The sequence below is a fragment of the Dendrobates tinctorius genome, unplaced genomic scaffold (assembly GCF_039654945.1).
Source record: "Dendrobates tinctorius isolate UK_male_01 unplaced genomic scaffold, ASM3965494v1 ptg000065l, whole genome shotgun sequence".
Lineage (NCBI taxonomy): Eukaryota > Metazoa > Chordata > Amphibia > Anura > Dendrobatidae > Dendrobates > Dendrobates tinctorius.
Window position 1 is genome coordinate 27,403,020 of NW_027361733.1, and position 55,514 is coordinate 27,458,533.

Consider the following 55,514-nt stretch of genomic DNA (forward strand, 5'->3'; position numbering starts at 1 on the left):
CTGAGTTAAGCTATCTGTGACCGCCGCCAATTGTAAGTAAGGTGAAGAGATTCAGCATCTCACAGAGCCATATTTGCAGCCACAGGCCCCGAGGACAGAATAGGTATTGATGCGAGAGACTCGCATCACATTCGCATGTGTGACCCTGGCCTTAAAGAGGTTATCCACTACTTTAGCATTGATGACCTATCCTCAAATCAATAGGAGTCGGCTTGGATGTGCAGTACCTTGCCGCGGTCACTATCCGAAGACGGAGTAGCTGCACAAGTGAATATTTCTGGCCATTGGTCACTGACGATAATAGCTGATTGGTGTGGGTGCCGGGTGTTGGACTCTAAGGATAGATAATCTATAGTAAAGTAGTGGACAGCCTCTTTAAATTGTGTTTTCTCTTTGCTTATGAAAAATAAAGAACCCCTTTAATTTCTGTAACATGCAGTTCCAAGTTCCACCACACCCAATACAAAGATTTCCCCTAAACAGCAATGGAACAGCGCCCCCTTTTGCAAAGCTCTGAATTACATTACCGACTCCTGGGTATACAAGGTTACCTGTTCTACACTTTCCAAATGAGCCTTGTTTTATCCTTTATATGCGCAATCAGCATGGTGACGCCACAAAGAATGAAGGTGGAGCAACACAAATCGGATCACATGGTGATAGAAGCGTCCGGGACATATCACATCTCAGAAAGCTGAAGGTTTCTCCACATAAATACGGTGTATAGATTAGATGATAAGACTTGTCCATGTAGCAAGGATGGCACTTTATGCAGTTCTATCTTATAGCCTGCAGATGGGGCTGTACTGTATGTTATTGATAAGAAACTGTCTGAAATAATATAAGTTACAGGATTACAATTTGCTATTCACAAACTGTTGTCACTCCTTGCAACAAGGATACTCACCTTTTATATAATTGTTGGTGTCTGCAGTATTAGACCCGTAACACATCAATGCTGTAGTTATGATACATTAAGTGTAACAGCGCCCCCTTGTGGCTGTACCTCATTATTACTGGGGGGGTTTCTAACTTTCTAACGCATAATTGAACCCTTTATGGTGCAAACCGTTCTCTCTTAGCACTAAAAATATTAATTACATTTTACCTAGAGCAGAAATCGCACCATAATGTATCACTCCCATCATCCTCAGACTGCCGTGCAACTACCAAAATGATAGTGTTGAGTGCAGCAATGTAAGATTTTGCAGTTGGCACTTACTATGTAAGATGTGGACTTGAAATACCCTAATCAGTAGGTGGAGTAATGTGGTAGGGCCTGCAATTGGGTTGGAGTTACCCCATGGCCGTCGATTAATATGTTCCCCAACACAAGGACACCCCACAGATACATTTCAAGGGAGCAGTTATTCCCCCATAGGTTGTAGCTGATCCAGTGCATATATATAAACTGATCCCCATGACGGATACAAGGGAGTCCTGTCTCCCAGTCTGTCCCAGTGTCCCATACGTCACTGCTGGTTTGATGCTGGTTTGTGCCTGTCAGTGTCCTCATCAATTCGTCCTATTAGAAGTTTCCAAACGAAGCTATAAAGAAAAGACAAAAAAATTAATCAATAAACACAAATCTCCAACAATGCACCAGAGTAAAGTTCTGCCCTGAAAGTGAACCAGCGGGGCTTAAAAGCTAACAGAATTATGAATGCAGCTCTGGATGTTACTAGAGTATAAAACATGATCATCACATGAAGCAAGATTTGGCAAACGATTCATGTTGAGTCACGTTTCCAAGCATTAACATCTTGTATACCTTGACTAAGCAGCTGCAGATTGCGAACTTCCTCGCGTACTTGCAGCTGTAATACCTGCTGCAGAACCTCTTGCCGCTGAGACTCATGGATGATCCCCATGCGCTGTAACTTCTCTGCGTTAAGCCTCAGCAGAGCTCGGCCTGAGAGAGGAAGAGACATGGAGGGGAACGTAAGATTCCTCTGCTGGCGAGGTTACTAAATGCTTAATGAATTATGTATAATACATCATAGTAAATGGAGCGTGCCAAACGGAACGGTAAACAGCCGACTCTCAGTTTCAACAGCGCGGGATCCAGGTGCTCTCATCTGACTCCTGGTCTGTAATCCACGATTTCTTATATAGGGCTATGCATATAATATAATGTACAGTATATGTGACTCCATGTAGCACGTAGAATTAACCGTCATAAGGACTCGTGCACTCGACCATGTTTTCACTCCTAGTGAGATCCGACAAAACATCAGATCACATTCAGACCAATGTTATTCTATGGGACCGTGCATATGTTTGATTTTTTTCCTTGGACCATGTCTGTCCGAGGAACAAAATTGCTTGATTTGCATCCAATAATGTATCACACTCGGCCATGCAAGTCAATGGGTCCGTGAAAAAAATTGGACTGCACTCGAATTACATCTGAGTGCAGTCCGATTTTCACTGACTGAAAGAATGGAGAAGATGGAGACTTTTTTTCTATTATCTCCTCATCTAAGAAAATCAGATCACACAATGATCAGAGTGTCATTAGTATAAATAGACTGATTTTCCAAGATGAGAGAATATACATTGCTCAAAAAAATTAAGGGACCACTAAACAATTTGAGCAGATACATGGATGTTAGTGAAAAAACAACAAAAAGAGGAAAAAAAACAAGGATTGAAAAAAAAATCAAATATAGGGGATACTCCAGATAATATAAATCATACGGGCTAAATACCCAAGAATCCCAAGTAAGTCATAAGGAGAGTGCTTAAATAATATAAATCATGTGAGCAAATGCTCGAAAAATCCCAGGTTAAAGATTAGAGGACAACAGAAAATATAATATCAAAATTAATACAAACTTTATTAATCATTATTACATATGATACAAAACATGCACAACACTAGAGGACATGGGACAGCAGGTGAAAGTGGACTGGTGCATTGCAAATAACATCAATAGGATAATAATACACCGTAAAGAGAAACATGTGTCTCACTATATGCACCTGCAAATAACAGGCCGCAAGGAGGGATGGTAGCAATGGAAATACCTTCTGCCTAAAATAATGTCCCTGCAAAGTCGCTATGAGAAGAAAGAGATATCTATCGATGTACAGAATATAAGAGTTAGATTAAACTAGCTGTCATTCTAATTATACAGGAAGCAGAGATCAACTGGCAAAAGAGTATATGAAGGGTAAATACCTTCAGACATGGTGCGGCTGTGTAAAGATGCAGGAGACACGTGAGACACGCTAAGCCTCGACGCGCGTTTCACCACCTATGGCTTCATATTTACCCTTCATATACTCTTTCCCCAGTTGACCTCTGCTTCCTATAAGATTAGAATGACAGCTAGTTTAATCTAACTCTATTATCTAATTAAATTCCCTCCCTCCCTTCCCCTCCTCCCTACTATTGTCTAATCTTTAAACTGGGATTTTTTGAGTATTTGCTCGCATGATTTATATTAATTAAGCACTCTCCTTATGACTTACTTGAGATTCTTAGGTATGATTAATATTATCTGGAGTATCCCCTATATTTGATTTTTTCAATCCTTGTTTTTTTTCTTCTTTTTTTTTGGGGTTAGAGGCGAGTTCCACCTGGCCTTATGGAACTATTTTTCGTCTAACATGGATGTTAGTGACCTTCCTATCATTTCTACCTGTTGTTTTTTCCATTAGCACAACAGCAGGAGAAATTGATTCACAATCAGTGTTGATTTCACAGAAGTGTGACTGACTTGGAGTTCCATTGTGTTGTTTAAGTGTTCCCTTTATTTTTTTGAGCAGTATACTTTGACTCTAATCTTATTGTTAGTCTTTATGGAAAGCCGATTCCTTCCCTATACAGTGGGGAAAAAAAGTATTTACTCAGCCAGCAATTGTGCAAGTTCTCCCACTTAAATAGATGAGAGATGCCTGTAATTGACATCATAGGTAGACCACAACTATGAGAGTGAAAATGAGAAAACAAATCCGGAAAATCACCTTGTCTAATTTGGCAAGATTTATTTTTCAAATTATGGTGGAAAATAAGTATTTGGTCACCTAAAAACATGCAAGATCTCTGGCTCTCACAGACCTGTAACTTCTTCTTTAAGAGGCTCCTCTGTCCTCCACTCATTACCTGTAGTAATGGCACCTGTTTGAACTTGTTATCAGTATAAAAGACATCTGTCCACAACCTCAAACAGTCACACTCTAAACTCTACTGTGGTGAAGATCAAAGAGCTGTCGAAGGACACCAGAAACAAAATTGTAGTCCAGCACCAGGCTGGGAAGACTGAATCTGCAATAGGCAAGCAGCTTGGTGTGATGAAATCAACTGTGGGAGCAATAATAAGAAAATGGAAGACATACAAGACCAATGATAATCTCCCTCGATCTGGGGCTCCTCGCAAGATCTCAACCCGTGGGGTCAAAATGATCACAAGACCTGTGAGAAAAAATCCCAGAACCACACGGGGGGGACCTAGTGAATGACCTGCATAGAGCTGGGACCACCATAACTATAAGGCTACCATCAGTAACACACTAAGCCGCCAGGGTCTCAGGTCCTGCGGTGCCAGACATGTTCCCCTGCTTAAACCAGTCCATGTCTGTGCCCGTCTGAAGTTTGCTAGAGAGCATTTGGATTATTCAGGAGAGTATTGGGAGAATGTCATATGGTCTGATGAAACCAAAGTAGAACTGTTTGGTAGAAGCAAAACTCATCATGTTTGGACGAGACAGAATGCAGAGTTGCATCCAATGAACACCATACCTACTGTGAAGCATGGAGGTGGCAACATCATGTTTTGGGGCTGTTTCTCTGCAAAGGGACCAGGATGACTGATCTGTTTACATGATAGAATGAATGAGGCCATGTATCTTGAGATTTTGAGTGCAAATCTCCTTCCATCAGCAAGTGCATTGAAGATGAAACGTGGATGGGTCTTTCAGCATGATAATGATCCCAAGCACACCGCCAGGGCAATGAAGAAGTGGCTTTGCAAGAAGCAAATGAAGGACCTGCAGTGGCCTAGCCAGTCTCCAGACCTCAACCCCATAGAAAACCTTTGGCGGGATTTGAAAGTCCGTGTTGCCCAGCGATAGGCCCAAAACATTACTGCTCTAGAGGAGATCTACATGGTGGAATGGGTCAATATACCACCATCAGTATGTTCCAACCTTGTAGACTTACAGAAAACATTTGACCTCTGTCATTGCCAACAAATGATATATAACAAAATATTGAGATGAACTTTTGTTAATGACCAAATACTTATTTTCCACCATAATTTTAAAAATAAATCTTGCAAAATCAGACAAGGTGATTTTCTGGATTTGTTTTCTCATTTTGACTCTCATAGTTGTGGCCTACCTATGATATCAATTACAGGCCTATGTCATCTTTCCACATGGGAGAACTTGCACAATTGGTGGCTGACTAAATACTTTTTTTCCCCACTGTATATGCCAAGATGATCCATAGGCCATGCTTTATCTCTAAACACTCAGAATTTCTATTGATCCTTTCCTCTTTCTATCGGCCGTGATTTTCTAATTTTCCTCTAGATCCACAATCCATCTCTATCAGACTGGCCATAGACAGGACACATATATCTTTTATTCATCAGCAGATCCAGGTAAATCTGGTGAGATCTGCTGGCAACCTGATGTCTGCGGAGGCCATAAATATAACAGGTGGCCATACACATTAGGTAAAGAGAGTACAAATCATATTGAAGTTCAATGAGCCAAATTGCTGGTACCCACAATAATTACGTGGCTACCAGAGCTGTCTGAAAAGTGACTGACAACACATAAACAGTAGGACAGGTGAAGTATGGAAGCAATGGGATCTGCAATATCTCGTTTTTATAGAGCCATGTCTCATCATTCATCTGTATGGATTTACTCTTGTATCTGTAGATCCTAATTCCCTTATTTTCTATACTGTAGATCTAGATTCTCTCCTTTTCATAGATCTTTGGTTCCTCCTTTTTCTATAGATCCCTATTCTCCCCTTTTTATAGATCTCTAGTTTCTCCTCTTTCTATAGATCCCTATTCTCTCTCTTCTTATAGATCTTGTCTCCCTCATTTTATAAATCTCTAATCTCCCCTCTTTATATAGATCCTTGTTCTTTCCTCTTTCTATAAATTTCTGTTCTTCCCTCTTTCTGTGGATCCTGATTCTTTTGATGGATCCCTATTTGCTCTTCTTACTATAGATCTGTATTTTGCTCCTATTTCTATAGATCCTTCTTCTTTCCTCTTTCTATAGATCCTTATTCCCGTCTCTTTCTATAGATTTCTGTTCTCCCCTCTTTCTATAGAATCCAATTCCCTTTTCTTTCTATAGATCTTGTTCCCTCCTCTTTCTATAGATCTTGTTCCCTCCTCTTTCTATAGAACCTGATTCCCTCCTCTTTCTATAGATCTTGTTCCCTTCTCTTTCTACAAATCCTTGTTCCCTCCTCTTTCTATAGATCTTGATTCCTTCTTCTTTCTATAGATCTTATTCTCTCCTCTTTCTATGGATCCTGACACCCTATTCTTTCTATAGATCTTGTTCCCTTTTTCTATAGATTTTGTTCCCTCTTCTCTCTATAGATCTTGCTCCCTCCTCTTTTTATAGATCCTGATTCCTTCTTCTTTCTATAGATCTTGTTCCCTCCTCTTTCTAAAGATCCTGACTCACTCTTCTTTTTATAGATCTTGTTCCCTCTTCTTTCTATAGAATCCGATTCCCTCCTCTTTCTATAGATATTGTTCCTTCCTCTTTATATAGATTCTGATTCTCTCCTCTTTCTTTAGATTCCCATTCCCTCTTCTTTCTATAGATCCCTATTCGCTCCTCTTCCTATAGATGCTTATTTTATGATCCCTGTGGAACTTAATTCTCTTCCCTTTGCGGCTCATAATTCTCGTCCTCTGATCCGAGTTTATTCCACCCCTTCAGTTCATAATTTCACTGGTCCACTTGAGTCTTTCCCTTCCCTCCCCTCTTCCTAATCTTCAGCGCTATCTCCTGGGGGTGGATTGCCCCCTTTCAGTATTTTATCAGCGTTGTACATTAAGACTTTTAGCTGGCGTGGCCTCGGGATACAGATCTCAGTGTCTGCTGGTGCGTGTCTATTGGGATTTTACAGCAGTCAGATGATCTCGCTGCTGCCTGCGCAGGACTGTAAGACGGCACACAATGGCCGTGACGTGCGGCCCGCAGGCTCCACAAATATACCAGGCAGCTGACTTCATGATATCTAGAAAGAGGGGCATCGTACCACAGACTAGGACGTGACGTATGGCATACCCTGACATGGAGGCATTGTTAGAGGACGATGGGGGTAGTAGCTTTGTAGTAAACCGCTGACAGAGTAAGTAACCTGCAGAAGTGTGAATGAGCCAGGCCGAGCTACCTGTGATGGCGTGGTGAGAAAAGGCCTCCACGTAGGTGAGATAGTTGTGTGGACAATGTTTCTTCAGCCATTTGCACACGTCTTGCTGAGTCCAGAGGACGACGGGTTTCGTGAGGCAGCTGAAGGACGGACTGGTGTGATATATGCCATATTGATCGCTGGGTCTGACCTGCGTAGGGGACAAACTGTGAATTACTCAATGCGGACAAGACACAGCAGCAAACATTACACCCGTCTATTATCCCATTCTTAAAGGGGTTGTCTTGCGAAAACAAGTTATAACTTATCTGCAAGATTGGTAATAACTTATTGATCAGTGGTGCCTGACCACTGGTACCGGCACCGATTTGCAGAATGGGGAACTTTTATTCCCAAGTGGCACTTTTAATCTTATATACCCGACAGCAGCTCTATTCATTCACTATGGAAAAAGCCAAGTGAAGGTCAATGTGCACTGCTGCTCCAATCTAACCGGGATACAAGTGCCTCGCTCTCCTGATCAGGGGTCGGACCCCCATCAATCAATAAGTTATCACTTGCCCGGAGAAAACACACACAGGGTAACTCTCTTACAACAAACTTGCACAATTGGTGGCTGACTAAATCCTTTTTTCCCCACTGTAGCTAATAGAATTTTGGAAAAAAATGTCTCAATCTAGAGAGCTCCCTGAATTCTCGCATGGTTCTATAATAGGGCGCCACCATTGTAGCAGGTCCGTTTATGACATTTCTTCCCCCTTAAATATTGCACCAACTGCTAGAGGTATTATGGAAAAATGGAAGGAAATGCAACAACCCGACTTCGAAGTGGAGACCGTATAAAATTACAGAGCAGGGTCACTAAGTGCTGATATAAAAGTCACCAACGCTCTGCTGACTCCATAACTGCATAAATAGAGAGTCCAACCCTCCTCTGCTATAACCATCAAAACTAAATTGTGCCCCCCACCCAGAACTTCATGGCCGAGCAGCTGCATGCAGCCTTACATCTCCAAGCACAATGCTGAGTGTTGGATGGAATGGTGTAGCGGAAACGTGTTCTGTGAAGTGATGGATCACACTTCTCTATCTGGCATCTCATGGACAAGTCTGGGTTTGGTGAATGACAAGAGAACGTTACCTGACATCATAGTAAAGTTTAGTGGAGCAAGGATAATGCTATAAGGTTCTTTAGGGGATGGCATAGGTCCTAAAGGTCTATTTACACCAGTTGACCAGCGGTACTACGTGACCACCGATCAGCTATTTGCTGAGTAATGGTCATTTAATAGTCTAGTTTCCACAGACAGACCAGGCACCTCAGAGGTGCACTGAATTATCTGTAATAGTGTTCTGCACATAGGCAGCCATTACTCTCAGCGACTCAGGTCCTGTTTACACAATGTGCTGCCAAGGATGATGATCTGTTGGGTAAAACAAAAGATCATTTCACCCAACAAATGAGCAATTTGCGCGTGATTGCCAGCCTGTTTAGTCTGCATACGATTTGTGAAACAAGCATACATAGGAGCACTTCTTTATGATAATCCAGCAGTGTAAATGCACCTTTATTTCCAGTTAAAGGGAATTTGAATGCATCATTATACCAAGACATTTTGGACAATTGTAATCCAACTCTGAGGGAAACAGTTTTGGGGAAGACTGTTTTTTCTGTTTCCCATGACTGTGCCCAGTGCACAAAATTAGGCCTATAAAGACATGATTGGGGGAGTTTGGTGGGAAGAACATGACTGTTCGCACAAAGTCCCAACCTCACCGCCAACCAACACCTTTGGGTTGAACTAGAATTGAGAATGTGAGCCTGGTCGTCTCCTTCAACATCAGGGTCTGACCTCACAAATGCTCTTCTGGATGAAAAGGTAAAAATACTCAGACACGTCCAACTTCTTCTCAGATGAGAGGAGGCTGTGGTAACTGCAAATGGGTTAACCCCAAAGTAATGGATTTATAAATGGGGTGTGATAAAAGCTCCTGTAGGTGTAATGTGGAGGCGCCCAATACGTTCCTCCATGTAGTATATATCACATCTCCCTCACTGCTCATCTCTAGGATTCCCTGTACATGATCACGCCAGCTTGTGCACAGTATTAGGCTACAGTCACACTATCAGTATTTGGTCAGTATTGTATTTCAGTATTTGTAAGCCAAAACCAGGAGAGGAACAATCAGAGGAAAAGTATAATAGAAACACGTCACCACTACTAGATTTATCACCCACTCCTGGTTTTGGCTTACACATACTGAGGTAAAAAACTCACCAAATACTGAAGGTGTGACCGTGGCCTTAGTCCCGGTGTAGTGTCCTGCTGTACAGTGGGTACACTTATTTTTTGTGCAGCACTGTAACTCGCTTTATACCTCTACATCATCCTTCATGTTAATACGGGGCACTGTATACTATATGGTGGTACTATCTCCCATGATTTCTCCGAAGTCCCTTTCTCCGCAGTACAGGACAGCAATGTCCAGCATTATACGTGTGGCTGACTGGATTTGACAGTAGATGTGCCGCACTGCACCTCCCTCATTTCTTGCATCACGAAATCTGGTCTGTTAGTGAAATACCTCGGCACAGGGGTAATATCTGTGTGACAGCGCAGCGGCTAATAATTGCAATACCCAATTATCCTCCTTGTCCAAGGAGGTCACACTTGAGCTGCCCAGCAGATCCCTCTCCTCCTGACCGCGGGCGTACGACACTGCTCCCTCATTCTCAGTTATCTTGCATATTATCGGTCTTCTGCTCTTTATATTGAATTTATCGGGTTTTCAACTTTTTTTTTTTCTAGAAAATGCTTCATTATTTAATGAAAAACTCAGTGACTCTGCTTGCATACAAGGAATAGAATTTTTTTGTTTCCACCCCAGATCTAATGCTTCCCATTTTGCTACGGTTATATAAATCCTCTGTAAGTTATACACATCAGCAGCACAATTCTTTCTTCTGTTCTGAGAATTTGCTACAGTGTATCGGTGCCGATATCATATGTTTGCCTTTAGCCCAGGCTGTTTAGTATAAAGAATTTTGTCTACACTTTTCACGAAAAATTTTTGAGACTGATAAAACTTTCGGTTCTCACAAAGTTTGCTACTTCCTCTTTTCTAATAGTAATTTGCATTGACTCTAGATTGGTATGTAGACTGATCAATTGATTTGTACAAAAATTGCAAAGTCATTCCATATAATGAAAATTAACTTAATTTCAGTTCTGCCACAAAATTAGCTGCTTACATCATTTCAGTGATCTCGTTAGCTCAGGAGAAAGTGTTATCGAGGACAAGGCAGCTGATATCGCTTTATCATTGTAATTGAATTATAAGACCAGACTAGTTGCATTAAAAGGGGGTTGGTGCTCGAAATCATTGTTTTTTTTCTGCTAACCACCGTTACCTCCACGGGCTGGTGCTTGAAATCATTGTCTTCGTCTGTTAACCATGGTTACCTCCGAGGAAAGATGTTCAGTCATCATTGCTTTGCATCAAAATGGATTTACAGGCATGGACATTACTTTTATATCAACCACTTATCAGATCATCGAATACTTCAAATAGAGAAGGTCAGTTGCTGTGAAGAAGGCTTCCGGGCGCCCATGAAAGTCCAGCAAGTTCTAGAACCATCTCCTAAAGAGGATTCAGCTAAGGGAATGGTTGAAAACAAGTGCAGGAATAGTAGCAGGCGATCATCAACACATCTGCACACACTGAGAGGGGAAGGCTTTTGGAGGCTGCGTGCCTGGTGCTAAGAAGGATAGCAAGTACTGCAGGGGACAGGGGTAAAGCTATTTTATCTGATGATGCCCCCTCAGACTATTTGGTATATCTGGAATAATGATTATCTGGAGACAAAAATGTAAGCACTACCATGAGTCCTGTGTCTGCCAACAGTAAAGCATCCTGAGACCATTCATGTGTGGGGGCTCTTCATCCATGGAGGGGGCTCACTCACAAATTTGCCTAAGAACACGGCCACGAATAACATTCTACAAAAACAACTTCTCCCAACCATCCAGCTTGGGGATGAACAGTGCTTTTTCCAGCATGATGGAGACTATGTCACAAGAAAAATGTGATAACTCAGTGGCTCAGTGAACAAAACATTTGACATTTTGGACCTATGGACAGGAAACTCCCTAGATCTCAATACCATTGAAGACCTGTGGCGCATCCTCAAAAAGCGGAAGGACGAATAAGGCTATGTGCACACAATGCGGATTTGTTGCATTCCGCAGCGTTTTTTTCCACACGGAAATCCTCCAAAAACACAATGGATTACTAAAGCAAGGTTAATCAATGACAATCCTAAAGTGTTGTGCATATGATCCGGATATTTCCTTCTTTATTTGCAGCATTTTATTTTTCGCAGTATGTCAATTCTTTTTTGCGGATCTGCAGCCTTTTTAAACTCATTGACTTCCATTGAGTCAGTCAAATCCGCAGCAAAAACGCAGGTGTGAAAAGGTTTGTGGATTTGTTGCATATTTGCTGCCAAAAACGCTACGGAATTGTCAAAGGAAATTATGTCATATGGAGGAAGAGTGTGTGAGCGGAGAATATGTGTGAGCAGAGAATATGTGCCTGTCTGTGTCTGTCTGCAGGTGCCTGCATCTGTGGGTGTCTCTGTGTGTGTACCCATGCAACAAACAGCCCATAGTGATTGTACTTAGACTTCGTCTGAGGGGACTACTACTCCCATCCGGCTATGTCTGTTGTCACATATGAGAAAAAACACACAATAAAGGAATGCTCACAATAGTAAGGTGCCTATATATATATATATATATATATATATATATATATAATGCTGAATATCAGAATAATAACACCAGATTGTGAGACCTTCACCTACAGGAGCAGGACTGTTGTGGCTAGAAAGTATCCGCAGGACGAGACCCCAGAAGGGGGTAATAGGAAGGCGGGCATGACGCTGGCAGGAAGGAAGTGACAGGGAAGAAAAAAGGGGAAAAGGAAGGGGGAAGTGACAAGGACAGAGGAGGGGTCAGGGACAACAAAAGGACGCAGGGAGGCAGGACCTCTTTCTCTGTGACCAGGACGCCAGACAACAAGGACATCACCCTCCTACGCTTCCCACACCACCAGGCTTCCCCCCTTCTCTTACCACGATGGACGTGCTCTCCAGGCGGCTGACAGCTCTCACCCTCCGGGATGGCTGGATAGGTTTTTTGAAGGTATGCTGGGGGGTGACGGCGGCGGGTGCAGCCCGGGCCGACGAGGGGAACGGGGGAGATCAGGCCCGGGGTCCCTGGGCAAGCGGACGGCAGGAGCCCATGAGGGGAGGTCAGAGGGGCCCCAATAGGCAGCGGTGGGTCGCAGGTCTGGGGCACAGCAAGTGCATGCCAGCTGGCAGAGGCACCGAGCTCGGGTAGCAGATCCATGCTGCGGCAGCGTAGGCCTGCAGGAAGTTGCAGGGGAGAGAGCCAGGTGGGGCGGGCATGTCAGCCCAACAGCAGGGGCAGGGGGGTTGCCGCCATCAGCCGCGCCCCGCTACCCAGCCCGACCGGGAACATAAAAACAAGGACGAACAATCAGAATACCAAAAGATCTGGCCAAAAAATTATTCTAATAGGGCCACAGGTACCAACCCAAACACACTGTACAACTTATTCCATTTACGTGCATATCATGTACTAAAAGGAAAAAAAATAAGGAACAAGATATCTAAAGAAATAAATCATATAAATAACACGCATTTTGGCACGCTGCCTTCTTCAGGGTTTTTTTTTTTGTTTTTTATTTTTTTCAGCATTTTGCAGAAAGCACTTTATTTATATGATTTATTTCTTTAGATATCTTGTTCCTTATCATTTTTTTTAATATTTGTACATGATATGCACTTAAATGAAATAAGTTGTACAGTGTGTTTGAGACGGTACCTGTGGCTATATTACAATAATTTTTGGCCAGATCTTTTGGTATCCTGATTGTGGACGCAATCCTGATTGTTTTTATGATTTTAATATTATTGCACATTGACCTGTTTCCTATTTGTCCCTGTATTTCAATACTATCAATAAATATTATTAAATTATTTACTAATTGGACATTATGGTTTTTTTCTTGGTTGCTGTCACATATAACAGACAGCATAAGCCGATGATGGGAGAACATAATAATAATAATAATAATAATAATAATAATAATAATAAATTTTATTTTTATAGCGCCGACATATTCCGCAGCACTTTACATTTCAGAGGGGATTTGTACAGACAATAGACATTACAGCATAACAATAATCACATACAGTAGATTATAACAAATACCAAGAGGAGTGAGGGCCCTGCTCGCAAGCTTACAGTCTATGAGGAAAGAGGTAGACACGAAAGGTGGGTGGTAACAGTTGCCCTGATTGTATGGACCAGCCATAATGTTAAGTGTGTAACAGTACAGACACAGAGGGCTAATGGATGCATAAAGCATGTGGGAACATGATGCTGGGAACCTGGTTATGGTAAAACTTTTGGCTCTGCCACACAGGGATAGGTTAGGTTAATGTGTTGAGGCGATAGGCCAGTCTGAATAAATGCGTTTTCAGGACACGCTTAAAATTGTGGGGATTGGGGACTAATCGTATTGACCTGGGAAGTGCATTCCAAAGAATTGGCGCGGCACGTGTAAAGTCTTGGAGACGGGAGTGGGAGGTTCTGACTATTGAGGATACTAACCTCAGGTCATCAGCAGAACGGAGGGTGCGGGTATGGTGGTATACTGAAACAAGGGAGGAGATGTAGGGTGGTGCTGAGCCATGGAGGGCTTTGTGGGTGAGGGTAATAAGTTTATACTGAATTCTGGAGTGGATGGGTAGCCAGTGTAATGACTGGCACAAGGTAGAGGCATCGGTGTAACGATTGGTGAGGAATATGATCCTGGCTGCAGCATTCAAGACAGATTGGAGAGGGGAGAGTTTGGTAAGAGGGAGACCGATTAGAAGAGAGTTACAATAGTCGAGACGAGAATGAATAAGAGAAACAGTAAGAGTTTTTGCAGAGTCAAAAGTAAGAAAAGGTCGAATTCTAGAAATGTTTTTGAGGTGCAGATGACAAGAGCGAGCCAGTGATCGAATGTGGGGGGCAAAGGAAAGCTCGGAATCAAGTATGACCCCAAGACAGCGGGCATGTTGCTGGGGAGTAATAGTGGAACCACAGACGGAAATGGCAATGTCGGGTGTAGGTACATTAGTAGCGGGAGGAAACACAAGGAGTTCAGTCTTTGACAGGTTCAGTTTCAGATATAGTGAGGACATGATATTAGACACAGCGTTTAGACAATCGCCAGTGTTTTCTAGAAAGGCTGGCGTGATGTCAGGAGAAGAAGCGTATAATTGGGTGTCATCAGCATAGAGATGGTACTGGAAACCAAATCTACTGATTGTTTGACCAATAGGGGCAGTGTACAAGGAGAAGAGGAGGGGGCCTAGAACCGATCATTGAGGAACCCCAACAGTAAGGGGAAGGTGAGAGGAGGAACCGGCAAAAGAAACAGTAAAGGAGCGGTCGGAGAGATAGGAGGAGAACCAGGAGAGAACGGTGTCCTTGAGGCCAATGGAATGGAGCATAGTGAGGAGGAGCTGATGATCCACAGTGTCGAATGCTGCAGAGAGATCCAAGAGAATTAGCATGGAGTAATGACCATTTGATTTAGCTGTTAGCAGATCATTAGAGACTTTAGTGAGGGCAGTTTCAGTGGAGTGTAAAGAGCGGAAACCGGATTGGAGAGGGTCGAGAACAGAGTTTTCTGAGAGATAGCGGATAAGACGGGAGTGGACCAGGCGTTCCAGGAGTTTAGAGATGAAGGGAAGATTAGAGACAGGTCTATAGTTAGCGGCACAGTTTTGGTCGAGGGATGGTTTTTTAAGTAGTGGATGTATGATGGCATGCTTAAATGAGGAGGGAAAAATACCAGAAGAGACAGAGAGGTTAAATATTTTAGTTAGGTGAGGGGTGACAGCAGGGGAAAGGGACTGGAGGAGATGTGACAGAAATGGGTCACTGGTGCAAGTAGTTGGGAGAGAAGATGCAAGGAGCCTGCTTACTTCTTCTTCTGTGACTGGTTCAAAATCAGAGAGTGAGTTAGATGCAGTGGGGGAGGGAGGACAGTGCATGGTATGAGGGGATTTGGAGATAATTTCCTGTCGGATCTGGTCAATTTTTTCTTTGAAGTAATTGGCCAGATCGTCAGCTCGGAGCTCCGTGGTTGGGGCCTGTACTCTTGGATTGAGTAGAGAATGAAAAGTGTCAAAGAGACGTTTCGGTTTATTGGACAGTGAGATGATGAGGGTGTTGAAATAGGTTTGTTTGGAGAGGTGAAGGGCAGTGTTGTATGTTCTAAGCATAAACTTAAAATGGATGAAATCTTCGTGTAGATTGGATTTTCTCCACAGACGTTCGGCGCACCTGGAGCACCGCTGCAGGAAACGTGTTTGCACCGTGTGCCAGGGTTGTCGCCGTCTGCGTTGTGGTGTTCTATTTATAGGGGGTGCAAATTCATCCAGGGCACTTTGAAGTGTTTCATTGTAATGCTTCAATGCAGAATCAGGACATGAGAGGGAGGAGATAGGGGCCAATGAAGACTGCAAGTTCTTCAGAAGTTTCTGGGTGTTAATGGCCTGTATGTTTCTATAAGTCTGGACAGTGGGGGTGACCTGAGCAGCCTGGCAGTTCTTGATAGAGAATGAAAGAAGATTGTGGTCAGAGAGCGGGAGAGGGGAGTTTTCAAAGTCATCCACTGCACAAAGCCGAGAGAAGACCAAGTCGAGGGAGTTTCCGTCTTCATGCGTTGGAGAATTAGTAAGCTGCGAAAGGCCAAATGAGGAGGTTAGAGATAAAAGGTGAGTAGCAGATGGGGAGAGGGGAAGAGCAATGGGGATGTTGAAATCTCCCATGATGAGGGTAGGGATGTCACAGGAGAGAAAATGTGGAAGCCAAGTGGCAAAATGATCCAGGAACTGAAGGGAGGGGCCGGGAGGACGATACACCACCGCCACTCGCATGGAGAAGGGGGTGTAGAGTCTGATGGCATGGACCTCAAAAGAAGGGAAGACAAGTGAGGGTACTTGAGGGATAACCTGAAAGGTACATTTTGGTGATAGGAGCAGACCAACGCCTCCACCAGCTCTATTGTCTGATCTTGGGGTATGAGAGAAGTGTAGCCCCCCGTATGAAAGAGCAGCAGCAGCGGTAGTATCTGACTGCTGGATCCAGGTTTCAGTAAGAGCCATGAGGTTAAGAGAATTAGAAAGGAAGAAGTCATGAATGAAGGAGAGTTTGTTACACACTGAGCGCGAATTCCAAAGTGCACAATTAAGAGAGACAGATGGCATGCAGGGAATATTAATAAGATTAGAGGGGTTTCTGAGTGTAGCAGTGGGGGGGTTTGACTTTCTATAACATGGGGGACCAGGGTTGGGAGCAATGTCTCCTGCAACTAGGAGAAGGAGGATAGAAAGAGTGAGCAGATGGTTAAGTGATTTGTGAGAGCGTCTCTGGTGTTGAATGGTGGGACTGGCTGGATCTGTGCAATTTAACAATGTGAAAAGAGCATGAGTGCTATACATAGGAGAGGAAAGAAGCGAGGGGCCAATATGGATGGAGTGTGGAGAGTTAATGCCAGGGCGGTGGATGTGTGTGAATGCAGCGGCCAGGATAAAAATTACACAAATGCATATGGTATATATTTGTTGTACTCCTAATGTACAGGGAGTAGATGTATATAAATGTCTTATCTGTCTCCTGCCCTGTCTAACTGCCATGTTATAACTGCCAGAAGTACTTTGATACATGTACTTCGATTACATGTGCATAAATGCCACCACTGCATAAATGCTCCCCCTAGCTAGGTCTGAATATATAGGAGGTTAAGGCTAAGTTTTTTGTTTTTTTTTTTGTTTTTTTTGTGGCTCTCTCTGCTCGTTAATCAATCACACTAAATTGAGACACCAGGACCCAATAAAATGTTGTGGTCAAATAAACACATGTCCAGCACTACATGGATCATAAAGCACTTTGAAAAGTTTCTTGACCTCACAACATAACAGTCTCATCATCCGGCGCCTGAGTTCAGTTGTAAAAAAAAAATATATCAAAACATTGACATAATCACGTACATATTCACATACAATATACATACTCACCGAACACTTAATCCCCGACGCCCGCTTCTCCTGCAAGCAATCAAAAATAATAAACCAGCATATTCTCCCTGTCCACCGTAGTCCAGTTTATACCGAGTGTTCCACGTCGATGTCACCCGGCCGCCAACAATACACTGACAGAAGGTAATCGCTCCCGCAGTGTATCACTGAGCCGCCGTGAGAGTTCACTGGAGTACATCTCACACAGCGGTAGTGCCGTAAGTGAGAGCACCGAAGCTGGTGAACTCCGGTGACCTCTCACAGCAGCGCAGTGATACAATGAAAGGAGGTAATCACCCTGCAGTGTATTGTTGAAGGCCGGGTAGAGCAGTCACATCTCCCGATGTGACTGCTCTACACGTGAGATCGCCGTGGGACACTCAGTATTAAATGGACTATGTCAGATAGGGAGTATTACACTGTGTTCCAAATTATTATGCAAATTGGATTTAAGGGTCATAAAGATGTTATTTTTTGTTTTTCAAATAAACTCATAGATGGTATTGTGTATCAGGGCTCTTTGGATCACTGAAATCAATCTCAAATGCCTGTGATAATTAGTTTACCAGGTGAGCTCAATTAAAGGAAAACTACTTAAGAATGATGTTCCACATTATTAAGCAGGGCACAGGTTTCAAGGAATTTAGGAAATAAAAAGGATCTCTCTGCTGCTGAAAAGCATCAAATAGTGCAATGCCTTGGTCAAGAGATGAAAAATTAGATATTTCCCAAAAATTTAAACGTGATCATTGTACTGTTAAGAGATTTGTGGTTGATTCTGAGAGCACAGACATGTTTGTGCTGATAAAGGCAGAATGAGGAAGGTTTCTGCCAGGCAAGTTCATTGGATTAAGAGAGTGGCTGCTAAAAAGCCATTACAAACCAGCAAACAGATATTTAAAGCTGCTGGTGCCTCTGGAGTCCCTCGAACCTCAAGGTGTAGGATCCTTCAAAGGCTTGCTGTGGTGCATAAATCTACTATTCGGCCACCCCTAAACATGGTTCACAAGCAGAAATGGTTGCAGTGGGCTCAGACATACATGAAGACTAATTTTCAAACAGTTTTTTTTACTGATGAGTGTCGAGCAACCCTGGATGGTCCAGATGGATGGAGTAGTGGATGGTTGGTGGATGGCCACTATGTCCCAACAAGGCTGCGACGTCAGCAAGGAGGTGGAGTCATGTTTTGGGCCGGAATCATGGGGAAACAGCTGGTAGGGCTCTTTAACCCCTTAGCGACAGAGCTAGTTTGCAGCTTAATGACCAGGCCAATTTTTACAATTCTGACCACTGTCCCTTTATGAGGTTATAACTCTGGAACGCTTTAATGGATCCCGCTGATTCTAAGATTGTTTTTTCGTGACATATTGTACTTCATGTTAGTGGTAAAATTTCTTCGATAAGTCTTGTGTTTATTTATGAAAAAAATGGAAATATGGCGAAAATTTTGAAATTTTAAAACTTTAAATTTTTATGCCCTCAAATCAGAGAGATGTGTCACACAAATTTCTTAATAAATAACATTTCCCACATGTCTACTTTACATCAGCACAATTTTGGAAGCAAAAATTTTTTTTTGTTAGGAAGTTATAAGGGTTAAAAGTTGACCAGCGATTTCTCATTTTTACAACAAAATTTACAAAACCATTTTTTTTTTTTTTTTTTTAGGGACCACATCATATTTAAAGTCATTTTGAGGGGTGTACATGACAGAAAATACCCAAAAGTGGCACCATTCTAAACACTAGACCCCTCAAGGTGCTCAAAACCACATTCAAGAAGTTTATTAACCCTTTAAGTGCTTCACAGGAACTAAAGCAATGTGGAAGGAAAAAATTAACATTTAACTTTTTTTTGCAAAAAATTTACTTCAGAACCAATTTTTTTATTTTCACAAGTGTTAAAAGAGAAAATCAACCACAAAATTTGTTGTACAATTTCTCCTGAATACGCCGATACCCTATATGTGGGGGTAAACCACTTTTTTAGCACACGGCAGAGCTCGCAAGGGATGGAGCGCCGTTTGACTTTTTCAACGCAGAATTGGCTGGAATTGAGATCGGATGCCATGTTGCGTTCGGAGAGCCCTTAATGTGCCTAAACAGTGGAAACCTCCAACAAGTGACCCCATTTTGGAAACTAGACCCATTAAGGAACTTATCTAGATGTGTGGTGAGCACTTTGAACCCCCAAGGGCTTCACAGAAGTTTATAACGTAGAGCCGTGAAAATAAGAAATCTATTTTTTTCCACAAAAATGATCTTTTTGCCCCCAAATTTTTATTTTTTTACAAGGGTAACAGGAGAAATCATACCCACACAGTTGTTATGCGATTTGTCCTGAGTACGCCGATATCCCATATGTGGGGGGGAACCACTGTTTGGGCGCATGGGAGAGCTCGGAAGGGAAGGAGTGCCATTTTGGAATGCAGACTTTGATGGAATGGTCAGCGGGCATCATGTTGCGCTTGCAGAACCTCTGATGGGCCTAAACAGTGGAAACCCCCCCACAAGTGACCCATTTTGGAAATTAGACCCCCTAAGGAACTTATCTAGATGTGTGGTGAGCACTTTGAACCCCCAAGCGCTTCACAAAAGTTTATAAACGCAGAGCCGTGAAAATAAAAAGTTTTTTTATTTCCACAAAAGTGATTTTTCACACCCCAATTTTTAGACCCCCAAAGTTGGCAAATAGTGGAAACCCCTCAATTCTTGCTCCAACCCTAACCCCAACACACCCCTAACCCTAATCCCAACCCTAATCCTAACCCTAATTCTAGTTCGCCCTAACCCTAATTCTAACCCTAGTCGTGACCCGACCCCTAACCCTAACCCTAGCCCTAATGGAAAACTGAAAAAAAAAATATTTTCTTTATTTCATTATATTGGCCTATATAAGGGAGTGATAAACGGGGGGGTTATGTACTATTTTTTTTATTTTGATCACTATGATCGTTTATCATAGTGATCAAAATAATGAATGGAATCTGCCAGCTGGAGCCGGCAGATTCCCGGCGGGCGCACTGCGCATGCGCCCGCCATTTTCAAGATGGCGGCGCCCATCGGAGGATGCCGGCGGGACGTGGGACCACCGGGAGGGGACGGAGGGCCACGGAGAGGTACCGGGGGGGGGGAAAATCGGGGACCCTATTTCTCTCTCCTCTGATGTACGATCATATCAGAGGAGAGAGAAATTAAATGTAAAATCGCGGCTTTTTTTTTTTTTTTGCGTTATTAACCCTATAACGGCGATCGCAAAAGCGGGGGTCGGTAAAAACCGACCGATTCATGTTCTCTGGGGTCTCGGCTACCCCTGGCAGCCGAGACCCCGGAGAAAATCCGACAATGGGGGGCGCTATTCACTTAAATCACAGCGCCGTGAATTAACGGCGCTGTGGTTTTAGTACCCTTAATTACCGCCGTTAAAAGGCGTATCGGCGGTCGTTAAGGGGTTAAGGTTCCTGAAGGTGTGAAAATGACCTCTGCAAAGTATATAGAGTTTCTGACTGACAGCTGTCTTCCATGGTATAAAAAGCAGAATCGTGCCTTCAGGAGCAAAATCCTCTTCATGCATGACAATGCACCATCTCATGCTGCAAAGAATACCTCCGAGTCATTGACTGCTATGGGCATAAAAGGAGATAAACTCATGGTGTCCACCATCTTCCCCTGACCTCAACCCTATAGAGAACCTTTGGAGTATCATCAAGCAAAAGATCTATGAGGGTGGGAGGCAGTTCACATCAAAACAGCAGCTCTGGGAGGCTATTCCGACTTCTTGCAAAGAAATACAAGCAGAAACTCTCCAAAAACTCACAAGTTCAATGGATGCAAGAATTGTGAAGGTGATATCAAAGAAGGGTTCCTATGTTAGCATGTAACTTGGCCTGTTAGGATGTTTTGAAGTTAAATAGCTTTTTTTAGCTTTTTTGTTCAGTGAATGTGACCTCCTAATGCTGCAAATTCCACAAATGAGCATTTTCAGTTCTTTAAAACATATCAAATGTTTAGAAATTCTACTGTGCCTAATAATTTGGAACAGTGCAATTTGAGTTTTTATTCATTTTGGAGATTATACTGTTATTATTGGGAGGTTTCTTCAATAAAATTTGATGTATACTCTAACCGGTGATGACTTTTATTAGACTGACTGTCATTTGTACAGACTATTTAGGAAAATCAGAGAAAAATATCATTTGCATAATAATTTGGAACACAGTGTATATGTTGGTTTATTGTTTTTCTATTTCTTGCAGGAGACAAGCATCGGGGATTAGGCGTTAACTAAGTATGTTTATTTTAGATTCAATAAAGGAGTCCGTGTGATTATTTCAAATAAAGGACTTTATTCTGGCTGTGTGTACATTTACTATATAACTATATTATTAGTAATGGATAGGTGTCTTAGAGATGCCTCTCCATTACTATCCTGTGGGCCTGATGTCACCTAACAATACAAAGGTGACATCAACCGCACAAATATGAACCCCACTTGCCAACGCACCGCTACAGGGCAAGTGGAAAGAGCGAAACTAAGTGCCAGAATTGGCGCATCTATAAGATACGCTATTTCTGGGGCGGCTGAGAGCTGATGTTTTTAGCCTGGGGGGTGCCAATATACATGGCCCCTTCCCGAGCTATTAATATCAGCCCACAGCTGTCTGCCTCGCCTTTGCTGATTAGATTTTATAGGGGACCCATGTCAATTTTTTTCTGGGGTTGCCCTGTAAATTGGCCAGTAAAAGCTAAGCAAACATCTGTGAGCTGATATTAATAGCCTGGGAACCTTTATGGTTATTGGTTGGCGCCTTCTCAGGAATATAACATCAGCCGTCGGCTTTCCCTCTGCTGGTTATGAAAATTATGTGGGAGCCCACGCTTTTTTTTTTTTTTAAATAAACAGATATTGCGTTTCACACAGATTTCTCACTGTTACTGTTTTGTTACAACATATGTAGGTTAATTATGTTAATGCTCCTACTTAGGCTGGTGTGTGTGTCTTTATTTAACTCTTTATGTACCGTTTTATTAATGAGGGTATCTGGCTGACACCTGTTCATTACTAAACCTCGGCTTGGTATTACACACACACACACATATATATTTACTGCTCAAAAAAATAAACACTTAAACAACACAATGTACTAGGATGTGTTCCCTTTATTTTTTTTGAGCAATATATATATATATATATATATATATATATATATTCACTTATATTTGTATTGTGTGTGTAAACATTATAAATTTGAACATGGTATGTAATGATATTTTGGCCTTCAATGGAAATTGAAGAAGAGCTTGAACGAGGAAATGACATCACAATTCTTTTTTTTTTAATAATATATCTTTATTTAGCTCTATGGATTTACAAAAACACATGAAAAACTGCATCAAAAACGCATAAAAAAAACGTAGGTTTTCCACTGCGTTTTTCTGCCAAGAGATGCAGAAATTTCTGCAAGCAAATCTGCATTGTGCGCACTTAACGTAAAACTACAGAAATTATGATAAACTCCAATCACTGACGCGACAAGAACAGACGGTTATCAGTCAGGATGTGGCCCAGAAGCTGATATCCAACCACAAGGGGTGAATTGCAGAAGTCATGAAAAATAAGGACAGCACTGTAAATACTGAGTCTTTCCTTAAACTTGATGAATTTGTTAATAAAAGTGTAAAAACTTATGAAATGCTGGTGATTGTACTTCAGAGACCATAGAAACATTCGATTAAGGTTGTGTGCCCACGTAGCGATTTTTAAGCGTTTTTGCCGCGATTTTCGGCGCGAAAACGTTTAAAAATCGTGTACAGAACGCCCCCCATGCATTCCTATGGCATTCCGCACATGCTGTGCTAATGCTGCGCTTTTTTCCGCGGCGGAATCGCATCGCGGAAAAAAATCGCAGCATGCTCATTCTTTTGTGCGGAATCGCAAAGAACTGCCGCGATTCCGCACCCATAGGAATGCATGAGAATCGCTTACTTCCCGCATGTGGCTATGCCCACCATGCGCGAAGTTAAGCGTCTCATGTGCAGTTGGTACCCACGGTGTGGAGGAGGGGAGACTGTCCTCCAGGCCCTGGGTACCATACCCCTGTAAAAAAAGAATAAAAAATAAAAAATCGGGGTATATTTACCTTCCGACGTCCCGCGCTGCATTCCCGGCCTCAGCGTTCCCAGTAATGCCTTTCGGCAAGGTCCTGTGGTGACGTAGTCTCGCGTGACTCTAGCAGTCTCGCGAGATCGCTATAGTAACGCGAGACTACGTCATCACAGGTCTCGCAAGGCATTACTGGGAACGCTGAGGCCCGGGATGGCAGCGCGGGACGCCGGAAGGTAAATATACCCCGATTTTTTTTTTTTTTTTAGCATTTTAACATTCTATCTTTTACTATTGATGCTGCATAGGCGGCCTCAACAGTAAAAACCTGGTCACACACTGTTTTGTCTATGTTTGCCGAGTGTGACCAACCTGTCAATCACTTTCCAAGCGATGCTTCAAATCGTTTGGAAAGTGCTTGAATATCGCACGCGAAAATCGCGGCAAAATTGCGATCATAATCGCGGTGAAATTACGCGGAAAAAACCGCGCGATTTCTGGGAAGGAGTCCGGTTTTAGTGTTCGGAATAAAACGCTACGTGGGCACATAGCCTTAAAGAGGTAAAAACACTGAAGCAGCAAACGGAGAACCAAAATGTGGGTCAGTCTCAAAACTTTTGGCCACGATCATAGACCTGATACAATTGGAGCAAACTTTTAGCTATGACAAATATAAAAGTCTGTACAGGTTTTCAGTCTCATCCTGTGTAAACAAATTGTTCTCAGTTACTTAATGCAACCCAAGATCTTTAAGGCTGAGTGCAGATGGACTTTTTGGCCCTGCGGATTTTTCCGCGCAGAATGGAAGAAATCCGCGGGTCAAATGACCTGCATTTTACCTGCGGATTTCTTCCATTTTTCATGCGGTTTTTGTGCGGTTTTCCATCGCAGTTTTCCCCCTGCGGATTTGGAGACAGGGGAGGTGGAAAACCGCACAAAAGAAGTAACATGCTGCGGATTTTGTACCGCGGGAAAACCGCGTGGAAAAATCTGCAGCGTCTGCACAGCGTTTTTTTTTTACATTGATTTTAAGGCTACTGTACATCACAATGCGGATATGCAACGTTTCTGCGCGGTAAAATCCGCTGCGGAACCGCTGCAAATCTGCATCGTGTGCACACAGCCTAAGATGGCAAGGAATAGAAATTAAATGGGTTGTTTGGTCTTTAAACTACAAGTCTGCAGTCTCTCTATGTGAGCCCATCTACTTGGAATGTGGCTGGTAATATGTATATTGCATAGTTACGATCATATAACCGCTGACCCCTGAGAATCCTCACAGCCTTCAGTGCGCGCGATATCAGGATTTACAAGTCTGCAGAGACTTAGAGTAACTGCAGACTTGTAGTTTAAGACCAGACAACCTTTCAAGCATTTCTCGCAATGCACTACATCAGGGACATTTCTGTACATACACTGGATCTACAAGACAGCAGTGGTGAGATATGAGTTATGACTGCAGCTCTGGATGTGACTGGAGTAGAAGACATGTTGCATATAAATACTCAACTAGAGCAGAGAGAAAATGAGACGAATGAGCAATGAATACCTGTGACACTTCTGTGCCAGGCTGTTTAAGTAGTTTGATGGTCCTGCTTCCAGCCGATCGGTGCCCCCTGCCGTCATGCCATGTGAGACTGTTGCCAATCTCTCGGTGAAAACGATGGTTCAAGTTCTCAGCAGAGACCGTGTGTTCCAGGAGATTTCGACAAAACCTGAAGTGAGCGGCAGCTGTCAAAATGAAAACAAACGGAGGTGAAAAGTGGGCGATGACCACTGAGCTTCGTGTGGCATCAGGTGTGGGCTACAATTGCTGACCTACGTGTGGCACTAGTAGGAAACGGAAACTTATGACATAGAAAATTTTGGTTCTCAAGGCCTCAGACAGTTATCATCTTTCTGTTCTCCATGCTTAGTGTGGCATACACAGACACACAATGCAAAGCTTGAGGCAACTTCTCCCCTTTTTATCTGGTTTCAGGTGTGATTCTCATATTTCCCACACCTGTTACTTGCCACAGGTGAGTTTGATTGAGCATCACATGCTTGAAATGAAGTTGTTTACCCACAATTATGGAAAGGTGCCAGCAATTTTGCCCCATTTTTGGGGTTTTGTAGGAAATTATGTCCAATTTGCCTTTTTTTTCTCATTTTTTTCTCTTTGTGTTGTTACAGTACACACAAAGGAAATAAATTTGTATAACAAAACGTGTAATTGCAATAATTTTCAGGGAGAAATACTTAATTTTCTGGAACAATTTCAAGGGTGGCAACATTTTCGGCCATGACTGTACAGCCCCTGATGTCCAAAAGTGATGTTGGTTGCGCCCATGAGACATCACATCCATGACTGCATGGGTGGAAATGATAAATAGCGAATAGACTGTATAAGTATTTAGGTTTTTTTTTATGTTAACCCTATAAACATTGCTGCAACATGTGACTGAATCCACAGGAACTTGTAGCTGTACATATTCCAGGCCTTTCGGAGAGAGGGGACAAGGTCGCTGACAAGCAGAGGATCACCTGACCCATTGTCTGCAGCATGCGAGGATGTGACGAGAATACTGGGGAAGCGAACTGATTATAGGGGACCGTACAGTGGCGGAGAACAAAGCTGCTCTTCTCCATACTTTTATTTTCTCAGTGCCATTTTCATAGCAACGCCTCAGGCATGAAATCGAGTTACAGGGCGAGGAGGAGAGGGTGTAAAAGAAAAAAAAATACCAATCCAATTACCATATTCATGTGAACCATGGACTAGATTTTAAAGGCAAACCCTGTACAAAAAAGTACATCTGACTTGAGCTTCATTTATCTATATACAGAAGTTTGTGAACCCTTTGTTATTAGTACATTTAATAATGTCAACCCTGCTTACAGCTAGCAGGGGCACAAAGTAGAGTACAGTCTCCATAGATAAGCACTAGCAGTAGAATTGCTGCCCTGGTGGCACATTTATAGGATACCACCTCTGCTATAGGTCAGCTTTTATGGTAAAAGGTGCAAAAGTCATCCATCCCTAGTTCCAGCACCCACCACCCTGATCCAATTTCCATCTTGAGGTAGCGTCAACACAACCACTTTTCAGCAGCTTCATAAATCAGGATTTCCATTGTAGTCAGAGACCTGAGAACATTCAAGATATGGGCCCTTTTGACATAGAAAAAAGTAGTTTTTTTTGCTTGTTTTTACATATGTGACTTTTAAAATTCAGTTTGCAATCTTCATTCCCTCATTCGTTCAATCCCCCTGATATGCAGTTTGCATCCTTATCAAAGTTTAAGATTTTTCTCTGTTGGGAGTGTCTCTCCCAGTAATACAGGTTGGATATGAGATCTGTGTACCTAGAGAATGATTCATCCGAAACGCGTAGGCCAGCCTTCTATAATTACTGTCCACTGTAATTTCTTTTAATGGAATAAAATAAAGGTTCTCATTTTCTAACAAATTTTTAACTGAGCTGCTGCTGGATATGTCTGCCTTTCTAAAATGAATAAAGAGCCCTTTTCACCCTTGCACTGTCCATGTTATGGAGTCTCTGACATGAATAGATTTAGGTTTGCTGAAAACTTTCTATTATTGTGTTCTGTATATCCATGGTACTATTATCTTTATTAGCTCTTTTATTGGCAAAGCTCCTATCCTGCACTAATTTCCTCTTCATGTGCATTCCTCCTTCTCTATAGCTTCTTTTCACTGCCCTCTCTGAGATACTTTCCTCCTCTACATGTCGTGGAAATCTGTATAAACCCCCTCCACCTTTCTTGCTGATGTCTCTATGTGTTTACACCTGCATTTTGGCATTCTACTTTTCTGTTCTGTTTTAGGGAACAAACAACGTAATTCATGTTGAAAAACATCTGACTTCCTATATGCATCAGTTTTAAGAATAAAAAAAATCAGCATTTATATGGTTTTTTTTCAGTTGTAAAAATGGACACATGACAGAAACAAGATGGACCATATCAAAGGGGGTCTTCTGCAAGATTTCTGAGGGAGGACCAACTTCTTAATAATTCCCATGGTTTGGGCACAAGGCAGCTAACCTATAGTCCAGCACCTATTGATATCATGATCAGGGTTCACATACTTTTGGTCATGTAGTGCATCATATTGTACATCAGTATAGTCTTTCCTGTAGTTGCAGTCACACTGTTTTGTGGTTTCTACAATGTTACAGCTTGCGATCTCTTTGACACATATTTGCCAGACTGAGCCATATGATACTGGGATAGAATGTTATGGCTGCGGGACCGTTCACTGAAAGGGCTAAGGATCACTCTCGGCTTCCAGCAGTGATTGCTTCCAAAGGACTTTAATCAAAGTGACTGATATAAACATAAAATTGTTTCTGTGAGGGAGGAATTTTACATATATGAATATTAACTCCGTATAACCAGTGGCTGATGGAAAGACGCCAATCATGTCTGTGAGACTTATCACACAGACTCAGTATATAGTATCACACAGGAGAAACATATATACACAGACTCAGTAGATAGTATCACACAGGAGAAACATATACACAGGCTCAGTAGATAGTATCACACAGGAGAAACATAGATACACAGGCTCAGTAGATAGTATCACACAGGAGAAACATAGATACACAGGCTCAGTAGATAGTATCACACAGGAGAAACATATATACACAGACTCAGTAAATAGTATCACACAGGAGAAACATATACACAGGCTCAGTAGATAGTATCACACAGGAGAAACATAGATACACAGGCTCAGTAGATAGTATCACACAGGAGAAACATAGATACACAGGCTCAGTAGATAGAATCCCATGGGAGACACTTAGATGCACAGAATCCATAGACAGTTTCACACAGGAGAGGCTTAGATATACATATATCATATTATACACTACCCAGACTTGCATGTACTCCCCCCACAGACCCCATATACATATATGTCATATCACACTCTTCTATTTTCCCATGTATTATACTATACTGTGCATTCCAGTCCTATACACACCTGTATAATATACCATTCACTGATCGCTACATGCATGTACAATCCTCCCAGATATACTAGCACATATCATACACTGCTTTATTAAACATCAGATAGCCACACTTACCCTATATAATACATACACATGCATTCAATCAATCAATGTTTCACACAGGAGAGGCTTAGATATACATATATCATATTATACACTACCCAGACTTGCATGTACTCCCCCCACAGACCCCATATACATATATGTCATATCACACTCTTCTATTTTCCCATGTATTATACTATACTGTGCATTCCAGTCCTATACACACCTGTATAATATACCATTCACTGATCGCTACATGCATGTACAATCCTCCCAGATATACTAGCACATATCATACACTGCTTTATTAAACATCAGATAGCCACACTTACCCTATATAATACATACACATGCATTCAATCAATCAATCAATCAAATTTATTATTGCCAAGTACATATTACATATATACAAGGAATTCTTTGTGGCAGAGAGGCAACATAATATTATAACAACAGATACAACAAGTAACATCTAACAAGACAGATACAGTATATAGTCTACACATGACGATTTAATTGTTGAACAGAGAGTGGATAGAAGCTGTTCATATGGCGGTTGGTGCTGCATTTGGGGACTCTGAAGCGACGTCCTGAAGGGAGTAGTTGGAATGAGGAGTGTCCTGGGTGAGAGGGATCGGATGAAATTTTCAATGCGCGGGATTGAATACTCTTATCATAAAGATCCTGGATTTTAGGCAGGGGGGAACCTATAATTCTCGCTGCTGTTCTGAAAGTCCTTTGTAATAGGTACACACAGATTACAGATTACACACAGATGTACATATACACATGTATTATACACACCTGTACATATACACATTTTTTATACACACCTGTACATACACACATATTACACACACATGTACATATACACATATTATATACACATGCACATATACACATGTATCATACACATCTGTACCTATACATGTATTATACACACATGCACATATACACATAACACATTATACACACACGTACATATACACATGTATTATACACACATACACATATCCACATGTATTATACACACCTGTACATATTACACATATTATACACACATGCACATATACACATTACACATGTATTATACACACACGTACATATACACATAAAAAACGAATCTGAAGTGAAAAAGTAAGTTAATGTGTATGCACAATGTAAGTGCATATTAACACATGACCATTAACCAGAGAAAGCAAAAAGAACAAATATCCTGAACTAAAAAGTAAAAAATATACTGCAAATAATGCATAAAGGTAATAATAATAATAATAAGGGTATTTAGTAAACATAATTTTGATCAAAATAATGTACAAGCCATCCCGCCACGTCACGGCAACCCTTGTGGGACAGTCCCTGCTCTAGTATTTAAAACCTTTCCACTTGCCAAGTGACGTGAATGTGAACAAGGATCGAGCGGCTGAACCACTAGTAACAGCTTAGGCCAGACTGGATGGCTTTCCCAGCTCAGAAAGAGGGCGGTCACACCCATATATGCACTGAATGCACAATGAAATGAATAAAAAACAAATCTGAAGTGAAAAAGTAAGTTAATGTGTATGCAGAATGTAAGTGCATATTAACACATGACCATTAACCAGAAAAAGCAAAAAACACAAATATCCTGAACTAAAAAGTAAAATATAAACTATGTATTATACACACTTATACACATGTATTATACACATATACACATATCCACATGTATTATACACACCTGTACATATACACGTATTATACACATATACACATATCCACATGTATTATATACACATGTACAGGGTGGGCCATTTATATGGATAGTCAATCCAAAGAAAAAAAGAAACATCCGGCACCGACTCTGAAAAAGAAATACCCGCAAAACTTGTAGCCGCTATCAGTGTAACACCTATAACCCTTACTGAATGGGTGCTCTATCCATATGGAGAAAAAACATGAAGTATCATAGTAGAAAAAGACAGCAGGATGGCACTCACCGTTCTCTTGAAATGAGGTCCCTGTTGAAGTGCATTGTACACGAAACGGCTGTTGTCCGTCTTTTTACATCTCTCCCGTGCCTATGCCTATGCTTTGTCAATGTGAAATAAAGTGAATCATTTCAAGAGAACGGTGAGTGCCATCCTGTTGTCTTTTTCTACTATTTATATGGATAGACCTGGGTGGGCCATTTATAAAGCTGGATCCAAAATGGCCACCTTCAAAATGGCCACCATGGTCACCACCCATCTTGAAAAGTTTTCCCCCTCCCATATACTAATGTGCCACAAACAGAAAGTTGATATCACCAACCATTCCCATTTAATTTAGGTGTATCCAAGTACATGGCCCACCCTGGTGTATCCATATAAATGGCCTACCCTGTACTTATACACACGTATTATACACACATGAACATATACACATGTATTATACATTGTACATATACAGATGTGTTGTAAAAACCTTTATATATACACATGTATTCTACACATATATTATACACACATGTTTTATACACACCTGTACATATACACATGCATTATAAACATCTATACATACACAAATGTATTATACACACAGGTATTATACACACTTGTATGTCATATACAACTACCCCAAATACACCGGTATATGATATATGAATTTGCAATATCCACACATTTCCCATACACACTTTTACTTGATAAAACACACAACTCTACAGACTTCAACAATCTGCCCCAAATTACCTGTATATCAATTTACACAGTCCAAGTTATCCTAACACACCATACATCATATCATACATAGCCCTATACACATAAATATTTACTTTCTCTACATACTGTACACGTGTACATCTTCTCATTCACAGCCCTAAACTAAACACATGCACTATCCTCACCTATCCTATCCTGAGGCTGTATATCATAACATACACCACCCTAAACACGTGTTGGATTCACACTAACTCCATATATACCTGTACATTGTATCATACACTGCCGTATATATGCATACTAACCACAACTACCCCACATTCACCCATATATCATATACAGCCCTATACACATGTACTATCCACATCAACCCCATATACACTTACTGTATATAACATACCCCATACACACGTACTATCCACACCTATCCCGTATATACCCATATATCATATAATGCTCTATACATGTGTACCATCTACAACTAACCCATACACAGCCTTACATAACATCTGACACTATCCTACGCATATTTACTATCCACATCTACTTCAAATATCATACACAGCCCTGTATACATGTACTATCTACGCTTACCCCATATACAGTATACCCATATATCATATACTGCCCTATAAACATGTACTATCTACATCTACCCCAAATACACCCATTCATCATACACTGCCCTATACATATACTGTATACTACCCACATGTACCCCATATACACTGTGTTCCAAATTATTATGCAAATTGGATTTAAGTGTCATAAAGATGTAATTTTTTGTTTTTCAACTAAACTCATAGATACTATTGTGTATCAGGGCTCTTTGGATCACTGAAATCAATCTCAAATGCCTGTGATAATTAGTTTACCAGGTGAGCTCAATTAAAGGAAAGCTACTTAAGAATGATGTTCCACATTATTAAGCAGGGCACAGGTTTCAAGGAATTTAGGAAATAAAAAGCATCTCTCTGCTGCTGAAAAGCATCAAATAGTGCAATGCCTTGGTCAAGAGATGAAAACATTAGATATTTCCCAAAAACTTAAACGTGACCATTGTACTGTTAAGAGATTTGTGGTTGATTCTGAGCACAGACATGTTTGTGCTGATAAAGGCAGAATGAGGAAGGTTTCTGCCAGGCAAGTTCATTGGATTAAGAGAGTGGCTGCTAAAAGGCCATTACAAACCAGCAAACAGATATTTAAAGCTGCTGGTGCCTCTGGAGTCCCTCGAACCTCAAGGTGTAGGATCCTTCGGAGCCTTGCTGTGGTGCATAAATCTACTATTCGGCCACCCCTAAACAGTGTTCACAAGCAGAAATGGTTGCAGTGGGCCCAGACATACATGAAGACTAATTTTCAAACAGTCTTGTTTACTGATGAGTGTCGAGCAACCCTGGATGGTCAAGATGGATGGAGTAGTGGATGGTTAGTGGATGGCCACTATGTCCCGACAAGGCTGCGACGTCAGCAAGGAGGTGGAGGAGTCATGTTTTGGGCCAGAATCATGGGGAAACAGCTGGTAGGGCCCATTAAGGTTCCTGAAGGTGTGAAAATGACCTCTGCAAATTATATAGAGTTTCTGACTGACAACTTTCTTCCATGGTATAAAAAGCAGAAACGTGCCTTCAGGAGCAAAATCATCTTCATGCATGACAATGCACCATCTCATGCTGCAAAGAATACCTCCGAGTCATTGACTGCTATGGGCATAAAAGGAGATAAACTCATGGTGTCCACCATCTTCCCCTGACCTCAACCCTATAGAGAACCTTTGGAGTATCATCAAGCAAAAGATCTATGAGGGTGGGAGTCAGTTCACATCAAAACAGCAGCTCTGGGAGGCTATTCTGGCTTCATGCAAAGAAATACAAGCAGAAACTCTCCAAAAACTCACAAGTTCAATGGATGCAAGAATTGTGAAGGTGATATCAAGGAAGGGTTCCTATGTTACCATGTAACTTGGCCTGTTAAGCTATTTAACTCCAAAATATTCTTTTTGTTCAGTGAATGTGACCGCCTAATGCTGCAAATTCCACAAATGAGCATTTTCAGTTCTTTAAAACAGATCAAATGTTTAGAAATTCTACTGTGCCTAATAATTTGGAACAGTGCAATTTGAGTTTTTATTCGTTTTGGAGATTATACTGTTATTATTGGGAGGTTTCTTCAATAAAATTTGATGTATACTCTAACCAGTGATGACTTTTATTAGACTGACTGTCATTTGTACTGACTATTTAGGAAAATCAGAGAAAAATATCATTTGCATAATAATTTGGAACACAGTGTACATCCATATATCATACACTGGTCTTTACACATGTACTATCCACACCTACCCCATACACACTTAAGGGGGCTTTTCACATAGCGAGATCGCTAGCGCGTCACGGAAGCGTCACTGATTTTGTGACGCAACAGGGATATCGCTAGCGATCTCGCTACATGTGACACGTAGCGGCGACCGCCCCCCCCCCCCCCCTGGATATCGCTCATCGCGCGCGAACGTCCAGGGCCATTTTCTCCTCGTTGGCGTCCCGCTGGCGCCGACTAGCGACACATGGATGCAGGCTGGATCGCTGCTGCGTCGCTGGTGAGATCTGCCTGTTTGGCAGCTCACTAGCGACCATTTAGCGATGCACCAGCGATCCTGACCGGGTCGTATTGTTGTCGGGATCGCTGGTGCATCACTAAATGTAACGGGACCCTTATACATCATACCCTATATACAAGTATACCCCTTATACACCCATACATAATGCTCTATACACATGTACTATCTACACCTCCCCCACATACACATACTGTACATCATGCTCTATACATATACTATCCACACCTACCCCATATACACTTATACATCATACCCTATACACAAGTACTATTTACACTTACCTCATATACATCCATGCACTATACACTGCCCTATACATATACTGTATACGAACTACCCACACCTTCCCATATACACTCACACATCACATAATGCCCTATCAACATGTACTATTCACACCTACCTCATATACACCCATACATCATTCCCTACACACATGTACTATCCACACCTACCTCATATACACCCATACATCATTCCCTACACACATGTACTATCCACACCTACCTCATATACACCCATACATCATGCTCTACACACATGTACTATGTACACCTACCCCACATACACCCATACATCATTCCCTACACACATGTACTATCCACGTATACCCCATTTACACCCATACATCAGATAGTGCCCTATACACATTATCCACACCTACCCCACATACACCCAAACATCATACCATATACACATGTACTCTCCACACCTACCCCACATACACCCAAACATCATACCATATACACATGTACTCTCCACACCTACCCCACATAGCCCATACATCAGATACTGCCCTATACATATACTGTATACTACCCACACCTGCCCCATATCCACCCATCACATACTGCCTATACACATGTACTCTCCACACCTACCCCTATGCACCCACATAATACACAGGTCCTCCCATTATTCCATGGTCTCTGCCAGTGCCACCATGCCCAGGAGGATTGCCCCCTTTCAGCTCGCTCCCTTGCATTACCCTCCATGCCACACGCGTCCTGTCCTCTATCGCACCCATTCATCCCCTCCCCGCTGTCCTCACCGTCCATGCCGCCCCTCTCCGGGCTGTAGTCCCCTCTCCCCGCGGGCTCCCTCTCACCGATCCGAGCTCGAAGGTCAGTGAACATCGGGCGTCCGGGTCACAGACAGCCGGGTGCTGGGGCTGCCTCCCTCCTCCAGCAGCAGACACAGGACCCGGGGAGGAGGAGGAGGGAGGAAGGATGGAGGGTGGACACCGCGGGTCACTATCACCCAGCCAGCTGCTGCTTCTGCTACAGATGTCCCGAGCTCATGAGATGCTCTGCAGCTTTCAGCGGTGTCAGGTGCTAAGAGATGCTCTGCAGCCTAGAATTGTGTCCTGTCCACATGAGATGCTCTGCAGTCAGCACTAGTGTCCTGTCCACATGAGATGCTCTGCAGCCTGGAATGGTGACCTGTCCACATGAGATGCTCTGCAGCCTAGAATGGTGTCCTGTCCACATGAGATGCTCTGCAGCCTAGAATGGTGTCCTGTCCACATGAGATGCTCTGCAGCCTAGAATGGTGTCCTGTCCACATGAGATGCTCTGCAGTCAGCACTAGTGTCCTGTCCACATGAGATGCTCTGCAGCCTGCACTAGTGTCCTGTCCACATGAGATGCTCTGCAGCCTGGAATGGTGACCTGTCCACATGAGATGCTCTGCAGCCTGGAATGGTGACCTGTCCACATGAGATGCTCTGCAGCCTAGAATGGTGTCCTGTCCACATGAGATGCTCTGCAGCCTAGAATGGTGTCCTGTCCACATGAGATGCTCTGCAGCCTAGAATGGTGTCCTGTCCACATGAGATGCTCTGCAGTCAGCACTAGTGTCCTGTCCACATGAGATGCTCTGCAGCCTGCACTAGTGTCCTGTCCACATGAGATGCTCTGCAGCCTGGAATGGTGACCTGTCCACATGAGATGCTCTGCAGCCTGGAATGGTGACCTGTCCACATGAGATGCTCTGCAGTCAGCACTAGTGTCCTGTCCACATGAGATGCTCTGCAGCCTAGAATGGTGTCCTGTCCACATGAGATTCTCTGCAGCCTGCTCTTGTGTCCTGTCCACATGAGATGCTCTGCAGCCTAGAATGGTGTCCTGTCCACACGAGATGCTCTGCAGCCAGCACTGGTGTCCTGTCTACATGAGATGCTCTGCAGCCTGCACTGGTGTCCTGTCCACATGAGATGCTCTGCAGCCTGCACTGGTGTCCTGTCCACATGAGATGCTCTGCAGCCAAGAATGGTGACCTGTCCACACGAGATGATCTGCAGCCTAGAATGGTGTCCTGTCCACACGAGATGATCTGCAGCCAGCACTGGTGTCCTGTCTACATGAGATGCTCTGCAGCCTGCACTGGTGTCCTGTCCACATGAGATGCTCTGCAGCCTGCACTGGTGTCCTGTCCACATGAGATGCTCTGCAGCCAAGAATGGTGACCTGTCCACACGAGATGATCTGCAGCCTAGAATGGTGTCCTGTCCACACGAGATGATCTGCAGCCAGCACTGGTGTCCTGTCTACATGAGATGCTCTGCAGCCTAGAATGGTGTCCTGTCCACATGAGATGCTCTGCAGCCTAGAATGGTGTCCTGTCCACATGAGATGCTCTGCAGCCTAGAATGGTGACCTGTCCACATGAGATGCTCTGCAGCCTGCACTGGTGTCCTGTCCAAATGAGATGCTCTGCAGCCTAGAATGGTGACCTGTCCACATGAGATGCTCTGCAGTCAGCACTAGTGTCCTGTCCACATGAGATGCTCTGCAGCCTAGAATGGTGTCCTGTCCACATGAGATGCTCTGCAGCCTGCACTAGTGTCCTGTCCACACAAGATACTCTGCAGCCTAGAATGGTGTCCTGTCCACATAAGATGCTCTGCAGCCTAGAATGGTGTCCTGTCCACATGAGATGCTCTGCAGCCTAGAATTGTGTCCTGTCCACATGAGATGCTCTGCAGCCTAGAATGGTGTCCTGTCCACATGAGATGCTCTGCAGTCAGCACTAGTGTCCTGTCCACATGAGATGCTCTGCAGCCTGCACTAGTGTCCTGTCCACATGAGATGCTCTGCAGCCTGGAATGGTGACCTGTCCACATGAGATGCTCTGCAGCCTGGAATGGTGACCTGTCCACATGAGATGCTCTGCAGTCAGCACTAGTGTCCTGTCCACATGAGATGCTCTGCAGCCTAGAATGGTGTCCTGTCCACATGAGATTCTCTGCAGCCTGCTCTTGTGTCCTGTCCACATGAGATGCTCTGCAGCCTAGAATGGTGTCCTGTCCACACGAGATGCTCTGCAGCCAGCACTGGTGTCCTGTCTACATGAGATGCTCTGCAGCCTGCACTGGTGTCCTGTCCACATGAGATGCTCTGCAGCCTGCACTGGTGTCCTGTCCACATGAGATGCTCTGCAGCCAAGAATGGTGACCTGTCCACACGAGATGATCTGCAGCCTAGAATGGTGTCCTGTCCACACGAGATGATCTGCAGCCAGCACTGGTGTCCTGTCTACATGAGATGCTCTGCAGCCTGCACTGGTGTCCTGTCCACATGAGATGCTCTGCAGCCTGCACTGGTGTCCTGTCCACATGAGATGCTCTGCAGCCAAGAATGGTGACCTGTCCACACGAAATGATCTGCAGCCTAGAATGGTGTCCTGTCCACACGAGATGATCTGCAGCCAGCACTGGTGTCCTGTCTACATGAGATGCTCTGCAGCCTAGAATGGTGTCCTGTCCACATGAGATGCTCTGCAGCCTAGAATGGTGTCCTGTCCACATGAGATGCTCTGCAGCCTAGAATGGTGACCTGTCCACATGAGATGCTCTGCAGCCTGCACTGGTGTCCTGTCCACATGAGATGCTCTGCAGCCTAGAATGGTGACCTGTCCACATGAGATGCTCTGCAGTCAGCACTAGTGTCCTGTCCACATGAGATGCTCTGCAGCCTAGAATGGTGTCCTGTCCACATGAGATGCTCTGCAGCCTGCACTAGTGTCCTGTCCACACAAGATACTCTGCAGCCTAGAATGGTGTCCTGTCCACATGAGATGCTCTGCAGCCTAGAATGGTGTCCTGTCCACATGAGATGCTCTGCAGCCTAGAATTGTGTCCTGTCCACATGAGATGCTCTGCAGCCTAGAATGGTGTCCTGTCCACATGAGATGCTCTGCAGTCAGCACTAGTGTCCTGTCCACATGAGATGCTCTGCAGCCTAGAATGGTGACCTGTCCACATGAGATGCTCTGCAGCCTGCACTAGTATCCTGTCCACACAAGATGCTCTGCAGTCTAGAATGGTGTCCTGTCCACATGAGATGCTCTGCAGCCTGCACTAGTGTCCTGTCCACATGAGATGCTATGCAGCCTGCACTGGTGTCCTGTCCACATGAGATGCTCTGCAGCCTGCACTGGTGTCCTGTCCACATGAGATGCTCTGCAGCCTAGAATGGTGTCCTGTCCACATGAGATTCTCTGCAGCCTGCTCGTGTCCTGTCCACATGAGATGCTCTGCAGCCTAGAATGGTGTCCTGTCCACACGAGATGCTCTGCAGCCAGCACTGGTGTCCTGTCTACATGAGATGCTCTGCAGCCTGCACTGGTGTCCTGTCCACATGAGATGCTCTGCAGCCTGCACTGGTGTCCTGTCCACATGAGATGCTCTGCAGCCAAGAATGGTGACCTGTCCATACGAGATGATCTGCAGCCTAGAATGGTGTCCTGTCCACACGAGATGATCTGCAGCCAGCACTGGTGTCCTGTCTACATGAGATGCTCTGCAGCCTAGAATGGTGTCCTGTCCACATGAGATGCTCTGCAGCCTAGAATGGTGTCCTGTCCACATGAGATGCTCTGCAGCCTAGAATGGTGACCTGTCCACATGAGATGCTCTGCAGCCTGCACTGGTGTCCTGTCCACATGAGATGCTCTGCAGCCTAGAATGGTGACCTGTCCACATGAGATGCTCTGCAGCCAGCACTAGTGTCCTGTCCACATGAGATGCTCTGCAGCCTAGAATGGTGTCCTGTCCACATGAGATGCTCTTCAGCCTAGAATGGTGTCCTGTCCACATGAGATGCTCTGCAGCCTAGAATGGTGACCTGTCCACATGAGATGCTCTGCAGCCTGCACTGGCGTCCTGTCCACATGAGATGCTCTGCAGCCTAGAATGGTGACCTGTCCACATGAGATGCTCTGCAGCCAGCACTAGTGTCCTGTCCACATGAGATGCTCTGCAGCCAGCACTAGTGTCCTGTCCACATGAGATGCTCTGCAGCCTAGAATGGTGTCCTGTCCACATGAGATGCTCTTCAGCCTAGAATGGTGTCCTGTCCACATGAGATGCTCTGCAGCCTAGAATGGTGTCCTGTCCACATGAAATGTTCTGCAGCCTAGAATGGTGTCCTGTCCACATGAGATGCTCTGCAGCCTAGAATGGTGTCCTGTCCACATGAGATGCTCTGCAGCCAGCACTAGTGTCCTGTCCACATGAGATGCTCTGCAGCCAGCACTAGTGTCCTGTCCACATGAGATGCTCTGCAGCCTAGAATGGTGTCCTGTCCACATGAGATGCTCTAAAGCCTAGAATGGTGTCCTGTCCACATGAGATGCTCTGCAGCCTAGAATGGTGTCCTGTCCACATGAGATGCTCTGCAGCCTGCACTGGTGTCCTGTCCACATGAGATGCTCTGCAGCCTAGAATGGTGACCTGTACACATGAGATGCTCTGCAGCCAGCACTAGTGTCCTGTCCACATGAGATGCTCTGCAGCCTAGAATGGTGTCCTGTCCACATGAGATGCTCTGCAGCCTAGAATGGTGTCCTGTCCACATGAGATGCTCTGCAGCCTAGAATGGTGACCTGTCCACATGAGATGCTCTGCAGCCTGCACTGGTGTCCTGTCCACATGAGATGCTCTGCAGCCAGGACTAGTGTCCTGTCCACATGAGATGCTCTGCAGCCAGCACTAGTGTCCTGTCCACATGAGATGCTCTGCAGCCTAGAATGGTGTCCTGTCCACATGAGATGCTGTGCAGCCTAGAATGGTGTCCTGTCCACATGAGATGCTCTGCAGCCTAGAATGGTGTCCTGTCCACATGAAATGTTCTGCAGCCTAGAATGGTGTCCTGTCCACATGAGATGCTCTGCAGCCTAGAATGGTGTCCTGTCCACATGAGATGCTCTGCAGCCTGCACTGGTGTCCTGTCCACATGAGATGCTCTGCAGCCTAGAATGGTGTCCTGTCCACATGAGATGCTCTGCAGCCAGCACTGGTGTCCTTTCCACATGAGATGCTCTGCAGTCAGCACTGGTGTCCTGTCTACATGAGATGCTCTGCAGCCTAGAATGGTGTCCTGTCCACATGAGATTCTCTGCAGCCTAGAATTGTGTCCTGTCCACATGAGATGCTATGCAGCCTAGAATGGTGACCTGTCCACACGAGATGGTCTGCAGCCAGCACTGGTGTCCTGTCCACATGAGATGCTCTGCAGCTTGCACTGGTGTCCTGTCCACATGAGATGCTCTGCAGCCTAGAATGGTGTCCTGTCCACATGAGATGCTCTGCAGTCAGCACTAGTGTCCTGTCCACATGAGATGCTCTGCAGCCTGCACTAGTGTCCTGTCCACATGAGATGCTCTGCAGCCTGGAATGGTGACCTGTCCACATGAGATGCTCTGCAGCCTGGAATGGTGACCTGTCCACATGAGATGCTCTGCAGTCAGCACTAGTGTCCTGTCCACATGAGATGCTCTGCAGCCTAGAATGGTGTCCTGTCCACATGAGATTCTCTGCAGCCTGCTCTTGTGTCCTGTCCACATGAGATGCTCTGCAGCCTAGAATGGTGTCCTGTCCACATGAGATGCTCTGCAGCCTGCACTAGTGTCCTGTCCACATGAGATGCTCTGCAGCCTGGAATGGTGACCTGTCCACATGAGATGCTCTGCAGCCTGGAATGGTGACCTGTCCACATGAGATGCTCTGCAGTCAGCACTAGTGTCCTGTCCACATGAGATGCTCTTCAGCCTAGAATGGTGTCCTGTCCACATGAGATTCTCTGCAGCCTGCTCTTGTGTCCTGTCCACATGAGATGCTCTGCAGCCTAGAATGGTGTCCTGTCCACACGAGATGCTCTGCAGCCAGCACTGGTGTCCTGTCTACATGAGATGCTCTGCAGCCTGCACTGGTGTCCTGTCCACATGAGATGCTCTGCAGCCAAGAATGGTGACCTGTCCACACGAGATGATCTGCAGCCTAGAATGGTGTCCTGTCCACACGAGATGATCTGCAGCCAGCACTGGTGTCCTGTCTACATGAGATGCTCTGCAGCCTGCACTGGTGTCCTGTCCACGAGATGCTCTGCAGCCTGCACTGGTGTCCTGTCCACATGAGATGCTCTGCAGCCAAGAATGGTGACCTGTCCACACGAGATGATCTGCAGCCTAGAATGGTGTCCTGTCCACACGAGATGATCTGCAGCCAGCACTGGTGTCCTGTCTACATGAGATGCTCTGCAGCCTAGAATGGTGTCCTGTCCACATGAGATGCTCTGCAGCCTAGAATGGTGACCTGTCCACATGAGATGCTCTGCAGCCTGCACTGGTGTCCTGTCCACATGAGATGCTCTGCAGCCTAGAATGGTGACCTGTCCACATGAGATGCTCTGCAGTCAGCACTAGTGTCCTGTCCACATGAGATGCTCTGCAGCCTAGAATGGTGTCCTGTCCACATGAGATGCTCTGCAGCCTGCACTAGTGTCCTGTCCACACAAGATACTCTGCAGCCTAGAATGGTGTCCTGTCCACATGAGATGCTCTGCAGCCTAGAATGGTGTCCTGTCCACATGAGATGCTCTGCAGCCTAGAATTGTGTCCTGTCCACATGAGATGCTCTGCAGCCTAGAATGGTGTCCTGTCCACATGAGATGCTCTGCAGTCAGCACTAGTGTCCTGTCCACATGAGATGCTCTGCAGCCTAGAATGGTGACCTGTCCACATGAGATGCTCTGCAGCCTGCACTAGTGTCCTGTCCACACAAGATGCTCTGCAGTCTAGAATGGTGTCCTGTCCACATGAGATGCTCTGCAGCCTGCACTAGTGTCCTGTCCACATGAGATGCTATGCAGCCTGCACTGGTGTCCTGTCCACATGAGATGCTCTGCAGCCTGCACTGGTGTCCTGTCCACATGAGATGCTATGCAGCCTAGAATGGTGTCCTGTCCACATGAGATTCTCTGCAGCCTGCTCTTGTGTCCTGTCCACATGAGATGCTCTGCAGCCTAGAATGGTGTCCTGTCCACACGAGATGCTCTGCAGCCAGCACTGGTGTCCTGTCCACACGAGATGCTCTGCAGCCTGCACTGGTGTCCTGTCCACATGAGATGCTCTGCAGCCTGCACTGGTGTCCTGTCCACATGAGATGCTCTGCAGCCAAGAATGGTGACCTGTCCATACGAGATGATCTGCAGCCTAGAATGGTGTCCTGTCCACACGAGATGATCTGCAGCCAGCACTGGTGTCCTGTCTACATGAGATGCTCTGCAGCCTAGAATGGTGTCCTGTCCACATGAGATGCTCTGCAGCCTAGAATGGTGTCCTGTCCACATGAGATGCTCTGCAGCCTAGAATGGTGACCTGTCCACATGAGATGCTCTGCAGCCAGCACTAGTGTCCTGTCCACATGAGATGCTCTGCAGCCTAGAATGGTGTCCTGTCCACATGAGATGCTCTTCAGCCTAGAATGGTGTCCTGTCCACATGAGATGCTCTGCAGCCTAGAATGGTGACCTGTCCACATGAGATGCTCTGCAGCCTGCACTGGTGTCCTGTCCACATGAGATGCTCTGCAGCCTAGAATGGTGACCTGTCCACATGAGATGCTCTGCAGCCAGCACTAGTGTCCTGTCCACATGAGATGCTCTGCAGCCAGCACTAGTGTCCTGTCCACATGAGATGCTCTGCAGCCTAGAATGGTGTCCTGTCCACATGAGATGCTCTTCAGCCTAGAATGGTGTCCTGTCCACATGAGATGCTCTGCAGCCTAGAATGGTGTCCTGTCCACATGAAATGTTCTGCAGCCTAGAATGGTGTCCTGTCCACATGAGATGCTCTGCAGCCTAGAATGGTGTCCTGTCCACATGAGATGCTCTGCAGCCAGCACTAGTGTCCTGTCCACATGAGATGCTCTGCAGCCAGCACTAGTGTCCTGTCCACATGAGATGCTCTGCAGCCTAGAATGGTGTCCTGTCCACATGAGATGCTCTAAAGCCTAGAATGGTGTCCTGTCCACATGAGATGCTCTGCAGCCTAGAATGGTGACCTGTCCACATGAGATGCTCTGCAGCCTGCACTGGTGTCCTGCCCACATGAGATGCTCTGCAGCCTAGAATGGTGACCTGTACACATGAGATGCTCTGCAGCCAGCACTAGTGTCCTGTCCACATGAGATGCTCTGCAGCCTAGAATGGTGTCCTGTCCACATGAGATGCTCTGCAGCCTAGAATGGTGTCCTGTCCACATGAGATGCTCTGCAGCCTAGAATGGTGACCTGTCCACATGAGATGCTCTGCAGCCTGCACTGGTGTCCTGTCCACATGAGATGCTCTGCAGCCAGGACTAGTGTCCTGTCCACATGAGATGCTCTGCAGCCAGCACTAGTGTCCTGTCCACATGAGATGCTCTGCAGCCTAGAATGGTGTCCTGTCCACATGAGATGCTCTGCAGCCTAGAATGGTGTCCTGTCCACATGAGATGCTCTGCAGCCTAGAATGGTGTCCTGTCCACATGAAATGTTCTGCAGCCTAGAATGGTGTCCTGTCCACATGAGATGCTCTGCAGCCTAGAATGGTGTCCTGTCCACATGAGATGCTCTGCAGCCTGCACTGGTGTCCTGTCCACATGAGATGCTCTGCAGCCTAGAATGGTGTCCTGTCCACATGAGATGCTCTGCAGCCAGCACTGGTGTCCTTTCCACATGAGATGCTCTGCAGTCAGCACTGGTGTCCTGTCTACATGAGATGCTCTGCAGCCTAGAATGGTGTCCTGTCCACATGAGATTCTCTGCAGCCTAGAATTGTGTCCTGTCCACGAGATGCTATGCAGCCTAGAATGGTGACCTGTCCACACGAGATGGTCTGCAGCCAGCACTGGTGTCCTGTCCACATGAGATGCTCTGCAGCTTGCACTGGTGTCCTGTCCACATGAGATGCTCTGCAGCCTAGAATGGTGACCTGTCCACACGAGATGCTCTGCAGCCAAGAATGGTGACCTGTCCACAGGAGATGATCTGCAGCCAGCACTGGTGTCCTGTCTACATGAGATGCTCTGCAGCCTAGAATGGTGTCCTGTCCACATGAGATGCTCTGCAGCCTAGAATGGCGTCCTGTCCACGTGAGATGCTCTGCAGCCAACACTGGTGTCCTGTCTACATGAGATGCTCTGCAGCCTAGAATGGTGTCCTGTCCACATGAGATTCTCTGCAGCCTAGAATGGCGTCCTGTCCACGTGAGATGCTCTGCAGCCAACACTGGTGTCCTGTCCACATGAGATGCTCTGCAGCCTGCACTGGTGACCCGTCCATACAAGATGCTCTGCAGCCTAGAATGGTGTCCTGTCCACAGGAGATGCTCTGCAGCCTAGAATGGTGTCCTGTCCACATGAGATACTCTTCACTTTTCACTGGTGACCTGTCTACATGAGATGCTCTGCAGCCTAGAATGGTGTCCTGTCCACATGAGATACTCTGCACTTTTCATTGGTGCCCTGACCACATGAGATGCTCTGCAGCTTAGAATGGTCTCCCGTCCACATGAGATACTCTGCACTTTTCACTGGTGACCTGACCACATGAGATGCTCTGCAGCCTAGAATGATGTCCTGTCCACATGAGATACTCTGCACTTTTCATTGGTGCCCTGACCACATGAGATGCTCTGCAGCTTAGAATGGTCTCCTGTCCACATGAGATGCTCTGCACTTTTCACTGGTGCCCATCCTCATAAATGCTCTGCATTTTGCACTGATATCCTGCACTCATGTCATGACATCTATTTCTCTTCCAGGTCTCCTGTGTTCCTGAGATGCTCTGCACTTTACAGAGACGTGATGCTGCGCAGCTGGGTGCAATGCTCTGCTGGCAGCTACTCAGTATCACTCTGTCTGTCAAATTGATGTTGTTTGGAGGTGTTGTGCAATGCTCTGTCAGGACATGTTGTGTATGGGTGACACCTTCCTTCTGTAGACATGTCTCCACATCAGAGGCTGCCTGTGATGGCCAGATGTCTCCTCCAGAGAAGTGCAGTCCTATCATCCCAAGTGCTAGTGATGACATGAGCTGTCTCTATAGGAGATGCTGTCTAATGGTCCCTAGTACTATTCGTGATATGTCCAGTCTCCTGATCACTATGCTCTTGGTGAGCTGTCTCAGAGATAAGTACTCTCATCATCAATGGTGCTATTAACAAGCTGTCTCTCAGAGATATGGAATCTCTTGATCACTAGTACTATTGGCGAGCTGTCTCAGATATGTAGTCTCTGGATCACTAGTACTATTGGCGAGCTGTCTCAGATATGTAGTCTCTGGATCAATAGTACTATTGGCAAGGTGTCTCAGATATGTAGTCTCTGGATCACTAATACTATTGGTGAGCTGTCTCAGAGATGTAGTCTTTGGTCACTAGTGCTAATGATGAGCGGTCTTTCAGAAATATGTAGTCTCTAAACACTAGTATTATTGGTGAACTATCGCTCTCAAAGATATGTAGTCTCCTTATCACTAGTACTATTGGCCTCTTTCTCAGATATATAGCCTCTGGATCACTAGTACTATTGGCGAGCTGTCTCAGATATGTAGTCTCTGGTCACAAGTTCTATTGATGAGCTGTCTCTCAGAGATATGCAGTCTCTGGAACACTAGTATTATTGGTGAGCTGTCTCTCTCAAAGTTATGTAGTCTTTCGATCACTAGTACTATTGGCGAGGTGTCTCAGATGTGTCACGCTGGTGCCTTGGCAGGTTGGCGTGAGCGAGGGGGTTGTGGCCCCACTGTGCCACAAACCAGACTACCCAGGAAGGGGTGTGACTAGGACAGCTACCTCGGTGTTCGCTGGAGCCTCTGATGGTGAGGTCAGGCTTGTGCGGCAGGTAGCTGCCTGGGGCCACTCCAGGGTGGTGTCTGGCTGTGGCTGCTGATCCCACTGGGGAACAGGACGCTAGGACAGGTGCGGGCGACGGGCATGACTGGCAGACAGGCAGGAGAGAGCACGGCAGGCACAGCTGAGACACAGGCAGGGAGGCACGGCTGAGACAGAGGCAAGCGGGTATGGCTGAGACACAGGCAGACGGGCACGGCTGACACACTGGCAGGCGGGCACGGCTGAGACACTGGCAGGCGGGCACGGCTGAGACACTGGCAGGCGGGCACGGCTGACTGGGAAGGCACAGGGACTCGGGCAGGAAGGAGTGGTGTATGGAATTGGTAGAGACTTGTTCACACAGGAGGTGCAGGTACTGGAAGGATGGAAATATAGATGGGAATGAAGGAACAGGTTTGGACCTGTTCAAACACTGGAGAAGAACCGCAAGGCTGCGGAGAGGAGCTGCAGTTAGCAGCAAGAGGTTCTGCAGAAGCAGAACAAAGCAGATCAAAGCAGAACCACAGGAGTGCGGAGCACCGGCAGAGCCGCAAGAATGGGGAGCACAGGCAGAGCCGCAAGAGTACGGAGCAGGCAGAGCCGCAGGAGTGCGGTGCATAAGCAGAGCCGCAAGAGTACGGAGCATAAGCAGAGCCGCAGGAGTATGGAGCATAAGCAGAGCCGCAAGAGTACGAAGCACAGGCAGAATCACGAGTATGGAGCAGGCAGAGCCGCAAGAGTGCGGAGCACAGGTAGGGCCGCAAGAGTGCGAAGTACAAGCAGAGCCGCAAGAGGTCGGTGCACAGGCAGACAGAGAGGACACAAGGATAGACACTGCAGGGAAAGGAGCCACAGACAAGGAGACCAAGAGACAGAGGTAGGACAGAGTTCAGACAAGGTAACGGTGCGAGACAAGGTACTGGAACAAACACACAGAGAGCCAGATATACTGCCTCCTGGAGGGCAGACAGGACAGGTACAAGACAAGGCAAGAAACAATAGCACAGGGACCAGATTATACTGCCTCCTGGAGGGCAGACGGACAGGTACAAGGCAAGGCTAGGAACAAGGACACAGAGACCAGGATATTCTGCCTCCTGGAGGGCGGCAAGACAGGCACAGACACAGGACTAGGAATCAAGCCTCCAGAGAAGGCTAAACACAGGACAGGACCAGGCAACTCATAAGCAAGACACTAACTGAGTTAAGACATTGCACAGGCAGCTACCACGGGGTGGATCTGCCATACATACAAGAGGCCTCTTTGTAATTGGCCAGGGACACATTAGACAGGTGCACCCTGATTCCATAAGAACTAGAGCATTCTGGTGCCCCCTAAGGCACACAGCCAGGAAGCATGCAGAGAGCAGGCAGGAAGCAAGAGGCACACAGCATGGAGCTGGCAGCAGACAGAAGTCACAGCATGGCCTGGAGCAGTGAGTAAGTTGGTGTGTGGGGAATGGGAGGCCATGCAGTGATACAGGATTGTTACAATATATAGTCGTTGGATCACTGATACTGTTGGCAAGCTGTCTCAGATATGTAGTCTTTGGTCACTAATGCTAATGATGAGCTGTCTCTCAGAAATATGTAGTCTCTAGAACACAAGTATTATTGGTGAACTATCTTTCTCAAAGATATGTAGTCTCCTTATCACTAGTACTATTGGCAAGCTGTCTCTGATATGTAGCCTCTGAATCACTAGTACTATTGGCAAGCTGTCTCAGATATGTAGTCTCTGGTCACTAGTCCTATTGGCAAGCTGTCTCAGATATGTAGTCTCTGGTCACTAGTCCTATTGATAAGCTGTCTCTCAGAGATATGCAGTCTCTGGAACACTAGTATTATTGATGAGCTGTCTCTCTCAAAGTTATGTAGTCTCTGGATCACTAGAACTATTGGCAAGCTGTCTCAGATATGTAGTCTCTGGATCACTAGTGCTTTTGGTGAGCTGTCTCTCAGACATATGTAGTCTCTGGAGCACTAATCCTATTAGTGAGATGTCTCAGATATGTAGTCTCTGGAACACTGGTACTATTGGTGAGATATGCAGTCTCTGTATTACTAGTGCTATTGGTGAGCTGTCTGTCTCAAAGATCTGTAGTCTATTGATCATGAATGCAATTGGTGAGCTGTCTCTCAGAGACATGTGCAGTCTCTTGCTTATATTTGAGTGGGCTCTTGTACACTAGTGCGCCGGGTGTTATTTGCTGTATGTTGCTTTTGGTCTGACCTTTGTGAATTTAGATGGTCATCTAGTGAATAACATTCGGAATTGGTCTAAAAGATCCATGACTCCTCCATGCAGCACCTCACATCTCCCCAGATCAGTCTCTACCTTGTTTTGTGACCGGCTCTGAAACAAGGAAAATTGATCAATTGAAAGATGAAACCAACTGGTCACTTAGTGCTGCTCAGCGCCCTAATTATGCCAAATACTGCACCCAAAGACCAGTAGATCAGGGACATATTGGCTTTACCACAGATATCATAGCACTGTTTGCACCAGCAGACTGGTCTAAATTGCCATTTGTGGCTACTGGGTACTTGAGATCTTTTGTAAGTAATAGGACCTCCTGTTGGGATGTCCCTTCACTTGAGACATATTCATCTTCATGAAAGTGCAACCTGTTACTGATATCCTTATGTACAGGTGCAAATTCACATTAAACAAAACTTTTCTGAACTCAGCTGCTTTAGGGTATTCATGTTTCTAGCAGTCTCACAAGAGCTGGTCGCCAAACAAATGTTCAAGACTTTTAGGATCCTAAAGGTGGACTATGCGTTAAAATATATTTCTATGTTTTTAGAATGCATGGTTTGACTGGAAGGTGTATGGTTTGGTCACATAGACTATAATATGATAAAATGTTATTAATTAGTATGAAATCACATAGATAATGACTTTTGGGTTTTCATTGGCTGTAAGCCATAATCATCAGCATTAACAGAAATAAACACGTGAAATAGATCACTCTGTTTGTAATAATTCTATATAATATATGAGTTTCACATATGTATTGAAGAACTGAAATAAATTAACTTTTTATTATTATTATTGCTATTATTATTTATGCCGCATGTTTTGACGATGCGGCACCTGCATAAAATTCCAACATGATGCGTTGTACGCGGGTCGCCGCACCTTCAAAACGACGCATGCGGCGGCATCCGCATACTGCGGCACGGCCTGCGTACCCAATATTAAAGATGGGGTACGCAGGCCGCATGAAGCCGCATGCAGAAATAGGCGGAGCTGACCGGAGGAGGCGTGACAGGGGCGGGGCTTAACAGAGGAAGAACACAACCCTCCGTTCGCAAATGTGAAACCAGCCTTAGATTGTTTATTTATATGATGTATGATGATGTTTGATGTTAAGATCCATTACTTAATAAGATGATCTGTAATTTAGTTGGATGATTTATGGTTTAGGAAAGAGATTTATGACTGTATTGGATCTTTTATGCTTTCTTGAGATAGCCCGTAGTTCCAGTATGGACAGAAGTTTAATGGCTTAGTTTGATGATCCATGGTTGTGGTGAACTTCTATGGCTTAGTATAATAGTGCATGGGTTATTAGGATGGTTTACAGTTTGTTAAGCTGGTTTTGGGTTTGATAATTTATAGTTTAGGAACACTATAGTTTGTTGTGGTGGATTACATTTTTTATGAAATGGTGTACAGTTCAATCATGTATTGTTTTTTTAGTTTGATTACGGTTGATGTGAAGATCTATGACTTCATAAAATGGTGTGTGGTTTGGTTAGATTACTTTTGTTTTAAGGAGATGTTCTAATGTATAGTTTGTTGAGATTGACTTATTTAGTGAGATGTCCTATTATTTTGTGTGAAGGTCTACAAAATGATTAGATGGCCTGTGATTTGGTGAGAGGATTTATGACTTAGGCCGGGGTCACACTGGCGAGGAATACAGCCGAGTGAGAGGCACTAAAAGCCCGCATTAGACACGGACAAATGATTCTCTATGGGGTCACTCGCACCAGCCGTATATTTCTCATCCGTATTCTACGCTCCGTGCCAATCGCAGCATGCTGCGATTGTCAGTGTACTACGACCGTAGTACGCCAATGCAAGTCTATGGGAGCGCAAAAAATATGGATTACACACGGACCACACATGTGACTTGCAAGAAATACGCACCAGGTGTCTTTTAGCAAAGGCGGCAATTCAGTGCGCTATACAGTAAACTCACACTGACAGGTATAACCCCTTAACGACCGCCGATACGCCTTTTAACGGCGGTAATTAAGGGTACTTAAACCATAGCGCCGTTAATTCACGGCGCTGTGATTTAAGTGAATAGCGCCCCCCAGTGTCGGATTTTCTCCGGGGTCTCGGCTGCCAGGGGTAGCCGAGACCCCAGAGAACATGAATCGGTCGGTTTTTACCGACCCCCGCTTTTGCGATCGCCGTTATTAACCCTATAACGGCGACCGCAAAAAAAAAAAAGCCGCGATTTTACATTTAATTTCTCTTTCCTCTGATGTGATCGCACATCAGAGGATAGAGAAATAGGGTCCCCGATCCCCCCGGTCCCCTCCCGGTACCTCTCCCTTGTCCTCCGTCCCCTCCCGGTGGTCCCGCGCCCGCCGGCGTCATCCGATGGGCGCCGCCATGTTGAAAATGGCGGGCGCATGCGCAGTGCGCCCGCCGGGAATCTGCTGGCTCCGGCTGGCAGATTCCATTCATTATTTTGATCACTATGATAAACGATCATAGTGATCAAAATAATAAAAATAGTACATAACCCCCCCTTTTATCACCCCCTTATTCTGGCACACATAATGAAATAAAAAAAAATATTTTTTTTTCAGTTTTCCATAAGGGTTAGGGTTAGGCTAGGGTTAGGCTAGGGTTAGGGTTAGGGTTAGGCTAGGGTTAGGCTAGGGTTAGGCTAGGGTTAGGCTAGGGTTAGGGTAGGGTTAGGGTTAGGCTAGGGTTAGGGTTAGGCTAGGGTTAGGGTTAGGCTAGGGTTAGGGTTAGGCTAGGGTTAGGCTAGGGTTAGGGTTAGGCTAGGGTTAGGCTAGGGTTAGGGTTGGGCTAGGGTTGGGCTAGGGTTAGGGTTGGGCTAGGGTTAAGGGTTAGGGTTGGGCTAGGGTTAAGGGTTAGGGTTGGGCTAGGGTTAGGGCGAACTAGGATTAGGGTTAGGATTGGGATTAGGGTTAGGGGTGTGTTGGGGTTAGGGTTGGAGCAAGAATTGAGGGGTTTCCACTATTTACCAACTTTGGGGGTCTAAAAATTGGGGTCTAAAAAATCACTTTTGTGGAAATAAAAAAGACTTTTTATTTTCACGGCTCTGCGTTTATAAACTTCTGTGACGCGCTTGGGGGTTCAAAGTGCTCACCACACATCTAGATAAGTTCCTTAGGGGGTCTAATTTCCAAAATGGGGTCACTTGGGGGGGGGTTTCCACTGTTTAGGCCCATCAGGGGCTCTGCAAACGCAACATGATGCCCGCAGACCATTCCATCAAAGTCTGCATTCCAAAATGGCACTCCTTCCCTTCCAAGCTCTCCCATGCACCCAAACAGTGGTTCCTCCCCACATATGGGGTATCAGCGTACTCAAGACAAATCGCATAATAACTGTGGGGGTATGATTTCTCCTGTTACCCTTGTAAAAATAAAAATTTGGGGGCGAAAAGATCATTTTTGTGGAAAAAAAAATGGATTTCTTATTTTCACGGCTCTACGTTATAAACTTCTGTGAAGCACTTGAAGGTTGAAAGTGCTCACCACACATCTAGATAAGTTCCTTAATGGGTCTAGTTTCCAAAATGGGGTCACTTGTTGGAATTTTCCACTGTTTAGGCACATTAAGGGCTCTCCGAACGCAACATGGCATCCGATCTTAATTCCAGCCAATTCTGCGTTGAAAAAGTCAAACGGTGCTCCATCCCTTGCGAGCTCTGCCGTGTGCTGAAAAAGGGGTTTACCCCCACATATGGGGTATCGGTGTATTCAGGAGAAATTGTACAACAAATTTTGTGGTTGATTTTCTCTTTTAACACTTGTTAAGAAGTGATTTTTTTCCAAAAAAAAGTTAAATGTTAATTTTTTCCATCCACATTGCTTTCGTTCCTGTGAAGCACTTAAAGGGTTAATAAACTTCTTGAATGTGGTTTTGAGCACCTTGAGGGGTCTAGTTTTTAGAATGGTGCCACTTTTGGGTATTTTCTGTCATGTACACCCCTCAAAATGACTTTAAATATGATGTGGTCCCTAAAAAAAATGGCTTTGTAAATTTTGTTGTAAAAATGAGAAATCGCTGGTCAACTTTTAACCCTTATAACTTCCTAACAAAAAAAATTTTGCATCCAAAATTGTGCTGATGTAAAGTAGACATGTGGGAAATGTTATTTATTAAGAAATTTATGTGACACATCTCTCTGATTTAAGGGCATAAAAATTGAAAGTTTTAAAATTGCAAAATTTTAAAATTTTTTGCCATATTTCTGTTTTTTTCATAAATAAACACAAGACTTATCGAAGAAATTTTACCACTAACATGAAGTACAATATGTCACGAAAAAACAATCTCAGAATCAGCAGGATCCATTAAAGCGTTCCAGAGTTATAACCTCATAAAGGGACAGTGGTCAGAATTGTAAAAATTGGCCTGGTCATTAAGCTGCAAACTGGCTGTCGCTAAGGGGTTAATAAAGAAACGAAAGAATAGATACACATAGAATACATATATATATATGTGCATTCTATGTGTCTATATCTATTCTTTGGTTTCTGTTTAGAAACCCTGTCATAGGGCTCCATTATATGTCCATTCTGCAAGCCTGCGAGAAAATCTCGCCATACGGATGCCATACGGATGCTTACATGCGCAAAATACGTGACCACACCTTGATTATGGATGACATACGGAGCACTGTTTAGGGGCCATTCATCCGTATTACGCATGTAAAATACTGACCGTATTTTGCGTTGGTTAGTGTGACCCCGGCCTTAGGGAAAAGATCTGCGTTATGACGGAGATGATCTCTGGTTTGATGTGATAGCCTATAGTTTAGATGATCTATGGTTTGATTTAAAATTAAGGTGTAGGACTATGTTACTGTGGCACCCCAGGAGTCCAGTTGCCACAGTGGCATTGCCTCCCTCACAGGGGTGTGATAACATACCTGGAAGCAAGGAGGGGTTCCCTGACCAGATAACACTTACATCCAACACTTTTCCTGACTCCAGACCAGAAGGGGAGCTCTAAACCTGATTTTCAGGGGAGCTTCTCTATTAGTTCTGGCCTGGAGGCGGGGTCAGTCAGTCAGTGTCTGGGTCAGAGAGACAGAGTCTGAGTGAAGAGAGGAGAGAGGAGAAGTGAAAGAGAACATGGGGAGTGGAGCTGTGACCAAGCTCACCCCAGAGTACAGAGCTAGAAGCCGGACAATGGAGTCCGTGGCTGATGTGTACAACAGTCCTAGCAGTTAAATCTAGAGGGCAGGGGATTGCAGGTCTACTGCCCCAGCTAACACCCGAAGGCACAGCAGCAGACCAGAGCCCGGAGCCACCACAAAGGAGTGACATCTGCAATAGGCTCAAGCTCATTGCTCACCTGCAATAGGCTCAAGCTAATAGATCACAGACTGAATATGAGTCAACAGTGTGATGCAGCAGCAAAAAAGGCAAATGCAATTCTAGGATGTATTAACAGAAGCATCCAGTCTAGATCACGTGAAGTCATTATTGCCTTCTACTCCTCTTTGGTTAGACCTCATCTGGAATACTGTGTCCAGTTTTGGGCGCCACATTTTAAAAAAGACATCCATAAACTGGAGCAAGTTCAGAAAAGAGCGACCATAATGGTGACCGGTCTGCAAACCCTGTCTTATGAGGAAAGGTTGCAGGATTTGGGAATGTTTAGCTTGCAGAAGAGAAGACTGAGAGGAGAATTAATAGCTGTCTACAAATATCTCAAGGGCTGTCACATTGTAGAAGGATCATCTTTATTCTCATTTGCACAAGGAAAGACTAGAAGCAATGGGATGAAACTGAATGGGAGGAGACACAGATTAGATATTAGAAAAAACTTTTTGACAGTTAGAGTGATCAACGAGTGGAACAGGCTGCCATGAGAGGTGGTGAGTTCTCCTTCAATAGAAGTCTTCAAACAGAGGCTGGACAGACATCTGTGTGGGATGATTTAGCGAATCCTGCTTTGAGCAGGGGGTTGGACCAGATGGCCCAGGAGGTCCCTTCCAACGCTACGATTCTAAGCAGCCTACCATACAGGCAAGTACTTCAGAACAACAGGAACAAGGACTAAGCATAGCTTTAGGCAGCAAGGATCTCAGACGACAGCGCAGTAAGGAGGCCTCAAAACCCATGTGGCTTAGTGGATCCTAAGTTGCTTCCAGGCTCTATGTACCTCCATTGTCGTCTGTAACTAGTGCCCCGGCCTGCACTTCAAACAGTGAGTAAAAGTGTAGAAACTGCATCCTGCTGTGTCCTCGGAGTTATTTACTGCACCATCCACCCTGCACTACATACATCACCATCTTTAACAATATAATTGCCCTGGGACTAAGCTATACCTGTGGAGATCTGTATCAACTCTGCTGCATCACCATCAGCCCCAGCGGTCTCTTTAAGCAGTGTTGGCCATCCTTGGCCGAGTACCACAGGTGGCATCACAAATCATCTCTTATAAACTTTATTTTCCGTTTAATCATTTTTCATTGGACGCCCAGGGCCACGGACTGAGTCACTGCTGCCGTGACACATCCCCTTGTGGTGTAGTGACCACTGTGTCCGCTAGGGGGCGCTGTGTGGGTGTCCCAGGACAGGCGTATAAGCATTTCCAGTGTCCTGATAGGTGTAGGATGCTGAATGATCGTAATGTATCTCAAGGTGGGTGGCCTTGAGATGAAGACTTGTGTATGTGTTGATCAGCAGTGATACTGCTGAGGTTTCGTGCCAATAGGTTAGGGAGAGCTACCTACAAATCCACCCAGGGGTGTGGCTAGAACGCCATTGTAAAGAATGTATGAATGCTTGTAGGACATGTGATGAGGTCATAGCCATGTGACCCGGTGGGCGTGGCTACAGACCATATAAGGTGGCCAGGGTAGGTCACATGAGAGAATGCTTGGACCCGGTTGGTCCGTTGTGGAAGGTCCCGCTGGGAGATGGGGCTTCCTGCCTGACAGCACGTGATTGCTGTGAGTAATGGCTGCAAGCGTCTGACAGTTCCCAGGGGAGAGGGAATGAATGTCTGCAGTGAGCTGAAGCAGCCATGAGGTAAACCCTGATGGGGTGAGATATCTGAGCCTGAGTACTGGACATTGCGTATCCTGTGTGACCACAGGCTTAACAGAGGGAA

General features: G+C 44.8%; 1 protein-coding gene across 2 annotated transcripts; it reads right to left on the bottom strand.

Annotated features, from left to right (window-relative positions):
• Positions 1–575: 575 nt before the first annotated feature.
• Positions 576–35,349, bottom strand: SAMD10 (sterile alpha motif domain containing 10). Of its 2 annotated transcripts, XM_073580850.1 has the most exons (5): positions 35,060–35,337; positions 25,186–25,367; positions 7,388–7,556; positions 1,772–1,912; positions 576–1,548 (listed from the first exon to the last, which is right to left on the bottom strand). In XM_073580850.1, the coding sequence occupies exons 1-5, from the start codon at positions 35,142–35,144 to the stop codon at positions 1,529–1,531; spliced, it is 597 nt and encodes a 198-aa protein (XP_073436951.1). In that variant the 5' UTR covers positions 35,145–35,337; the 3' UTR covers positions 576–1,528. The 2 variants fall into 2 exon arrangements, with proteins under 2 accessions (XP_073436951.1, XP_073436950.1); XM_073580849.1 differs by lacking the exons at positions 576–1,548; positions 1,772–1,912 and having other exon boundaries at positions 5,403–7,556; positions 35,060–35,349.
• Positions 35,350–55,514: the final 20,165 nt, after the last annotated feature.

Excerpts from the sequence above, each read along its gene's own strand:
- SAMD10 (XM_073580849.1), bottom strand. The coding sequence starts at position 35,144 with ATGTTCACTGACCTTCGAGCTCGGATCGGTGAGAGGGAGCCCGCGGGG. Across the intron at positions 25,368-35,059 it reads GGAGAGGGGCGGCATGGACG|CTGCCGCTCACTTCAGGTTT; the intron begins GTGAGGACAGCG and ends TCATTTTGACAG. Across the intron at positions 7,557-25,185 it reads CTGGCACAGAAGTGTCACAG|GTCAGACCCAGCGATCAATA; the intron begins GTATTCATTGCT and ends TCCCCTACGCAG.